At 44.7% G+C, this 72,089-nt stretch overlaps 1 protein-coding gene across 1 annotated transcript; it reads left to right on the forward strand.

Annotated features, from left to right (window-relative positions):
- The first annotated feature begins 12,497 nt into the window (after positions 1 to 12,497).
- Positions 12,498 to 56,741, forward strand: LOC128698435 (uncharacterized). The gene is made up of 11 exons (XM_070085032.1): positions 12,498 to 12,706; positions 20,387 to 20,487; positions 24,025 to 24,115; positions 29,575 to 29,733; positions 37,164 to 37,377; positions 38,927 to 39,299; positions 39,520 to 39,526; positions 42,287 to 42,442; positions 44,296 to 44,402; positions 52,581 to 52,744; positions 56,671 to 56,741. The coding sequence occupies exons 1-11, from the start codon at positions 12,620 to 12,622 to the stop codon at positions 56,739 to 56,741; spliced, it is 1,530 nt and encodes a 509-aa protein (XP_069941133.1). The 5' UTR covers positions 12,498 to 12,619.
- Positions 56,742 to 72,089: the final 15,348 nt, after the last annotated feature.

Consider the following 72,089-nt stretch of genomic DNA (forward strand, 5'->3'; position numbering starts at 1 on the left):
TGGGTGAGTTTAGAGGGGTTGGGTCGAGTCAGGGAGGTTAAATTTGATCCAGAGGGTTGGGTGAGTCAGAGGGTTGGGTCGAGTCAGAGAGGGTTTGGGTCGAGTCAGAGGGGGTTTGGGTCGAGTAAGAGGGGTTTGGGTGAGTCAGAGGGGGTTTGGGTCGAGTCAGAGAGGTTGGGTCGAGCCAGTGAGGTTGACTGATTCCCGAGGGGTTTGGGTGGGGTCAGAGGGGTTGGATCGAGTCACAGAGGTTGGATCGAGTCAGAGAGGTTGATCGAGTCAGGGGGGTTGGATCGAGTCAGGAGGGGTTTGGGTGGTCAGAGGGTTGAATCGATCGAAAGGGTTGGATCGAGTCAGAGAGGGTTGGGTCGATCAGAGGTTTGGGTCGATCAGAGGTGGATTCGTTCAGAGGGGTTGGTGAGCGAGGTTGGATCCGAGTCGAGGGTTGGAAAGATCAGAGGTTGGATCGAGTCAGAGGGGTTGGATCGATCAGGAGGTTGGATCGACCAGAGGGTTGGATCGAGTCAGAGGGTTGGATCGAGCAGAGAGGTTGATCGATCAGAGGTTGGGTCGGTCAGAGGTTGGATCATCAGAGAGGTTGGATCAGTCAAGAGGTTGGGTCGGAGAAAAAGGGTTGATGGTTTGGGGAGGGGTTGGATCGAGTCAGAGGGATTGGGTCGAGCCAGAGGTTGGGTCGAGTCAGAGGTTGGATCGAGTCAAGAGGTTGGATCGATCAGAGGTTGGATCGAGTCAGAGGTTTGGGTCGAGTAGAGAGGTTGGATCAATCAGAGAGGTTTGGATCGGACCCGGAGGTTGGATCGAGTCAGAGGGGATTGGATCGAGTCAGAGGTTGGATCGTCAGAGGGTTGATCGAGTCAGAGGGGTTATTGAAATCAGAGGGGTTGGATCGATCAGAGGGTTGGATCGAGTCAGAGAGGTTAGATCGACCCGAGGTTGATCGAGTCAGAGGTTGATGAGCTGAGGGGTTGGATCGAGTCGAGAGGTTGATCGAGTCAGAGATGTTGGGTCAGAGAGGTTGATCGAGTCAGAGGTTGGATGAGAGGGGTTGATCGACCAGAGGGTTGGATCGAGTCAGAGAGGTTGGATCGATCAGAGAGGTTGATCGATAAGAGGTTGGATCGAGTCGAGGTGATGGTGAGTCGGACGGTCGAGGGTTGGATCGATCAGGGGGTTGATCGAGTCAGGTTGGATCGAGTCAGGTTGGACGAGTCAGAAGGTCGAGTAGAGTGTGACTGAGCGCGGGTATCGTCAGGGTGATGAGTCAGAGGGTGATCATCAGAGAGTTGATCAGTCAGAGTGATCGACAGAGGTGACGAGCGAAGGTGATCGAGTCAGAGGTTGACGACAGAGGTGACACAGAGGTTGATGAGCGAGTTGATCGATCAGAGGGTGATCGAGTCGAGGTGGACGTCGAGGTGGATCGAGCAGAGGGTGGATCGAGTGAGGTTGACGTAGAGGGTGACGGTAGAGGGTGGATCGAGCGGTTGACGATCAGAGAGGTGGATGAGTCAAGGTGATCGAGTCAGAGGGTTGATGATGGTGGACGACAGAGGTTGGATGAGCGGGTGATCAGCAGAGGGGACGAGCAGAGGGACAAAGAGGTGGACGAGTCAGAGGTTGACGAGCCAGAGGTTGCGACCGAGGGTGATGAGTCAGAGGGTTGACGAGCGAGGTGGATCGAGTCAAGAGGATCGACTCAGAGGTGATCGGTGAGGTTGGATCGAGTCGAGGGTGGATCGACAGAGGTGGATCGATCGAAGGTGATGTCAAGGATGGTAAGGGTTGATCGAGAGAGGTTGATCGACAGAGGTGATCGAAAGAGGTGATCAGTCGAGTGATCGAGTCGAGGGATCGAGCGGTGGATCGACAGAGGTGATGATCAGAGGTTGACGAGCAGAGGTTGGATCACAGAGGTTGTCGAGTCAGGTGATCGAGTCAGAGTTGACGAGAAGAGGGGATCGTGAGGTTGATCGAGCAGGGTTGATCGAGTCGGGTGGATCGACAGAGGGTGGACGAGTCGAGGTGATCGGTCGAGGTTGGATCATCAGAGAGGTGACGAGTCAGAGGTGATGAGCAGAGAGGTTGACGAGTCAGAGAGGTGACACAGAGAGGTGATGGGGTGATCGATCAAGGTTGATCGATCAGAGGTTGGATCGAGTCAGAGGTTGATCGAGTCAGAGAGGTTGGATCGAGCAGAGAGTGATGACGAGGGTGATCGAGTCAGAGGTTGGACGAGTCAGAGGTTGATCGACAGAGGTGACGATCAGAGGGTTGATCGATCAGAAGTTGTTCGATCAAGGGTGGATCGAGCGAGGTGATCGAGTCAGAGGTTGACGAGCAGAGGTTGATAATAGGAGGTTGATCGAGTCGAGGTGATCGAGTCAGAGGTGGACGGTCAGAAGGTGATGAATCAGAGGACGAGCAGAAGGTGCCAGAGGTTGACGATCAGAGAGGTGTGTTGATCAGAGGTGATCGAGTCAAGGGTTGATCGACGAGAGGTTGGACGAGCAGAGGGTTGACGAGTGAGGTTGAGATCAGCGGGGTGGATCGAGCAGAGGTGATCGAGCCAGAGTTGATATCAGAGGTGGATCGTCAGAGTGAGAGTCGAAGGTTGACAGTGAGTGACGGCAGAGGTTGATCGACAGGGTTGACACGAGTGACGAAGAAGGACGATCAGAAGTGACAGCAGAGGTTGATCAGCAAGGTGATCGAGTCAGAAGGGATCGCAAGTGACAATCAGATTGACGAGCAGAGGATCATCGAGGTGGTCGAGCGAGGGTTGATGAGCGAGAGTTGACGATCGGGGTGGATCATAGATGACAGCAGGGGTTGACAGTCAGGGTTGGATCAGTAGAGGTGATCAGTGGGGGTGATCGACGAGGGATGGAGCGAGGTGGATCGCAGGTGGATCGAGTCAGGGTGGATCGAGTAGAGGTGATCAGCGAAGGTGATCGTCAAGAGGTGCGACAGGGTGACGAGTCAGAGGTTGATGAGCGAAGGTGGACGATCGAGGGTGACGAAGAGGGTGGACAGCAGAGGTTGACGAGTGGTTGATCGAGTCAAGATTGACATCAGAGGGTTGACGATCAGGGTGATCAGTAGAGGTGATGAGCAGAGGGTGGATCGTCAGAGGTGGATCGATCGGTGGATCGAGTCAGGGTGATCGCCGAGGTGGATCGAGTCAGAGGTGACGAGTCAGAGGTGACGAGGAGGGGACGTCAGAGGTGATGGAAGAGGGTGACGAGTCAGAGGTGACGCAGAGGTTGAGTCAGAGTTTATCAGGGGTTGACGAGTCAGAGGTGATCCGGTGTGAAGGTTGATCGGTAGAGGTTGATCGAGCGAGAGGTTGATCGGCGGAGGTTGGATGATCAGAGGTTGTAGTCAGAGGTGATCGAGTCAGGTTGGATCGAGTCAGAGAGGTTGGATCGACTCAGAGGGGTTGGATCGAGTCAGAGGGGTTGGATCGAGTCAGAGGGGTTGGATCGAGTCAGAGAGGTTGGATCGAGTCAGAGGGGTTGGATCGAGTAAGAGGGGTTGGATCGAGTCAGAGGGGTTGGATCGAGTCAGAGGGGTTGGATCGAGTCAGAGAGGTTGGATCGAGTCAGAGGGGTTGGATCGAGTCAGAGGGGTTGGATCGAGTCACAGAGGTTGGATCGACTCAGAGAGGTTGGATCGAGTCAGAGGGGTTGGATCGAGTCAGAGAGGTTGGATCGAGTCAGAGAGGTTGGATCGACTCAGAGAGGTTGGATCGAGTCAGAGGGGTTGGATCGAGTCAGAGAGGTTGGATCGAGTCAGAGAGGTTGGATCGACTCAGAGAGGTTGGATCGAGTCAGAGGGGTTGGATCGAGTCAGAGAGGTTGGATCGACTCAGAGGGGTTGGATCGAGTCAGAGGGGTTGGATCGAATCAGAGAGGTTGTATCGAGTCAAAGAGGTTGGATCGAGTCAGAGGGGTTGGATCGAGTCAGAGAGGTTGGATCGAGTCAGAGGGGTTGGATCGAATCAGAGAGGTTGTATCGAGTCAAAGAGGTTGGATCGAGTCAGAGGGGTTGGATCGAGTCAGAGAGGTTGGATCGAATCAGAGGGGTTGGATCGAGTCAGAGAGGTTGGGTCGAGTCAGAGGGGTTGGATCGAATCAGAGAGGTTGTGTTGAGTCAGAGGGGTTGGATCGAGTCAGAGCGGTTGAATCGAGTCAGAGAGGTTGGATCGAGTCAGAGGAGTTGGATCGAGACATAGAGGTTGGATCGAGTCATAGAGGTTGGATCGAGTCAGAGAGGTTGGATCGAGTCAGAGAGGTTGGATCGAGTCTGAGAGGTTGGATCGAGTCAGAGAGGTTGGATCGAGTCAGAGAGGTTAGATCGAGTCAGAGAGGTTGGATCGAGTCAGAGAGGTTGGATCGAGTCAGATAGGTTGGATCGAGTCAGAGAGGTTGGATCGAGTCAGAGGGGTTGGATCGAGTCAGAGAGGTTGGATCGAGTCAGAGAGGTTGGATCGAGTCAGAGAGGTTGGATCGAGTCAGAGAGGTTGGATCGAGTCAGAGGGGTTGGATCGAGTCAGAGAGGTTGGATCGAGTCAGAGAGGTTGGATCGACTCAGAGGGGTTGGATCGAGTCAGAGGGGTTGGATCGAGTCAGAGAGGTTGATTCGACTCAGAGGGGTTGGATCGAGTCAGAGGGGTTGGATCGAGTCAGAGAGGTTGGATCGAGTCAGAGGGGTTGGATCGAGTCAGAGAGGTTGGATCGAGTCAGAGGGGTTGGATCGAGTCAGAGAGGTTGGATCGAGTCAGAGAGGTTGGATCGAGTCAGAGGGGTTTGATCGAGTCAGAGAGGTTAGATCGAGTCAGAGAGGTTGGATCGAGTCAGAGGAGTTGTATCGAGTCAGAGAGGTTGGATCGAGTCATAGAGGTTGGATCGAGTCAGAGAGGTTGGATCGAGTCAGAGAGGTTGGATCGAGTCAGAGAGGTTGGATCGAGTCAGAGACGTTGGATCGAGTCAGAGGGGTTGGATCGAGTCAGAGGGGTTGGATCGAGTCATAGAGGTTGGATCGAGTCAGAGGGGTTGGATCGAGTCAGAGAGGTTGGATCGAGTCAGAGGGGTTGGATCGAGTCAGAGCGGTTGGATCGCGTCAGAGAGGTTGGATCGAGTCAGAGAGGTTAGATCGAGTCAGAGGAGTTGGATCGAGTAAGAGAGGTTGGATCGAGTCATAGAGGTTGGATCGAGTCAGAGAGGTTGGATCGAGTCAGAGAGGTTGGATCGAGTCAGAGAGGTTGGATCGAGTCAGAGAGGTTGGATCGAGTCAGAGGGGTTTGATCGAGTCAGAGAGGTTAGATCGAGTCGGAGAGGTTGGATCGAGTCAGAGGAGTTGGATCGAGTCAGAGAGGTTGGATCGAGTCATAGAGGTTGGATCGAGTCAGAGAGGTTGGATCGAGTCAGAGAGGTTGGATCGAGTCAGAGAGGTTGGATCGAGTCAGAGAGGTTGGATCGAGTCAGAGAGGTTGGATCGAGTCAGAGGGGTTGGATCGAGTCAGAGAGGTTGGATCGAGTCAGAGAGGTTGGATCGAGTCAGAGGGGTTGGATCGAGTCAGAGAGGTTGGATCGAGTCAGAGGGGTTGGATCGAGTCAGAGCGGTTGGATCGCGTCAGAGAGGTTGGATCGAGTCAGAGGGGTTTGATCGAGTCAGAGAGGTTAGATCGAGTCAGAGAGGTTGGATCGAGTCAGAGGAGTTGTATCGAGTCAGAGAGGTTGGATCGAGTCATAGAGGTTGGATCGAGTCAGAGAGGTTGGATCGAGTCAGAGAGGTTGGATCGAGTCAGAGAGGTTGGATCGAGTCAGAGACGTTGGATCGAGTCAGAGGGGTTGGATCGAGTCAGAGGGGTTGGATCGAGTCATAGAGGTTGGATCGAGTCAGAGGGGTTGGATCGAGTCAGAGAGGTTGGATCGAGTCAGAGGGGTTGGATCGAGTCAGAGCGGTTGGATCGAGTCAGAGAGGTTGGATCGAGTCAGAGAGGTTGGATCGAGTCAGAGGAGTTGGATCGAGTAAGAGAGGTTGGATCGAGTCATAGAGGTTGGATCGAGTCAGAGAGGTTGGATCGAGTCAGAGAGGTTGGATCGAGTCAGAGAGGTTGGATCGAGTCAGAGAGGTTGGATCGAGTCAGAGGGGTTGGATCGAGTCAGAGAGGTTGGATCGAGTCAGAGAGGTTGGATCGAGTCAGAGGAGTTGGATCGAGTCAGAGAGGTTGGATCGAGTCATAGAGGTTGGATCGAGTCAGAGAGGTTGGATCGAGTCAGAGAGGTTGGATCGAGTCAGAGAGGTTGGATCGAGTCAGAGAGGTTGGATCGAGTCAGAGAGGTTGGATCGAGTCAGAGGGGTTGGATCGAGTCAGAGAGGTTGGATCGAGTCAGAGAGGTTGGATCGAGTCAGAGGGGTTGGATCGAGTCAGAGAGGTTGGATCGAGTCAGAGGGGTTGGATCGAGTCAGAGGGGTTGGATCGAGTCAGAGCGGTTGGATCGAGTCAGAGGGGTTGGATCGAGTCAGAGCGGTTGGATCGAGTCAGATAGGTTGGATCGAGTCACAGGAGTTGGATCGAGTCATAGAGGTTGGATCGAGTCATAGAGGTTGGATCGAGTCAGAGAGGTTGGATCGAGTCAGAGAGGTTGGATCGAGTCAGAGAGGTTGGATCGAGTCAGAGAGGTTGGATCGAGTCAGAGAGGTTGGATCGAGTCAGAGAGGTTGGATGGAGTCAGAGAGGTTGGATCGAGTCAGAGAGGTTGGATCGAGTCAGAGAGGTTGGATCGAGTCAGAGAGGTTGGATCGAGTCAGAGAGGTTGGATCGAGTCAGAGAGGTTGGATCGAGTCAGAGAGGTTGGATCGAGTCAGAGAGGTTGGATTTGAGTGGGATTTGCACTTGACTTAGTGGATTTATCAGAGCTTATTGTTGCGGTAGAACTAAATTGGATTGGGTAAATATTCTGTAAGTGTGTTGAGTTTGTGAAGGACGTGCCTAGTATGGGCCAACAGGCCCACTGCAGTGTTCCTCCTTTCTTATGTTCTTGAATATAAACATTATTGAATATATCACCGCAGAAATACACATCATATGACATTTATGATTCTGAAGAGTATTAAAAATTATTATTATTATTATTATTATTATTATTATTATTATTATTATTATTATTATTATTATTATTATTATTATTATTATTATTATTATTATTATTATTTACGTAAATATATTAAATAGAAAAGCTGTGTGGATAAAATTCTAATAAAAAAAATTCCTCACGAATTAAAAAACATTGATATGTTTGTTTGTATTTGGTGAAGCGGTAAACTCGTTTGTTTAATTCCGTTCCAGACCTGGTGAAGGCTCGATCCTCCGTCCGCTAATAACCCTCCGATCTCTTACCATTCTGAAGATTCAATAACTATTTTTTTGAAAGCTGCGAATGCTTATTCCGAAGACATATAAAAAATATTGTGTAATATTCTTCACAGTGGTAACACCTTGTGTTAAGACCCCACCTTGTAGTGACCCCACCTTGTGTTAAGACCCCACCTTGTAGTGACCCCACCTTGTAGTGACCCCACCTTGTGTTAAGACCCCACCTTGTAGTGACCCCACCTTGTGTTAAGACCCCACCTTGTAGTGACCCCACCTTGTGTTAAGACCCCACCTTGTAGTGACCCCACCTTGTAGTGACCCCACCTTGTGTTAAGACCCCACCTTGTAGTGACAACACCTTGTAGTGACAACACCTTGTAGTGACCACACCTTGTAGTGACAACACCTTGTAGTGACAACACCTTGTAGTGACAACACCTTGTAGTGACAACACCTTGTAGTGACAACACCTTGTAGTGACAACACCTTGTAGTGACAACACCTTGTGGTGACAACACCTTGTAGTGACAACACCTTGTAGTGACAACACCTTGTAGTGACAACACCTTGTAGTGACAACACCTTGTAGTGACAACACCTTGTAGTGACAACACCTTGTGGTGGTCTTAAAGACCATAACTTGTAGTGACAACACCTTGTGGTGGTCTTAAAGACCTCACCCACAGAGATCCATCCCGTAATTTTCTGAAAGAATGTAAACAGAAAAATCCCTGAAGTAACAGACAGATTCAACGGGCTGTCACAGAGCTTTCAAGACCTTCCTGTTGACGTTGGCACCGCTGCTATCCCAGTTACTTGATGCCCTCTCTAACACCTCAGAGCTGGGAGACCGGTCTGCCTAACAATTTAAGCTGGGAGATCAGTCTGTTTCTCTTTAGTACTCAGGGTTGGGAGATCAGTATGTTTCTCTCAAGCACTAAGGGCTGGGAAATCAGTCTGTTTCTCTCTTGTACTCAGGGCTGGGAGATCAGTCTGTTTCTCTCTAGTACTCAGGGCTGGGAGATCAGTCTGTTTCTCTCAAGCACTAAGGGCTTGTAAATCAGTCTGTTTCTCTCTAGTACTCAGGGTTGGGAGATCAGTCTGTTTCTCTCTAGTACTCAGGGCTGGGAGATCAGTCTGTTTCTCTCTAGTACTCAGGGTTGGGAGATCAGTCTGTTTCTCTCTAGTACTCAGGGCTGGGAGATCAGTCTGTTTCTCTCTAGTACTCAGGGCTGGGAGATCAATCTGTTTCTCTCTAGTACTCAGGGCTGGGAGATCAATCTGTTTCTCTCTAGTACTCAGGGCTGGGAGATCAATCTGTTTCTCTCTAGTACTCAGGGCTGGGAGATCAATCTGTTTCTCTCTAGTACTCAGGGCTGGGAGATCTATCTGTTTCTCTCTAGTACTCAGGGCTGGGAGATCAGTCTGTTTTTCCATAACATCAGACTGTGACCGTCTTATTCAGTTACGGTAGAAATAATTTACATCACATTTGGGCCACTTTTGAAGTAATTGGGCTACATTTGGCTTCTGCTGTAAGGACGTGAATACACATACAGAGCGAACAGACATGTTGTCAATTTACTGGTGCTAGTATTGAGAGAATCCTTGATAAGTGGAGTTCTTTGAAGACTCATTGTCTGATGAGATCTTCTTCTTCTTGTCATAAATACGTATCGAGGGAGCATCATGCAATGTATTCTGTTCATGCCAGTGAATTACATTTTTGAGAAAGAAAAAAAGGCACATTACCGTGACTGGAATAATTCACAAATAATCAGCACATAGGAGACAGAAGCTTATGATATTTCGGTATGACGTGGACCATTTACAAGTCACAGAGTGTGACTTGTAAATGGTCCCTCTCGGACCGAAACCTCGTCATAAGGTTCTCTCTCCTATGTGCGGGTTATTTATGAATTACATTATAAAACTAGTCATGGATGAATTTGAAAAGATGAGCAATCTGTTTTTCTTCCAAGTCGATGCAGATCACTGGTCTTCTTAGTTAACTGGTAAATTTTACACTTCCAACACTTAGAAGAAATGTGTTCCAGAGAATGTAAATCTTTAGGTTAACTTGAATTTTAAGTCATTATTTCTTCCCCTTGTTAGAGAAACTTTCCATAACAAATTTTATTCCATTTTAGGAGCTAAGAGAAAGGCCAGTGTTGTTGCAGAGGAAGATGGGCACAAGATCCAAAACAAGAAGTTATAATTTTTTAGTAAGAGCTTTTTAGCTCTTACTAAAAAATTATAACTTTCAAGTAACATTTATGAGCTTTCTCTAAATGTATGTGTAATTCACTTCCTTCTTTCCCTGATCTTCCAGTAGATTTAGCTGATTGAACTAAAATAACTAACATTGGTACCAGCAGTTCAATTATTATTTTGGACAAGAGCAATAACAGTGCCGAAAAACCTTACTGAATTTTCATGGACGTTATAAAATCTGTCTGTCAGGTAACATTACCTTTAAGGTATCAAGGTCACTCAGTATTTTCTTCACCTCTCCTCTCGTTGTTTGTATTGTGTCCAGCACTCGGTGGTGCACTCTCTCTTTCTTTAACTTTCTGGAAGAGTTCCTGATTCCACTGAGAATATCTCCTTAAATATTTTGTTCAGCTCCTCACAGATTTCCCGGTCATTCCTGGAATGTTTCCTCTCCTTCCTTAATCAGCCTTATTACCTAATTCTTCAAGTTCTTCCTTCTGATGTGTGTACATCAACATTACTCAAATTTACATTTTGATACCATGTCATTTTCAACTTGGCTTTCAGCCTCTCTTCTTACCAATGCATATTAATTTCTGACACTTCTGCTTGCTTCTCTATTCTATGGTACTCTTTGTTTCTTCTATGTCTTCCATGTTTTTGCACTTTTTGCTTCGCTGCATCTCTGGATGAACCATAGGCTTGTTCTCTTCTTGCTTGTGTTTCATCTACTTCTTAGCATGAGTTTTCTCCGCCTAATGGTACTTTCAGCTACATACTCAATCTTTTAATTTCCTACCTTTTCTTCAAGCTTTTTTTCCAATGGCAATCTGCTTAGAAATTGCCTCATTCCTTCATAGTATCCTTTTTTGAAGTTATGTTTGTCCTTTCCTTAATGCTCTATATTCCTCAGCCCCTTCACAAGGTAATTGAACCTCTGCACTGTGTGGTCGTTAGCACCAAGATGTGTCTTATATTTGATATTCCCTACATCAGAGTCACTCAGAGCGAACAGAAGGTCCAGTCTCACTGGTTTGTCAAATTTCTAGTATTGTCCCTCACATGTTGAAATTTTTCTTTTCCATTGTCATCTACAACAACTTAGCTATCCAATTTTAAATTCCTCCATGTGGTTCCGGACTTTCCAAGTCAGTGGACTCTTCTGGCTACCTCTTCTATTCTATTCACGATTGCCTTGTTGTCCTCTTATTCATGTCTTGGTATAATAATAATAATAATAATAATAATAATAATAATAATAATAATAATAATAATAATAATAATAATAATAATAATAATAATAATGAGAATATGAAGAACCAGATAGGGAATAAGAGATGTACTTACAGGTATTTCCTAAATTCATTCTCTGTAATGATATAGTCGGAGGAGGTTGCAAATGGGCACTCAGAGACATCATTGTTTTTCGAGGCGAAAATTAACACATTATACGGAAAGGCCACAAAAACATATTATTCTTACCTTCATTTCTAAACCAAGGAAGTTAATTGTATATTGACCTTCCCTCCTGACAGACGCCACTTGACGAAAGAAACTCATTAAGTTCCTGACTTTGATATCAAGCAGTGACAAGATTTGAAAAACCTGATGACAAGGTGTCGACGCATCTTGAAGTTTTTACCATCAATCAAATTTTATTTACACTGCTGATTATACATTATGTGCATATATCGTTATTACTGATATTATTATTATTATTATTATTATTATTATTATTATTATTATTATTATTATTATTATTATTATTATTATTATTATTATTATTATTTCTGCTAGTGACAAAGAGTGACATAATATGCACCAGCATGTGTTTACCTGTTCTTAGTACTGTTCTTGGTACTGTTCTTAGTACTGTTCTTGGTGTCATATTTTCAGTGTTGACCTCGTTCAGTATTTTAATTTTCGGAGGCTACCTTCTGCTGCATCTTACACAAGTTGTCTACGACACTTGTTCGCGACATCTCTACTAGTCTTCACTCAGTAATATTTCGTTATCACATAACAATCGTGGCCTCTTGATATCCTCGCTATTTCTGTTGATTTTCTTTTATAGACATTCTCCTATCATGCTATCATCATATCTGGTTATCATGTCTCCTTGTTATCTTATTAATCAGAGGAGGCACCAGAAGTCGTTGGGATGTACTCCACTAAAGAAACCTACTGTGTAGGCGAAAAGTTTCGGAATAAATATACCTAGCTGTTGCACGTGAGTCTTGGTATCTTGGTACAGAGGAAAAATTTATAACCTGACAAGTAGTTACGAGTAAGAAGGGTTTGCTTAGAGAGGGACCTACCCAGTAGGTGTCTTACACTGCCTCTCAAGTGGGTACCAAATCTCCTGTCAACATTACCTGCCCGTCACCTTGACCATATAAAAGTCTCCATTCTGATGTTAATGCTTTACATTGTTGTACACTATGTGGCAGAACACATATCCAAGCTAAGGGACTGATTACCTCAAAACTACGTCTTGGGGGAGGGGTGATGGACTGTTACCTCCTGTATTCGACTGAAGAAGCCTACTGTGTATGCTAAACGTTTGGAAATAAGAATACCTAATTATTGCCCATGTGTCTTATTTATTAATTTGTCGGAATTATGTAAAATTATCATATTCACATGTGTATCTGTGTGTTTACATTTGATATCCTATTTTCACTTATATTTGTATTTAAATCACGGGATAGCAGCCAAATAAGTAACGCGGGTAATCTTATTCTCTGTGATTTTGTGATCTGAACTGACTAAATGTCAGCTGCTCGTAAACAACGCATCAGCAGCGTGTGTAACAACCCCGCCTCCCACACACAGCCTTAAAAGACTTGCTAGGCCCAGTGAGGCAGCAATATCTAGCTGACTGCAGCAGTGGTGACTGGACGTGGTAGGAGGGTTGACAGAGTTGGAAATATCCTTGCCACCACCACACCAATAATTGTTACTAGCATAACCATAGCTATAACGATCACCACCACAACCACAATGATCACAACCACGACAACTACAAACATGACGACCATGAGTGCCATCAACGACACTCGTCGCTGCCTCAAGCTCTGCGTAGACAGGGTAAGAAGACTTTTGTCCAGGTCATACAGGTACTTCTGTAAAGATAAACTGACAACTTACAAGTTAGAAAACGACTCACTGTTAGCGGACAGAGGATCGAGCCCCCACCGCTCTTTTTTCCCCCTAACGACCCTGATCATGACTCACACTTTAGACTTCACAGAGGAAAAGTTGGTAGAAGACACAATTCTGGGTCGTTGCTGCACAGACAGACAACTTTCTGTGTTTCCAGGTAACGGGGAAAAGGTCACTGAACTTAGTTTTAATGCTCCTCTGGTCCGATACATTTAATACAGTCTTCATGTAAACTAAAATAAAAATTATTGTTAGAATTATAATGTTAAAATATTCTATGAGTTATCGTTAAACTTTGTAAATTGTAGTTACAACTCTCAGCGAGTCAGTGTTGTAAGTCAGTAGCCAGGTGTGTGACCTCCCAATAACTGAGTCAGTAGTCAGGTGTGTGACCTCCCAATAACTGAGTCAGTAGCCAGGTGTGTGACCTCCCAATAACTAAGTCAGTAGTCAGATGCGTTTGAGTGCGACCTTCACGTAGCTGAGTCAGCAGTCAGGTGTGCCAGAATGAGACCTCACCATAGCTGAGTCAGCAGTCAGGTATGTCAGAATGTTACCTCCCCATAACTGAATCAGCAGTCAGATGTGTCAGCTCGTGACTTTCCCATAGCTTAGTCAGCAGTCAGGTGTGTCAGAATGAGACCTCACCATAGCTGAGTCAGCAGTCAGGTGTGTCAGAATGTGATCTCCCTATAACAGAGTCAGCAGTCAGGTGTGTCAGAATGTGACCTCACAATACCTGCGTCAGCAGTCAGGTTTGTCAGAATGTGACCTCACCATAGCTGAGTTAGCAGTCAGGTGTGTCAGAATGTGATCTCCCCATATCAGAGTCAGCAGTCAGGTGTGTCAGAATGTGATCTCCCCATAACTGAAACAGCAGTCAGGTGTGTCAGCATGTGACCTCCCCTTAGCTGAGTCAGCAGTCAGGTGTGTCAGAATGTGACCTCCCCATAGCTGAGTCAGCAGTCAGGTGTGTCAGAATGTAACCTCCCCATAACTGAATCAGCAGTCAGATGTGTCAGATTGTGACTTTCCGATAGCTGAGCCAGCAATCAGGTGTGTCAGAATGTGATCTCCCCATAACTGAGTCAGCAGTCAGGTGTGTCAGAATGTGATCTCCCCATAACTGACTCAGCAGTCAGGTGTATCAGAATGTGATCTCCCCATATCTGAGTCAGCAGTCAGCTGTGTCAGAATGAGATCTCCCCATAACTGAAACAGCAGTCAGGAGTGTCAGCATGTGACCTCCCCATAGCTGAGTCAGCAGTCGGGTGTGTCAGAATGTGACCTCCCAATAGCTGAGTCAGCATTCAGGTGTGTCAGAATATAACCTCCCCATAACTGAATCAGCAGTCAGATGCTTCAGAATGTGACTTCCCCATAGCTGAGTCAGCAGTCAGGTGTGTCAGAATGTGACCTCCCCATAGCTGAGTCAGCAGTCAGGTATGTCAGAATGCGACCTCCCCATAACCGACTCAGCAGGCAGGTGTGTTAGAGTGCAATCACCCCATAACTAAGTCAGGTGTGTCAGAATGTGATCTCACTATAATTTCAGTCAGCAGTCAGGTGTGTCAGAATGTGACCTCCCAATGCCTGCGTCAGCAGTCAGGTGTGTCAGAATGTGATCTCCCCATATCTGAGTCAGCAGTCAGGTGTGTCAGAATGTGATCTCCCCATAACTGAAACAGCAGTCAGGTGTGTCAGCATGTGACCTCCCCATAGCTGAGTCAGCAGTCAGGTGTGTCAGAATGTGACCTCCCCATAGCTGAGTCAGCAGTCAGGTGTGTCAGAATGTAACCTCCCCATAACTGAATCAGCAGTCAGATGTGTCAGATTGTGACTTTCCCATAGCTGAGCCAGTAATCAGGTGTGTCAGAATGTGATCTCCCCATAACTAAGTCAGCAGTCAGGTGTGTCAGAATGTGATCTCCCCATAACTGAGTCAGCAGTCAGGTGTGTCAGAATGTGATCTCCCCATATCTGAGTCAGCAGTCAGGTGTGTCAGAATGAGATCTCCCCATAACTGAAACAGTAATCAGGAGTGTCAGCATGTGACCTCCCCATAGCTGAGTCAGCAGTCAGGTTGTCAGAATGTAACCTCCCCATAACTGAATCAGCAGTCAGATGTTTCAGAATATGACTTCCCCATAGCTGAGTCAGCAGTCAGGTGTGTCAGAATGTGACATCCCCGTAGGTGAGTCAGCAGACAGGTGTGCCAGAATATGATCTCCCATAACTGAATCAGCAGGCAGGTGTGTCAGAATGTGACCTCCCCGTAGCTGAGTCAATAGTCAGGTGTGTCAGAATGTGATCTCCCCATAAGTGAGTCAGCTGTCAGGTGTGTCAGAATGTGACCTCCCCATAGCTGAGTCAGCAGTCAGGTGTGTCATAATATGACCTCCCCATAGCTGAGTCAGCAGTCAGGTGTGTCAGAATGTAACCTCCCCATAGCTGAGTCAGCAGTCAGGTATGTCAGAATGCGACCTCCCCATAACCGACTCAGCAGGCAGGTGTGTTAGAGTGTGATCACCCTATAACTAAGTCAGGTGTGTCAGAATGTGACCTCCCTATAACTTCAGTCAGCAGTCAGGTGTGTCAGAATGTGACCTCCCAATGCCTGCGTCAGCAGTCAGGTTTGTCAGAATGTAACCTCCCCATAACTGAATCAGCAGTCAGATGTGTCAGAATGTGACTTCCCCATAGCTGACTCAGCAGGCAGATGTGTTAGAATGTGACCTCCCCATAGCTAAGTCAGGTGTGTCAGAATGTGATCTCCTTATAACTGAATCAGCAGTCAGGTGTGTGAGAATGTGACCTCCCCACAGCTGAGTCAGCAGTCAGGTGTGTCAGTATGTAACCTACCCATAACTGAATCAGCAGTCAGGTGTGTCAGATTGTGACTTTGCCATAGCTGAGTCAGCAATCAGGAGTGTCAGAATGTGACCTCCCCATAGCTGAATCAGCAGTCAGGTGTGTCAGAATATGACCTCCCCATAACTGAATCAGCAGTCAGATGTGTCAGAATATGACTTTCCCATAGCTGAGTCAGCAGTCAGGTGTGTCAGAAAGTGACCTCTTCATAGTTGAGTCAGCAGTCAGGTGTGTCAGAATGTAACCTCCCCATAACTGAATCAGCAGTCAGATGTCTCAGAATGTGACTTCCCCATAGCTGAGTCAGCAGTCAGGTATGTCAGAAGGCGACCTCCCCATAACTGACTCAGCAGGCAGGTGCGTTAGAGTGTGACCACCCCATAACTAAGTCAGGTGTGTCAGAATGTGATCTCCCTATAACTGAGTCAGCAGTCAGGTGTGTCAGGATGTGACCTCCCCATAGCTGAATCAGCAGTCAGGTGTGTCAGAATATGACCTTCCAATACCTGCGTCATCAGTCAGGTTTGTCAGAATGTGACCTCCCCATAACTGAATCAGCAGTCATATGTGTCAGATTGTGACTTTCCCATAGCTGAGTCAGCAGTCAGGTGTGTCAGAATGTGACCTCTCCATAGCTGAGTCAGCAGTCAGGTGTGTCAGAATGTAACCTCCCCATAACTGAATCAGCAGTCAGATGTCTCAGAATGTGACCTCCCCATAGCTGAGTCAGCAGTCAGGTATGTCAGAAGGCGACCTCCCCATAACTGACTCAGCAGGCAGGTGCGTTGGAGTGTGACCTCCCCATAACTAAGTCAGGTGTGTCAGAATGTGATCTCCCTATAACTGAGTCAGCAGTCAGGTGTGTCAGGATGTGACCTCCCCATAGCTGAGTCAGCAGTCAGGTGTGTCAGAAAGTAACCTCCCCATAACTGAATCAGCAATCAGGTGTGTCAGATTGTGACTTTCCCATAGCTGAGTCAGCAGTCAGGTGTGACAGAATGTGACCTCCCCGTAGCTGAGTCAGCAGACAGGTGTGCCAGAATATGATCTCCCATAACTGAGTCAGCAGGCAGGTGTGTCAGAATGTGACCTTACTATAGCTGAGTCAGCAGTCAGGTGTGTCAGAATGTGATCTCCCCATAACTGAATCAGCAGTCAGGTGTGTCAGAATGTGACCTCCCCATAGCTGAGTCAGCAGTCAGGTGTGTCAGAATGTAACCTCCCCATAACTGAGTCAGCAGTCAGGTGTGTCAGAATGTGATCTCCCCATAACTGAATCAACAGTTAGGTGTGTCAGATTGTGACTTTCCCAAAGCTGAGTCAGCAGTCAGGTGTGTCAGAATGTAACCTCCCCATAACTGAGTCAGCAGTCAGGTGTGTCAGGATGTGACCTCCCCCTAATTGAGTCAGCAGTCAGGTGTGTCAGAATGTAACCTCCCCATAACTGAATCAGCAGTCAGGTGTGTCAGATTGTGACTTTCCCATAGCTGAGTCAGCAGTCAGGTGTGTCAGAATGTGACCTCACCATAGCTGAGTCAGCAGTCAGGTGTGTCAGAATGTGATCTCCCGTTAACTGAATCAGCAGTCAGGTGTGTCAGAATGTGACTTTCCCATAGCTGAGTCAGCAGTCAGGTGTGTCAGAATGTAACCTCCCTATAAGTGAATCAGCAGTCAGGTGTGTCAGATTGTGACTTTCCCATAGCTGAGTCAGCAGTCAGGTGTGTCAGAATGTGACCTCACCATAGCTGAGTCAGCAGTCAGGTGTGTCAGAATGTGACCTCCCCATAGCTGAGTCAGCAGACAGGTGTGTTATAATTTGATCTCCCTATAACTGAGTCAGTAGTCAGGTGTGTCAGAATGTGGCCTTTCTATAGGTGAGTCAGCAGTCAGGTGTGTCAGAATGTGACCTCCCCATAACTGACTCAGCAGGCAGGTGTGTTAGAGTGTTATCATCCCATAACTAAGTCAGGTGTGTCAGAATGTGATCTCCCTATAATTGAGTCAGCAGTCAGGTGTGTCAGAATGTGACCTCCCAAAGCTGAGTCAGCAGTCAGGTGTGTCAGAATGTGACCTCACCATATCTGAGTCAGCAGTCAGGTGTGTCAGAATGTGACCTCCCCATAACTGACTCAGCAGGCAGGTGTGTTAGTGTGACCTCCCCATAGCTATGTTAGGTGTGTAAGAATGTGATCTCCCTATAACTGAGTCAGCAGTCAGGTGTGTCAGAATGTGACCTCCCCATAGCTGAGTCAGCAGTCATGTGTGTCAGAATGTGACCTCCTCATAACTGAGTCAGCAGTCAGGTGTGTCAGAATGTATCCTCCCCATAACATAGCAGTCAGGTGTGTTAGAGTGTGACCTCCCCATAGCTGAGTCAGCAGTCAGGTGTGTTAGAGTGTGACCTCCCCATAGCTGAATCAGCAGTCAGGTGTGTCAGAATTTGACCTCCCAAAGCTGAGTCAGCCGCCAGGTGTGTCAGAATGTGACCTCCCCATAGCTGAGTCAGCAGTCAGGTGTGTTAGAGTGTGACCTCCCCGTAGCTGAATCAGCAGTCAGGTGTGTCAGAATGTGACCTCCCAAAGCTGAGTCAGCAGTCAGGTGTGTCAGAATGTGACCTCCCCATAGCTGAGTCAGCAGTCAGGTGTGTTAGAGTGTGACCTCCCCGTAGCTGAATCAGCAGTCAGGTGTGTCAGAATGTGACCTCCCAAAGCTGAGTCAGCAGTCAGGTGTGTCAGAATGTGACCTCCCCATAGCTGAGTCAGCAGTCAGGTGTGTTAGAGTGTGACCTCCCCGTAGCTGAATCAGCAGTCAGGTGTGTCAGAATGTAAGCTCCCCGTAACTGAATGAGGAATCAGTAAATGTGGACACAATTATGGCAACTTGTTCTAATTCACTGAATCAGTTGTTACTGACACGTTCGGTACGCGATTCACTGAATCTCAATCACAGTCATGGATACTTGTTAACCCCGAGGGTCGTCACGCAGCGCATGGGGAAGTGGAGGCGGTCAGGTTCGATCCATGGAAGGGGAGGAGAGACTTAGTTCCTTGCATCAAGAACCCCGCTCACAGGCATCAAAAACTACTCATCGGCATCAAGAACCCCTCTCAGGCATCAAGAACCCCTCTCAGGCATCAAGAAACCCTCACAGGCATCAAGAAACCCTCACAGGCATCAGAACCCCTCTCTAACATCAGGAACCCCTCTCAGGCATCAAAAAGCCCCTCTCAGGCATCGAAAAGCCCCTCTCAGGCATCAAGAACCCCTCTCAGGCATCAAGAACCCCTCACAGGCATCAAGAACTACTCATCGGCATCAAGAACTTTTCGCTAGCATCAAGAACCTCTCTCAGGCATCAAGAACTCTTCTCAGGCATCAAGAACTCTTCTCAGGCATCAAGAACTTCTCTCAGGCATCAAGAACCCTTTGCCGATATCAGAACCCCTCACTAGCATCAAGAAACCCTTGCTGGCATCAAGAACCCATCGCCTGCATCAAAAACCCCTCGCTGGTATCAAGAACCCCTCCCTGGTATCAAGAACCCCTAGCTTGCATCAAGAACCCCTCGCCTGCATCAAAACCCCCTCGCTGATATCAAGAACCCCTCGCTGGTATCAAGAACCCCTCGCCTGCACCAAGAACCCGTCGCTGGTATCAAGAACCCCTCGCTTGCATCAAAAACCCCTCTCCTGCATCAAGAACCCCTCTCCTGCATCAAGAACCCCTCGCTGGTTTCAAGAATCCCCTGCCGACATTAAGAATCCCTCGTAGGTGTCAAAAACCTCTCGCAGGTTTCTAGAACTCTCCGGCATCAATTAACTCTCGCCGGCATCAAAAACCCCTCGCCGGCATCAAAAGCCCCTAGCTGACATCAAGAACCTTGCTACCGAAGTGGCTAGTTTATTGCGCATCCCACATCCATCCTGTGGACGGTAGCGCAAGAGTATATAGATACACAAAAGGCCCAGGAACTGGGCCCCAAAATGGGGTAACAGATGTACATCTGGATTTATATCTACAGTTCACTTACCTGTTACAAGCAAATTTAAGAAGTTTGCTTAATATATCTGGTATTTTATTTTCATTAATAATATATCTTGACATGTCACATAGGTTATTATACTGTCTATCTCTGTATTCCTCAATAAGTGGACGATTAAGCACATAGTGTTCAAGATACTTTGCATTTAGTTTGATCATCATCTGTGTGTCTGCCAAACTGCCAGAAGTACTTGTAACCAAGCCTAAGCCTGGCCACTACAACATCAGTCAGTCTGTTCACATTGCAAGTTGCTCCATAAACATACTTATCTACGTTCATGTTATCATAGTGGGTTATAGATCTACTCAGGCTTCTAATTGTCAACATAATGGTGCATCGGTGTACCATTATGTTGGTTGTGAGACAGTCCCACACCAGTATTCCTGCACCACGATTACTAATTTTAATACATGTTACGCAGGTGATGCCACCTAGGTTGCAGGGTGACAGGTGTGGGGATGTTACTTGGTTCTCCCAGGTTAAAGACAACGAGGGTGATTCTTCACAAACTGAAAAATAATTTTCATGCTTATATTGACGTAAATAAAGGAGATTCTCGCTATTTTAAATTGCTTTTTCTTGTTTTGTGTTTCCCGTGTGATGACTGACACGGTGTGGGGTGCTCCGTGTGTGATGACTGACACGGTGTGGGGTGCACCGTGTGTGATGACTGACACGGTGTGGGGTGGCAGTGGTGGCCTCATATTTACGTCGAAGGCAAATCTCCACCCTACAGAATTGAAGGATCAATGGTAGACATTGTAAAACTCCTGACCTCCAAACTTGGCTTCTGGTGAGTCATGTGTTGTGTGTGTGTGTGTGTGTGTGTGTGTGTGTGTGTGTGTGTGTGTGTGTGTGTGTGTGTGTGTGTGTGTGTGTGTGTGTAAGTGTATGTGTGTTTGTGTGTGTATGTATCCATCTTCATGTCGTTCTAGGGGTGACGTCTTACCTTCTGGTCACTCCTTCCTATCCTCGTGGGCTCTGTCATACCTGCTCTTCAAGCTGTGTTTGGAGCATCCCTCCACTATTTTTACCTCGAGGTCATTTCACTTTCTGACCACACTGAGACTGAAAAAAAACTTTTTAACATCCCTGTGGTTCATCTGAATCTTTAACTTGTAGCTGTGTCCCAGAGTACCAATCACTCTCTATCTTATGAATCTCCTTGAATATTTTGTATATTTTTTGGTATGTATATGTGTGTATTTTCATGTAATTTCTCTTAGTATCAGTTAATATCCTACACACGACATTTTGATGGTACGAGCCCAGAGCACAGGCATTACAGACGTCAATAAGAGTCTTCACTAAACTGCAGTAAGTAGCTTGTGGTAATTTTGGACACTACAAAGCACAATCAGTACGTATTCCATTTATTTATTTAGTTATGAGAAACATTAAACTGGTGTGAGTCATTCAGTGCAAGGAGCAGTGAAGAAACACGTTTCCTCCCTGTAAACACCTAGTTATTACCTAACTATTTACACAATAGTTTATCCAGTTGATGCAGAATGTGGACACACGGGAATCAGGAAGACATCAACATCAACATCACTAATAAGTTGAAATATAACTTTTTTGTAATTTTTTTACGTTAATTTATATTCTAAGGCTATAAATGAACCTCAGCCAAGAACAAGCAATTGCCAAGGCAAGTACCACGACAGACAATTACCAAGGCAAGTACCACAACAGACAATTACCAAGGCAAGTACCACAACAGACAATTACCAAGGCAAGTACCTCAACAGACAATTACCAAGGCAAGTACCACGACAGGCAATTACCAAGGCAAGCACCAGAACAGACAATTACCAAGGCAAGTACCACGACAGACAATTACCAAGGCAAGTACCACAACAGACAATTACCAAGGCAAGTACCACGACAGACAATTACCAAGGCAAGTACCACAACAGACAATTACCAAGGCAAGTACCACAGCAGACAATTACCAAGGCAAGTACCACAATTGACAATTACCAAGGCAAGTACCACGACAGACAATTACCAAGGCAAGTACCACAACAGACAATTACCAAGGCAAGTACCACGACAGGCAATTACCAAGGCAAGTACCACAACAGACAATTACCAAGGCAAGTACCACAACAGACAATTACCAAGGCAAGTACCACAATAGACAATTACCAAGGCAAGTACCACAGCAGACAATTACCAAGGCAAGTACCACAATTGACAATTACCAAGGCAAGTACCACGACAGACAATTACCAAGGCAAGTACCACAACAGACAATTACCAAGGCAAGTACCACGACAGGCAATTACCAAGGCAAGTACCACAACAGACAATTACCAAGGCAAGTACCACAACAGACAATTACCAAGGCAAGTACCACAATAGACAATTACCAAGGCAAGTACCACAACAGACAATTACCAAAGCAAGTACCACAACAGACAATTACCAAGGCAAGTACCACGACAGGCAATTACCAAGGCAAGCACCAGAACAGACAATTACCAAGGCAAGTACCACGACAGACAATTACCAAGGCAAGTACCACAGCAGACAATTACCAAGGCAAGTACCACAACAGACAATTACCAAGGCAAGTACCACGACAGACAATTACCAAGGCAAGTACCACGACAGGCAATTACCAAGGCAAGCACCAGAACAGACAATTACCAAGGCAAGTACCACAACAGACAATTACCAAGGCAAGTACCACGACAGGCAATTACCAAGGCAAGTACCACAACAGACAATTACCAAGGCAAGTACCACAACAGACAATTACCAAGGCAAGTACCACAACAGACAATTACCAAGGCAAGTACCACAACAGGCAATTACCAAGGCTAGTACTACGACAGGCAATTACCAAGGCAAGTACCACGACAGGCAATTACCAAGGCAAGTACCACAACAGGCAATTACCAAGGCTAGTACTACGACAGGCAATTACCAAGGCAAGTACCACGACAGGCAATTACCAAGGCAAGTACCACAGCAGACAATTTCCAAGGCAAGTACCACAACAGACAATTACCAAGGCAAGTACCACAACAGACAATAAGTTAACCACTTGTCTCTCTGGTGGTGGGGAAGAAATTTGAAAGTGGGATTCTAAGACTTGGGTAGAAGGGAGTCGGGCGGTCAATATTAGGATTATTGTAATCATTGGGTCATACAGCGCCTGGGGAAATAAAAAAAAATAATCAAGCTTGATCCGCGGTAAAGGAAGAGTAGCTCCAGTTATGTGGATCAAGAGTCCCTCTCCAGCATAAAAGGTACATCACCCTTCCTTGAAGTGCTCTGCATCAACAGTGTTAATGTTTATAGTTGAAAGTAGTTTTATTGGTTAATTTTTGTTAATACGCCACAGCTGTCATCCACTCATTGGTGAGTTAACATGACTCACGGAATCGTAATAACACAGATAAATAACACTTATAACTTGCATTTGTGGTCACAGTGGTGGCTCATGCTAACCTCCCTATGGTGTTTCAATATATCTAAATGGATGGATGTTATTGTAGCCAGCTGGCACAGTGACCACGCACTGGCCTGGAGTTTTACAACTCACTTTCCGTGAGTTCGATTCCCACCCGTTTCGTGATAGGATTGATGAGGTAATTTCTGTTGATATACCACAACTATCATCCACTCATTAGTATGATTTCGTGTGTTAATTTCTATTCGAACATTGACTGATCATGTGCTCTCAGTGTTAATCGGCGTGTTAACTGTTATTTCTGTACCAGCGTGATCATTGGCTTTCAACAGTGTTAACTGCTGTGTTAACTTCTGCTTCTATATTGTTACCATCATCCACTCCTAGTCCTATAGTCCTACGACCTGCCTTTACTGCTCCTCCTCCCGCCTCTCTTGTCCCGTCCCTGCCAGCTAGCCTATATATACTGGCTCCTTCTCTCCTTTCCGTCATTCTTATTCATTCAGTAACTATAATGGTTATAAATGAACATAATTTTTAAACGGGTGGACCGGTAAACCAGCGGAAGGCCTCGGTCAGATGACCAAAGCTCCAAAGGAGAGTCATCATCTGACTAAGACCCGAGTCAGGAAACACTTGTCATGTTTCCTGGCGAACCTTACCTAACCTAACCTTCTTTAAGTCAGTGTGATTTTGTAAATGGTCCAAGCCGGACCGAAACGTCGTCGTAAGCTCCTCTCTCCTATGTTCAGGTTACTTGTGTATTGTTCCAGTCACGATATTGCGCATTTTTATTCTTTACTTGGTATTCTGGAATGAGTTATAGCTGTGTATATTGTAAATACCTTTAATAAATTGCCTAAGACGGTAGAACTTTCATGACTGCCGTCTTGTGTTTGGCCGCAGCTACGAGTTCGTGGTTCCAAAGGACCGTGTGTTTGGCAACAGGATGAGCAACGGCTCTTGGACCGGCATGATGGGGCTGCTCGTCAGAAAGGTTGGTCAGTCTGTTGTTCCGCGACCCTCTTGTTCCAACGCACGTCTCCTTTGTCCCAACGCACGTCTCCTTTGCCCCAACGCATGTCCCCCTTATTCCAACGCACGTCCCCCTTGTTCCAACGCACGTCCCCCTTGTTCCAACGCACGTCCCCCTTGTTCCAACGCACGTCCTCCTTGTTCCAATGCACGTCCCACTTGTTCCAATGCACGTCTCCCTTGTTCCAACGCACGTCCCCCTTGTTCCAACGCACGTCCCCCTTGTTCCAACGCACGTCCCACTTGCTCCAACGCACGTCTCCTTTGTCCCAACGCACGTCCCCCTTGTTCCAACGCACGTCCCATTTGTTCCAACGCACGTCTCCTTTGTCCCAACGCACGTCCCCCTTGTTCCAACGTAATTCCCTCTTGTTCCAACGCACGTTCCTCTTGTTCCAACGCACGTCTCCTTTGCCCCAACGCACGTCCCCTTGTTCCAGCGCACGTCCCCCTTATTCCAACGCACGTCCCTTTGTTCCAACGCACGTCTCCTTTGTCCCAACGCACGTCCCCCTTGTTCCAACGCACGTCCCTCTTGTTCCAACGCACGTGCCTCTTGTTCCAACACACGTCTCCTTTGTCCCAACGCACGTCCCCCTTGTTCCAACGCACGTCCCTCTTGTTCCAACGCACGTGCCTCTTGTTCCAACACACGTCTCCTTTGTCCCAACGCACGTCCCCCTTGTTCCAACGCACGTCCCTCTTGTTCCAACGCACGTGCCTCTTGTTCCAACGCACGTCTCCTTTGCCCCAACGCACGTCCCCTTGTTCCAACGCATGTCCCCCTTGTTCCAACGCACGATCCTTTGTTCCAACGCACGTCTCCTTTGTCCCAACGCACGTTCTCCTTGTTCCAACGCACGTCCCTCTTGTTCCAGCGCACGTCCCCATTGTTCCAACGCACGTCTCCTTGTTCCAACGCACGTCTCCTTGTTCCAACGCACGTCTCCTCTGTCCCAACGCACGTCCCCTTTGCTCCAACGCACGTCCCTCTTGTTCCAACGCACGTCCCCCTTCTTCCAAAGCACGTTCCCCTTGTTCCAACGCACGTCCCCCTTGTTCCAACGCACGTCCCCATTGTTCTAAAGCACGTCCCACTTGTTCCAACGCACGTCCCCCTTGTTCCAACGCATGTCCCCCTTGTTCCAACGCACGTCCCACTTGTTCCAACGCACGTCCCTCTTATTCCAGCGGACGTCTTCTTTGCCCCAACGCAGGTCACCTTGTTCCAACGCATGTCCCCCTTGTTCCAAAGCACGTCCCCTTGTTCCAACGCACATCTCCTTTGTCCCAACGCACGTCCCCCTTGTTCCAACGCACGTCCACCTTGTTCCAACGCACGTCCCTCTAGTTCCAAAGCACGTCCCCTTGTTCCAACCCACGTCCCTTTGTTCCAGCGCACGTCCCCCTTGTTCCAACGCACGTCCCCTTGTTCCAACGCACGTCTCCCTTGTTACAACGCACGTCCCTTTGTTCCAACGCTCGTCCCCTTGTTCCAGCGCACGTCCCCCTATTTCCAACGCACGTCCCATTGTTCCAACGCACGTCCCCCTTGTTCCAACGCACGTCTCCTTGTTTCAACGCACGTCTCCTTTGTCCCAACGCACGTCCCCCTTGCTCCAACGCACGTCCCCCTTGTTCCAACGCAGGTCCCCTTTGTTCCAAAGCACGCCCCCTTGTTCCAACGCACGTCCCATTGTTCCAACGCACGTCCCTCTTGTTCCAACGTACTTCCCTCTTGTTCCAACGCACGTCCCCCTTGTTCCAACGCACGTCCCCTTGTTCCAACGCATGTCCCCCTTGTTCCAACGCACGTCCCACTTGTTCCAACGCACGTCTCCTTTGTTCCAACGCACGTCCACTTTGTTCCAACGCACGTTCCCCTTGTTCCAACTCACGTCCCTCTTGTTCCAGCGCACGTCTTCTTTGCCCCAACGCAGGTCACCTTGTTCCAACGCACTTCCCATTTGTTCCAAAGCACGTCCCCTTGTTCCAACGCACATCTCCTTTGTCCCAACGCACGTCCCTCTTGTTCCAACGCACGTCCACCTTGTTCTAACGCACGTCCCTCTAGTTCCAAAGCACGTTCCCTTGTTCCAACGCACGTCCCCTTGTTCCAGCGCACGTCCCCCTTGTTGCAACGCACGTCCCCTTGTTCCAACGCACGTCCCCCTTGTTTCAAAGCACGTCTCCCTTGTTACAACGCACGTCTCTTTGTTCCAACGCTCGCCCCCTTGTTCCAGCGCACGTCCCCCTTGTTCCAAGGCACGTCCCATTGTTTCAACGCACGTCCCCTTGTTCCAACGCACGTCTCCCTTGTTCCAACGCACGTCCCTTTGTTCCAACGCTCGTCCCCTTGTTCTAGCGCACGTCCTCTTGTTCCAACGCACGTTCCCTTGTTCCAACGCACGTCCCCCTTGTTCCAACGCACGCCTCCCTTGCTCCAACGCACGTCCCCCTTGTTCCAACGCACGTCCCCCTTGTTCCAACGCACGCCTCCCTTGCTCCAACGCACGTCCCCCTTGTTCCAACGCACGTCCCCTTGTTCCAGCGCACGTCATCCTTGTTCAAACGCACGTCCCCCTTGTTCCAAAGCACGTCCCCTTATTCCAACGCACGTCCCCTTGTTCTAGCGCACGTCCACCTTGTTCCAACGCACCTTCTCCTTGTTCCAACGAACATCTCCCTTGTTCCAACGCACGTCCCCCTTGTTCCAACGCACGTCCCTTTGTTCCAACGCACGTCCCCTTGTTCCAGCGCACGTCCCCTTGTTCCAGCGCGCGTCCCCTTGTTTCAACGCACGTCCCATTGTTCCAGCGCACTTCCCTCTTGTTTCAACGCACGTCCCACTTGTTCCAGCGCACGTCCCCCTTGTTCCAAAGAACGTCCCACTTGTTCTAACGCACGTTCCACTTGTTCCAACGCACGTCCCCTTGTTCCAACGCACGTCCCCCATGTTCCAAAGCACGTCCCACTTGTTCCAACGCACGTCCTCCTTGTTCCATCGCACGTCCTCTTGTTCCAACGCACGTCTGCCTTGTTCCATCGCACGTCCTCTTGTTCCAACGCTCGTCCCCCTTGTTCCAACGCACTTCTCCCTTATTTCAACGCACGTCTCTGTTGCTCTATTGTTCCAGTACACATCTGTTGTTCCATTCCCCCCACACATTAACAGCTTCACTAATAACAACCTCAGACACAAATACAACACTGCCCAGGTGTCGACCACACTGTTTTGAACAAGTCAGTCTGGACCATCATTTTGTTTAATAATGGATTTCACTGACCAGTTCAAACGTTTGTTTTAAATCAAACGTTCTTTGCTATAATCGTTTTTCTATTACTGTTTATCCTGTGAATCATGATAACCTGTGAAACTTGAGAACCTGTGAATCATGAGAACCTGTGAATCATGAGAACCTGTGAATCATGAGAACCTGTGAATCATGAGAACCTGTGAATCATGAGAACCTGTGAATCTTGAGATCCTGTGACTCTTGAGAACCTGTGAATCATGAGAACCTGTGAAACTTGAGAACCTGTGAATCATGAGAACCTGTGAATTATGGGAACATGTGAATCCTCAGAACCTGTGAATCATCAAAGCCTGCGAATCCTGAGAACCTGTGAATCATGAGAACCTGTCAATCATGAGAACCTGTCAATCATGAGAACCTGTGAATTATGGGAACACGTGAATCCTCAGAACCTGTGAATCATCAAAGCCTGCGAATCCTGAGAACCTGTGAATCATAAGAACCTGTGAATCATGAGAACCTGTCAATCATGAGAACCTGTGAATCATAAGAACCTGTGAATCATGAGAACCTGTCAATCATGAGAACCTGTGAATCATGAGAACCTGTGAATCATGAGAACCTGTGAATCTTGAGATCCTGTGACTCTTGAGAACCTGTGAATCATGAGAACCTGTGAAACTTGAGAACCTGTGAATCACAAGAACCTGTGAATTATGGGAACATGTGAATCCTCAGAACCTGTGAATCATCAAAGCCTGCGAATCCTGAGAACCTGTGAATCATGAGAACCTGTCAATCATGAGAACCTGTGAATCATAAGAACCTGTGAATCATGAGAACCTGTCAATCATGAGAACCTGTGAATCATAAGAACATAAGAACCTGTGAATCATGAGAACCTGTGAATCTTGAGAACCTGTGAATTATGAGAACCTGTGAATCATGAGATCCTGTGAATCATGAGAACCTGTGAATCATGAGAACCTGTGAATCATGAGAACCTGTGAATCTTGAGAACCTGTGAATCATGAGAACCTGTGAATCATGAGATCCTGTGAATCATGAGAACCTGTGAATCATGAGAACCTGTGAATCATGAGAACCTGTGAATCTTGAGAACCTGTGAATCATGAGAACCTGTGAATCATGAGATCCTGTGAATCATGAGAACCTGTGAATCATGAGAACCTGTGAATCATGAGAACCTGTGAATCATGAGATCCTGTGAATCATGAGAACCTGTGAATCATGAGAACCTGTGAATCATGAGAACCTGTGACTCTTGAGAACCTGTGAATCATTAGAACCTGTGAATCATTAGAACCTCTGAATCCTCAGAACCTGTGAATCCTCAGAACCTCTGAATTCTGAGATCCTGTGAATCATTAGAACCTATGAGTCTTGAGAACCTGTGAATCATGAGAACCTGTGAATTATGAGAACCTGTGAATTATGAGAACCTGTGAATCATGAGAATCTGTGAATCATTCGAACCTGTGAATCATTAGAACCTGTGAATCTTGAGAACCTGTGAATCATTAGAACCTGTGAGTCTTTAGGACCTGTGAATCATGAGAACCTGTGAATCATGAGAACCTGTGAATCATTAGAACCTGTGAATCATTATAACCTGTGAATCTTGAGAACCTGTGAATCATTAGAACCTGTGATTCTTGAGAACCTCTGACTCATTAGAACTTGTGAATTATTAGAACCTGTGAGTCATGAGAACCTGAGAATCATTAGAACCTGTGAATCATGAGAATCTGTGAATCACGAGAACCTGTGAATCATGAGAACCTGTGAATCCTCAGAACCTGTGAATCATGAGAAACTGTGAATCCTCAGAACCTGTGAATCATGAGAACCTGTGAATCCTCAGAACCTGTGAATCATGAGAACCTGTGAATCCTCTGAACCTGTGAATCCTCAGAACCTGTGAATCCTCAGAACCTGTGAATCCTAAGAACCTGTGAATCCTCAGAACCTGTGAATCATGAGAACCTGTGAATCCTCAGAACCTGTGAATCATGAGAACCCGTGAATCCTAAGAACCTGTGAATCCTAAGAACCTGTGATTCATGACATTCAGTGTATCTAGGTAACCTCAGTACTTGTGAATCTCTGGATTATGTGAACCTCAGAGTTGTTGTGTCACCAGGAGGTGGAGATGTCTGGGGTGGTCTTCTCTGTGGACGAGATGCGCAACACAGCCGTCGACTTCAGTGTTCCACTCTACATGAACGAGTTCGTGCTCCAGTACAGGCGTCCTAAATTGACTTCAGACATAGCCGGCTTTGTCAAGCCTTACACCATCGAGGTGAGTTGCTGAACGAGGAGGGAGAATTAGATACGTGTGCAGCATCAGGGTATCGTAAGTAAGTTTATTCAGGTATACACAAATACAGTTACGTAGATTATTATACATAGCAGCATATGTGTAGAGAACCTAAGATATCCCCAAAAATGTCAGACAAAAGTGACTTATTTCCAGTGGGGTTGGGTTAGTTTAGCGTAGGTGAGGGTAGGGTGGGATTGATGATAGTAGGTTAGGGTAGGGTGGGATTGATGAGAGTAGGTTAGGGTAGGGTGGGATTGATGAAAGTAGGTGAGGGTAGGGTGGGATTGATGAAAGTAGGTGAGGGTAGGGTGGGATTGATGAAAGTAGGTGAGGGTAGGGTAGGATTGATGAAAGTAGGTGAGGGTAGGGTGGGATTGATGATAGTAGGTTAGGGTAGGGTGGGATTGATGACAGTAGGTTAGGGTAGGGTGGGATTGATGAGAGTAGGTTAGGGTAGGGTGGGATTGATGAGAGTAGGTTAGGGTAGGGTGGGATTGATGAGAGTAGGTTAGGGTAGGGTAGGATTGATGAGAGTAGTTTAGGGTAGAGTGGGGTTGATTAGAGTAGGTTAGGTGAGGCTAATTTAGGTTATGTTACGTAGGGTTAGATTAAGCTAAGTTAGGTTAGGCTAAAGTAGGTTTGCGTTTTCTTAATGTAGAATGGATTACATTTGTTCCATAATCATGACTTTAAGAGATACTGATAAATAAACGAACGGATGCAGCCAATGCACACACACACACACACACACACACACACACACACACACACACACACACACACACACACACACACACAAGCAAACACTTGTGTTTTTGTGTGTGTTTCTGTGTATGTGCTTGTGTACGTGTGTGAGTGTTTGTATGTGTGTATGCGCGCGCGGGTGTGTGTGTGTGTGTGTGTGTGTGTGTGTGTGTGTGTGTGTGTGTGTGTGTGTGTGTGTGTGTGTGTGTGTGTGTGTGTGTGTGTGTGTAGTGGGAGTGTGATGAATGGTTTGAAAAACCGACAAGTTGAAGATTGAGACACTTATGCAACATATGGGAATCTTTATTCAGGAAACGTTTCGCCACACAGTGGCTTCATCAGTCCAATACAAAGCAGAAGGTGGATGGTACCACTATGACCCTGCCTCCTCCTGCTTCACCTCACCTCACTACAGTATATAAGCCACGTCTACGGCCCTATGCTGTACATTCTACAAGATTGATGGACTGAACACATCGACTCCAGGCTGAGGGACTGATTACCTCAAACTCCTCCTCTCCTTACGCCTTTCTCCTTTGTATTGGACTGATGAAGCCACTGTGTGGCGAAACGTTTCCTGAATAAAGATTCCCATGTGTTGCATAAGTGTCTCAATCTTCAGTGTGAGTGTGTGTAGTGTGAGTGTGTGTAGTGTGAGTGTGTGTAGTGTGAGTGTGTGTAGTGGGAGTGTGTGTAGTGTGAGTGTGTGTAGTGTGAGTGTGTGTAGTGGGAGTGTGTGTAGTGGGAGTGTGTGTAGTGTGAGTGTGTAGTGTGAGTGTGTGTAGTGTGAGTGTGTGTAGTGTGAGTGTGTGTAGTGGGAGTGTGTGTAGTGTGCGTATGTGTACTGTGAGTGTGTTTAGTGTGTGTGTGTGTAGTGTGAGTGTGTAGTGTGAGTGTGTGGTATGTGTGTGGTGCGTATATGTGGTGTGGGTGTGAGTGATGTTCGTGTGGTAGTGGTGTGGAGGTGGAAGCGGTAGTGATGGTGGTAACGGTGGTAGTTGTGGTAGTGTGCAGTATGCTTGACATGGTGCCAGTGTGTGTGTGTCTGTGTGTGTGTGTGTGGCTCCCGGATATCACTCACTACAAGGAATAGTCTCTCCTTACCTCCACCACCACCACTACCACCACCACTGCCACCACAACCTCTACTACCACAACGACCACGATCAACACTACTACCACCACCATCCCGACTCCCCCCACCACCACCAGATCCACCACTAACACCACTACTACCGCTACTGCAACACTTAGTAGTAATAACACCACCACCACCACCAGCATCAACACCACCACCATCACCACCACTAGCAATGCCACCATCACCACCAGTACTACCACCACCACAACCACTAGTTGTAATACCACCACCACGTCAGTGGAGTGGTTAGTGGTCAGTCGTCACGTGAGGTCACAGACCCTGAGCTGCTTTGGGGATTAGCGTGGACGGTTACAAAGCATGGCTTGCTTCTGCAGTGTTTTAAAAATTGAGGTTGGAGAGTTGAAGGAGGAGGTCTTGCTTCTCCAGGAGGAGATTAGGAGGTTGAAGGTGCACCTCAATGGGTCTGGGAGAGAGTGTGAGGTGGCTGGAGTTGTGGGGAATGAGGCTTCTAGCAGTGAGGTGCAGTCTTTCTCTCGCTGTGAGGAGGCTGTAGGTGGGGAAGTAGCAACGGCTACCAGCAGTCCAGCACCTGCTACAAGTGGCGAGTGGTTCACAGTAATGGGAGGTGCATCAGAGTAAGGAAAGTTAAGAGTGAAGATCTGAAGGTAGGAAATCGCTTCTCTGTTCTTCAGGATGAATGTACTTCAGTGGCCAGTGAAGGTAAGGGTACTACTGCCCCTGCTAATGGAGGTAAGCGCATTCTTGTGGTTGGTGACTCTCAGGTAAGATATATTGACCGTGCTTTTTGTAATAGGAATAAGAAGATGAGAGATAGAGTGTGCTTCCCTGGAGCTGGTGTTGGGGACATAGTTAACAGGCTGGATAATATCATGTCAGGTAATGGGAACAAGCCCATTATCTGTCTCAGTGCTGGTGGAAATGATATTGGGAAGGGTAGGAGAGAAGAGCTGCTAGATAAGTACAGGTCAGCTATAGATTTCATTAAGTCTAAGGGAGGGATCCCAATCATATGTAGCATCTTGCCTAGAAGGGGAGTAGGAAATGAATGGTTGTCTAGGGCAATTGGTGTAAATTGCTGGCTAGACAGATACTGCAAGGAACTTGCAATCCCATTCATTGACAACTGGAACAACTTTTATGGCAAACATGATATGTATGCAAGGGATGGGGTACATCTCTCTGGGGCTGGGGTGGTAGCACTTGCAGACTCGATTGAGAAGGCCATTGGTGAAATGCCTATGATTTTAAACTGATGGAAGATAGAGGTATGGGTGTGTGTGGGAAACAAGCAGGTTGCAACACTAGGGTTGGAAACAGTAAATGTATAAAAGGCATTCAGCATGAAGTTATAAATAAAAACAATAGATCAGGTCAGCAAACAAAGGGGGACAGCAGAGGGCAGCAAGGGACTAGCTCCCTTAAGGTTTACTATACTAATAGCAGGAGTGTAAGAAATAAGACAGATGAGCTAAGATTAATTGCAAGTGCAGGAAACATAGATATTATTGCTATAACAGAGACCTGGCTCAATCTGAAAGATAGAGAGATGCCCTCTGAATGTCACATACAAGGCTATAAATTATTCCACACTGACAGGGTCAACAGGAAAGGTGGTGGAGTAGCGATGTATGTTAGAGACAATTTAAATTGTTGTGTTAGACAAGATATTAAATTAGAAGCGTCAGCCACTGAATCTGTTTGGTTACAGCTTCTCGAGGGCCGAGAAAAACTAATTTTGGGTGTGATTTACAGGGCCCCAAATCTTGATAGGGAGTGCAGTAAACTTCTATGGGACGAAATTCGTAAGGCATCTACATACGAAAATGTTGTGCTAATGGGAGATTTCAACTATAGACAGATTGACTGGAGCAATTTGACAGGAAATTTAGAGTCAGGTGACTTTCTTGATACGATCCAGGATTGTTTTTTAAAACAGTTTGTGACAGAGCCAACTAGGGGAAATAACCTCCTTGACTTGGTTCTTGCCAGTAGGGAAACACTAATTAATAATCTTGAGGTTAATGATGAGCTTGGGGAAAGTGATCACAAATCACTCAGTTTTAATATATCATGGAATTCCCCTAATAATGGCAATCAAGTCTCTGTCCCTGACTTCCGCTTGGCTGATTTCATAGGACTGAAAAATTACTTAGGTGGGCTGAACTGGAATGACCTGACTAAGGGTCAGGTAGGTGGTGATGGTTGCCGATATGACGCTTTCCAGGGCATAGTTCTAGCTGCTCAGTCAAATTATGTTCCAAATAGGGAAATCAGATCAAACAAAAATGATCCTAAATGGATGAACAATAGATTAAAATATCTAATTGGTCAAAAGAGAGGCATATATAGGCAATTCAAAAGAGGAGAGGGGCAATTAAGAAATCGATATATTCAGTTAAAGAGAGAAATAAAAAAAGGAATTAGAAAAGCAAAAAGAGATTATGAGGTTAAAGTTGCAAGAGATTCGAAGACTAACCCAAAAGGATTCTTTCAGGTATACAGAAGTAAGATCAGGGACAAGATAGGCCCACTCAAAAGTTCCTCGGTTCAGCTCACTGACAGTGATAAGGAAATGTGTAGAAGTTTTAACACATACTTCCTCTCAGTTTTTACACAGGAGGATACCAGCGATATTCCAGAAATGATAAATTATGTGGAACAGGACGATAATAAACTGTGCACGATTAGGGTCACAAATGACATGGTCCTTAGGCAAATAGATAAATTAAAACCTAACAAATCCCCAGGCCCTGATGAACTGTATGCAAGGGTTCTAAAGGAATGTAAAGAGGAGCTTAGCAAACCTTTGGCTAATCTTTTCAACATATCACTACAAACTGGCATGGTGCCAGATAAGTGGAAAATGGCAAATGTGATACCTATTTTCAAAGCAGGTGACAGGTCCTTAGCTTCGAACTATAGACCAATAAGCCTAACCTCCATAGTGGGAAAATTTATGGAATCAATAATTGCCGAGGCAGTTCGTAGCCACCTTGAAAAGCATAAATTAATCAACGAATCTCAGCATGGTTTTACAAAGGGGCGTTCCTGCCTTACGAATTTATTAACTTTTTTCACTAAGGTATTTGAGGAGGTAGATCATGGTAATGAATATGATATTGTGTATATGGACTTCAGTAAGGCTTTTGACAGGGTCCCACATCAGAGACTATTGAGGAAAATTAAGGCACATGGAATAGGAGGAGAAATTTTTTCCTGGATAGAGGCATGGTTGACAAATAGGCAGCAGAGAGTTTGCATAAATGGGGAGAAATCAGAGTGGGGAAGCGTCACGAGCGGTGTTCCACAGGGGTCAGTGTTGGGTCCCCTGCTGTTCACAATATACATAAACGACATAGATGAGGGCATAAAGAGCGACATCAGCAAGTTTGCCGATGACACCAAAATAGGCCGTCGAATTCATTCTGAAGAGGACATTAGAGCACTCCAGGAAGATTTGAGTAGACTGATGCAGTGGTCGGAGAAGTGGCAGATGCAGTTTAATATAGACAAATGCAAAGTTCTAAATGTTGGACAGGACAATAACCATGCCACATATAAACTAAATAATGTAGATCTTAATATTACGGATTGCGAAAAAGATTTAGGAGTTCTGGTTAGCAGTAATCTGAAACCAAGACAACAGTGCATAAGTGTTCGCAATAAAGCTAATAGAATCCTTGGCTTCATATCAAGAAGCATAAATAATAGGAGTCCTCAGGTTGTTCTTCAACTCTATACATCCTTGGTTAGGCCTCATTTAGATTATGCTGCACAGTTTTGGTCACCGTATTACAGAATGGATATAAATGCTCTGGAAAATGTACAAAGGAGGATGACAAAGTTGATCCCATGTATCAGAAACCTTCCCTATGAGGATAGACTAAGAGCCCTGAATCTGCACTCTCTAGAAAGACGTAGAATTAGGGGGGATATGATTGAGGTGTATAAATGGAAGACAGGAATAAATAAAGGGGATGTAAATAGTGTGCTGAAAATATCTAGCCTAGACAGGACTCGCAGCAATGGTTTTAAGTTAGAAAAATTCAGATTCAGGAAGGATATAGGAAAGTACTGGTTTGGTAATAGAGTTGTGGATGAGTGGAACAAACTCCCAAGTACAGTCATAGAGGCCAGAACGTTGTGTAGCTTTAAAAATAGGTTGGATAAATAAATGAGTGGGTGTGGGTGGGTGTGAGTTGGACCTGATTAGCGTGTGCTACCAGGACTGTTGCCGTGTTCCTCCCTTAAGTCAGGGTGACCTGACCTGACTAGGTTGGAGACTTGGACCTGCCTCGCATGGGCCAGTAGGCCTGCTGCAGTGTTCCTTCGTTCTTATGTTCTTATGTTCTTCGTGTATTTATCCAACCTATTTTTAAAACTACATAATGTCTTAGCTTCTATGACGGTACTGTGTGTGTGTGTGTACTTACCTATCTGTGGTTGCAGGGGTCGATTCACAGCTCTTGGCCCCACCTCTTCTCTGGTCGTTAATACGTTCACTCTCTTCCTGCTCCCTGTACTCACCTAATTGTGGTTGCAGGGTCGAGACATAGCTCCTGGCCTTGTGTGTGTGTTAAGCAGGATCAAGGCTGTCAAGAATATCATATTTTATCTTATCCATTTTCCTATTAACATTTCGGATGCTTCTTTATTTTAAATGAGATAAATTAAGCAAGAAAATTTTGGAACCATAGTAAATAATTTCGAAGAAATAAAAGGGGAATGTAATATAAAAAATTCAATAATCCAACAAAAGAGGTAAAATTATAGTTAGACCTTTAAGGTAAAAATATGATAACTCGCAGCTGCAGCTTTTAGTCGTCTGACCGAGACCTTCCGCTGACTTACCGTTTCACCCCATTTATTTCAAAATTATGTTGATTGCAAGCGTTTGCTGAGAGAACTAGAACTAAAAGAACTCGCAGGTAAGAACCCACGACGGGTGAAAGAGAAGTGGCGATAGATGAAGAATTGATGGGAGAGAAGAAACTACAATAAGGGGTGACTAAAGTCTTCCTTATTTCTAATAGTCTTATTATTGTAGCTGTATGTTGTAGTTGTATGTTGTAGTTGTATGTTGTAGTATGTTGTAGTTGTATGTTGTAGTTGTATGTTGGATACCAGGGGAATCCAGTCCCCTGGGGTTATGGGAGCAAGTTGCTGTTAGATTACAATAGACTAACAGCTGTTCAGTTGATTAATGTCCATATTTAAGGTAATACCAAGTTATTGACATCTTTTGAAGTCATACTGGTACCTAACAGGACTCCTGATGATGATGACTTCCACAGTCTGGTGAAGGAGTTATAGGTACATATTGGGCTATCCACTGAAGGTCTGTAAGAGTAAAAGGGTAAAGTTTCTCTGGTCTAGAACAAAGAAATGAACTTTAAGAGCTTATATTAGAAAATTTTGTGAAAGATAATAGAGCGAGTGCTCACTTTCTTTTCACTCAGAAAGATAAAACAGACTCCCATGTGATATGCACTTAGTCAAAAACCATCCAAGAAAGTTATTATTAACGTGTTAACCTTGACAGATTTGGGTTCTGGTGCTGGCGACGCTGCTGGCGATGTTCTGTGTCATCTACTCTATACAGCGAGCCCATCTCACCTTCCTGTGTAGACAGGAGGGAACGAGGTCAGGAATGGTGGACTCTAGCAACCAAGGGTCAGGTCATGGTGAGGCAGCGAGACTGAACCAGCTATGGTGGTCGTCATGTGAGTGGGTCATAGCTGGACTACTTGCACAATGTAAGTTGTAATTCCAAGTCAAAACTCACATGTTTAATCCTTATATTTATAATAATAATAATAATAATAATAATAATAATAATAATAATAATAATAATAATAATAATAATAATAATAATCAAATAGCTTCTCAAGGAACGTGAGAAAGCGAATCTTTGGTGTGACTATATACGTCTAGGTAGAAAATACGACAAACCTCTATAGAACGAAATTTTTAAGTTATCCAGATGCGAAAAAGTTGTTATAATGTGGGACTTTAATTTTATCTAAATTAATTAGAGCAGTTTGACAGGAAATTCTGAGTTTAACGATTTTCTTGATACGGTCAAGGATTGTTTTTTTGAACAGTTTGTGACAGAGCCATCTAGAGGAAATAAACTGTTTGACTTTGTTCTTGATATCAAGAAAACTCTTATTATTAATTAACGATCCCGTCCACACTAATCATGTCTGAACGGTTGCTTTGGCAACTCTATCTAGAGTGTCAAGACATGGTACTCCAAGGCTCTGCAATTCCTGCAATGCACCTGGAACGCTAGACCATATCTTGCAAGTATCGTAAAACACCCAAAGGTCATGTTAAAACACATGATATAGCTAAGTTTGTGTGAAGGCAGTTGCGACAATGAGTGTACCTGCGTACCTTGCTTAAACCTAACATCATGGAAGGGAGAGGTGGCCTATATACTAGATACTAAGATCTTTACTTTCTCTTGTGCATGAACACAAATATGCATGATATGGTACCTATATCATTTATTAATGGGTTTAGGAAAACCCCGGAATAAATCGTGTTACCACGTCAGTTACTCTGAGTTGGTGAGGTGGTCAGACCAGAGAGAGCATACGTGCTCTTTAAGTTCTGGGGCGCCACCGAGGGTATGGAAATACTCTCAGGTAAAGCCCTAACCTGGACCCCTTCCTCTACTGAGTGTGGTCTTTGAACATCAGGGGCTGTCTGTAAGGGATGAGTGGTGGAGGGGAGGTATGATGTTATTGTTACCACTGTTTGAATACCACTCACCCAGAAGGTTGGTTAACTTGGGTCACTGTGACCTCGCTGGTGTGAGCAGACCGCTAATACTTGTTTTTTAACATCCTATTCCCATGATTCTATTGTAAGTCTGCCCTTTGTACCCCGGGGCACGGCTAGGTGTTCCTTGGTGGAGTACTGGCCTATAACTAGGGACGTCGTCTCCTCCGCCATTGCAACTTACTATCATTTGGTACAAATGATCGCTGAGGCAGGTTTGGCCTGGGTCGGGCGTCGCCCCTATATACCGGTGTATCATTTTTAAGGTATACTTAATTAGCCACTAACGCCGTGTTTTCCAGTGAAGCCGGCCTGATAATGACCTCGTCCGTCCACCCCTGACGTAAAACAGGTTTCCAGTGTCCCTGACACCTGTAGTTAATTTTATCTGAGTGATGAAAGATAAAAAAAACAGCAGTGGTATTAGTAGCAGAAGAAATAATTTAGAAAGCAGCAGTAGTAGTGACCCCTCACGTGTCAAGGGAATAATAATAATGATTCTTGCCTCCTGAGCAGCGTGTTCGTGGGGGGCGCGGCGAGACATGACCCGAGTAGCCACTGCTCTGTGGTTACTGACTTCCTTTGTGCTGGCCACTGTCTACCGGTCCAACCTGACAGCCGTGCTCATCCTGCCTAAGCTGCGTCTGCCCTTCGACAGCGTGGAGGAGCTCGCTCGCACCTCCATACCTACCTATCTCTTTCCAGGAAGCGCGATTTTTTCCGCCGTCATGGTAAGGTGTCTGCAACAGCGGTATATACACCGAGATGTGTATATTTCTCAACCAGTACACCGAGAGGTGTATATCTCACAGGATTCATTAACTGAATGGTTCATATATTTAAGCGGACAAGCACCAAGTGTTGCGAACAAGGATATGCAGTGTAATACGCAGACTTAAAATTAAGTCATTTCTAAAATTTTCTCTAATACTTTTTTCACTTATGCTAATATAAAAATTAATGATTTTGTGCCATAAGAATCATAGGAAACTTACCTAACCTTATTATAACAAGTGAAATTTAATTTAGCCTAATCCAACTAAATATATTTTAAATAAGCTTACAATAACTTAATAAACAAATACAATGAAATATATTTTTTTCGTTAGTTTCAGAGTAAATTTTGCGAAATTATTGCATACACAAATGAAGTGTTGCACCAGACGAGCAAACCCAACACTACCCCATTAATAAAGTGTGTTGCACCAGACGAGCAAACCCAACACTACCCCATTAATAAAGTGTGTTGCACCAGACGAGCAAACCCAACACTACCCCATTAATAAAGTGTGTTGCACCAGGAGAGCAAACCCAACACTACCCCATTAATAAAGTGTGTTACACCAGGAGAGCAAACCCAACACTACCCCGTTAATAAAGTGTGTTGCACCAGAAGAGCAAACCCAACACTACCCCGTTAATAAAGTGTGTTGCACCAGGAGAGCAAACCCAACACTACCCCATTAATAAAGTGTGTTGCACCAGGAGAGCAAACCCAACACTACCCCGTTAATAAAGTGTGTTGCACCAGGAGAGCAAACCCAACACTACCCCATTAATAAAGTGTGTTGCACCAGGAGAGCAAATCCAACACTACCCGATTAATAAAGTGTGTTGCACCAGGAGAGCAAACCCAACACTACCCCGTTAATAAAGTGTGTTGCACCAGGAGAGCAAACCCAACACTACCCCATTAATAAAGTGTGTTGCACCAGGAGAGCAAACCCAACACTACCCCATTAATAAAGTGTGTTGCACCAGACGAGCAAACCCAACACTACCCCATTAATAAAGTGTGTTTCACCAGGAGAGCAAACTCAACACTACCCCATTAATAAAGTGTGTTGCACCAGCAAAGCAAACCCAACACTACCCCATTAATAAAGTGTGTTGCACCAGGAGAGCAAACCCAACACTACCTCATTAATAAAGTGTGTTGCACCAGGAGAGCAAACCCAACACTACCCCATTAATAAAGTGTGTTGCACCAGACGAGAAAACCCAACACTACCCCATTAATAAAGTGTGTTGCACCAGACGAGCAAACCCAACACTACCCCATTAATAAAGTGTGTTGCACCAGCAAAGCAAACCCAACACTACCCCATTAATAAAGTGTGTTGCACCAGCAAAGCAAACCCAACACTACCCCATTAATAAAGTGTGTTGCACCAGGAGAGCAAACCCAACACTACCCCATTAATAAAGTGTGTTGCACCAGCAAAGCAAACCCAACACTACCCCATTAATAAAGTGTGTTGCACCAGGAGAGCAAACCCAACACTACCCCATTAATAAAGTGTGTTGCACCAGGAGAGCAAACCCAACACTACCCCATTAATAAAGTGTGTTGCACCAGCAAAGCAAACCCAACACTACCCCATTAATAAAGTGTGTTGCACCAGCAAAGCAAACCCAACACTACCCCATTAATAAAGTGTGTTGCACCAGGAGAGCAAACCCAACACTACCCCATTAATAAAGTGTGTTGCACCAGCAAAGCAAACCCAACACTACCCCATTAATAAAGTGTGTTGCACCAGGAGAGCAAACCCAACACTACCCCATTAATAAAGTGTGTTGCACCAGGAGAGCAAACCCAACACTACCCCATTAATAAAGTGTGTTGCACCAGCAAAGCAAACCCAACACTACCCCATTAATAAAGTGTGTTGCACCAGCAAAGCAAACCCAACACTACCCCATTAATAAAGTGTGTTTCACCAGGAGAGCAAACCCAACACTACCCCATTAATAAAGTGTGTTGCACCAGCAAAGCAAACCCAACACTACCCCATTAATAAAGTGTGTTGCACCAGGAGAGCAAACCCAACACTACCCCATTAATAAAGTGTGTTGCACCAGACGAGCAAACCCAACACTACCTCATTAATAAAGTGTGTTGCACCAGCAAAGCAAACCCAACACTACCCCATTAATAAAGTGTGTTGCACCAGGAGAGCAAACCCAACACTACCCCATTAATAAAGTGTGTTGCACCAGACGAGCAAACCCAACACTACCCCATTAATAAAGTGTGTTGCACCAGACGAGCAAACCCAACACTACCCCATTAATAAAGTGTGTTGCACCAGCAAAGCAAACCCAACACTACCCCATTAATAAAGTGTGTTGCACCAGCAAAGCAAACCCAACACTACCCCATTATAAAGTGTGTTGCACCAGGAGAGCAAACCCAACACTACCCCATTAATAAAGTGTGTTGCACCAGCAAAGCAAACCCAACACTACCCCATTAATAAAGTGTGTTGCACCAGGAGAGCAAACCCAACACTACCCCATTAATAAAGTGTGTTGCACCAGGAGAGCAAACCCAACACTACCCCATTAATAAAGTGTGTTGCACCAGGAGAGCAAACCCAACACTACCCCATTAATAAAGTGTGTTGCACCAGACGAGCAAACCCAACACTACCCCATTAATAAAGTGTGTTGCACCAGGAGAGCAAACCCAACACTACCCCATTAATAAAGTGTGTTGCACCAGGAGAGCAAACCCATCACTACCCCATTAATAAAGTGTGTTGCACCAGCAAAGCAAACCCAACACTACCCCATTAATAAAGTGTGTTGCACCAGCAAAGCAAACCCAACACTACCCCATTAATAAAGTGTGTTGCACCAGGAGAGCAAACCCAACACTACCCCATTAATAAAGTGTGTTGCACCAGGAGAGCAAACCCAACACTACCCCATTAATAAAGTGTGTTGCACCAGACGAGCAAACCCAACACTACCCCATTAATAAAGTGTGTTGCACCAGGAGAGCAAACCCAACACTACCCCATTAATAAAGTGTGTTGCACCAGGAGAGCAAACCCAACACTACCCCATTAATAAAGTGTGTTGCACCAGGAGAGCAAACCCAACACTACGCTCTACAAGCTGAGGAAGCAGATGCGCTCCTACGTGGATATTCATACAGCCTTTCGTAACTTCAAGCGTGGGACCGAGGCTACCCTTATGGACAGGCACGCTGTTTTAGCCGGCATCAACATCGCTTATGCAGAAGTAAAGTCGCCAAATTCTACATAGAATTTTTGTGCTCTTATTTAAAGCACTTTCTTTGATTTTTTTTTTTACGGAGGTTTTTGATATTCAATTTTCATTAGATACCCATAAATTTTTTCATACTTTTGATACATCTTTTGTATTTTCAGTACTTTTACTTAGTGTATTTGTAATACGTTTTATTTAGTAAACTTCAGTTGATGACGAGAAGTTCGATATTGTTTTATTAATTAGGCTATATGATATAATTTTTGGATATTCCTTGTAGGACATCAGCTGCAGCTGCTGCTGTCAGCCGAGCAGCTGACAGTAGCAGCTCGCACACACACACATATATAAGAACATAAGAACATAAGAACGAAGGAACACTGCAGAAGGCCTACTGGCCCATGCAAGGCAGGTCCAAGTCTCCTACCGGCTTAAGCCAATGCACCCAACCTAGTCAGGTCAGGTCACATTGACTTAAGGGAGGAACACGGCAACCGACCTGGTAGCACAAGCTATCAGGTCTAACTCACACCCACCCACATCCACTCATGTATTTATCCAACCTATTTTTAAAGCTACACAACGTTCTGGCCTCTATAACGGTACTTGGGAGTTTGTTCCACTCATCCACAACTCTATTACCAAACCAGTACTTTCCTATATCCTTCCTGAATCTGAATTTTTCCAACTTAAAACCATTGCTGCGAGTCCTGTCTAGGCTAGATATTTTCAGCACACTATTTACATCCCCTTTATTTATTCCTGTCTTCCATTTATACACCTCAATCATATCCCCCCTAATTCTACGTCTTTCTAGAGAGTGCAGATTCAGGGCCCTTAGTCTATCCTCATAGGGAAGGTTTCTGATACATGGGATCAACTTTGTCATCCTCCTTTGTACATTTTCCAGAGAATTTATATCCATTCTGTAATAAGGTGACCAAAACTGTGCAGCATAATCTAAATGAGGCCTAACCAAGGATGTATAGAGTTGAAGAACAACCTGAGGACTCCTATTATTTATGCTTCTTGATATGAAGCCAAGGATTCTATTAGCTTTATTGCGAACACTTATGCACTGTTGTCTTGGTTTCAGATTACTGCTAACCATAACTCCTAAATCTTTTTCGCAATCCGTAATATTAAGATCTACATTATTTAGTTTATATGTGGCATGGTTATTGTCCTGTCCAACATTTAGAACTTTGCATTTGTCTATATTAAACTGCATCTGCCACTTCTCCGACCACTGCATCAGTCTATTCAAATCTTCCTGGAGTGCTCGAATGTCCTCGTCAGAATGAATTTGACGGCCTATTTTGGTGTCATCGGCAAACTTGCCGATGTCGCTCTTTATGCCCTCATCTATGTCGTTTATGTAGATTGTGAACAGCAGAGGGCCCAACACTGACCCCTGTGGAACACCGCTCGTGACACTTCCCCACTCTGATTTCTCCCCATTTATGCAAACTCTCTGCTGCCTATTTGTCAACCATGCCTCTATCCAGGAAAAAATTTCTCCTCCTATTCCATGTGCTTTAATTTTCCTCAATAGTCTCTGATGTGGGACCCTGTCAAAAGCCTTACTGAAGTCCATATACACAATATCATATTCATTACCATGATCTACCTCCTCAAATACCTTAGTGAAAAAAGTTAATAAATTCGTAAGGCAGGAACGCCCCTTTGTAAAACCATGCTGAGATTCGTTGATTAATTTATGCTTTTCAAGGTGGCTACGAACTGCCTCGGCAATTATTGATTCCATAAATTTTCCCACTATCTCAAACACTGCTGAGGATGTAAGGAAATAAGCAATTAAACTCCCCTTGTTAATGGTTTCCCTCAACGTACTGACACAACAGACCAAGCAGTGTGTTTTCTACATGTCTTCAGAGAGGCTACTGGGAGCGACCAGCTTATCACTCGCCTTCCCTAAAGGATCAACACTCAAGCCAGTGTTTGACCCACTGTAAGTCTCTTCCATAGTCATTTCTCTATCGCATTTTTACTGAATTAGATACACGTGCAACACCTGGGTATCATTATTTTGTTGACGTATCGCCAACAGTGGCTTCATCAGTACAATACAGTGGTACATACAGAAGACTCAATGAGATAATCAGTCCCTCGACCATCGTCGGCTTGATAAAGCCTCCACCTGTATAAACTTCTATAAAATAAAGATACATATGTGTTTATTATAATAATAATAATAATAATAATAATAATAATAATAATAATAATAATAATAATAATAATAATAATAATAATAATAATAACAATAATAATAATAATAATAATTATTATTATTATTATTATTATTATTATTATTATTATTATTATTATTATTATTATTATTATTATTATTATTATTATATCTTTATTTTTACAAGCACGTACAAGGTATACAGACCATAGCTGACATCAATGATACACTATTATATTGAAAGCCCCTTGTTATGCTGAGCATTTCGGGCAAATTAGGTCAGTTTTGTCCCAGGATGCGACCCACACCAGTCCACTAACACCCAGATGCCTACTTTACTGATGGGTGAACATGGACAACAGGTGCCTTACGGAGACGCATCTTAATGTTTCCAGCCGTAACGGGGAAAAGACCTTAGTGTGTGAGTCGAGTGCTCTAGCATACCAGCTACGTCGGCATTCTATATCATTATATTCTGTATCAGTCTATATTCTATATAACCCTTCTAACGAAGGACTAGCCCCCTGTGTTAGGACATTCAGCGTAATGAGTGCTGGATGCTCGAACCTCAGTCTGCTTGTCGTAATATAGACCCAATACTGTACTCTAGAATTCGATTTATAGGAACCATTTGTGCCTGAGGAATCAGTAGGGAAGAAGTAACCTTAGTTGATCCGATTGCGAGGATACTTCAGGTCCTTGGATCAAAAGCCTTTGACTATCATCAAGGATATATCCGGTGAAGATTCTTTTAAATTTGTCTTATAAAGTCTAACGTAGAATTACAACAGTCACGAGGAGAATTATATCTGAGTACATTAGTACTGTGCTGCGATGTGAGTACACTAGCACTGTGCTGCGACGACAGTACACTAGTACTGTGCTGCGACGACAGTACACTAGTACTGTGCTGCGATGTGAGTACACTAGCACTGTGCTGCGACGACAGTACACTAGCACTGTGCTGCGACGACAGTACACTAGCACTGTGCTGCGACGACAGTACACTAGTACTGTGCTGCGACGACAGTTCACTAGTACTGTGCTGCGACGACAGTTCACTAGTACTGTGCTGCGACGACAGTTCACTAGTACTGTGCTGCGACGACAGTACACTAGTACTGTGCTGCGACGACAGTACACTAGTACTGTGCTGCGACGACAGTTCACTAGTACTGTGCTGCGACGACAGTTCACTAGTACTGTGCTGCGACGACAGTACACTAGTACTGTGCTGCTACGTGAGTACACTAGTGCTGTGCTGCGTCTTAAGTACAATAGTATTATGCTGCGACGTGAGTACACTAGTACTGTGCTGCGACGTGAGTACACTAGTACTGTGCCGCTACGTGAGTACACTAGTATTGTGCTGCGACGTGAGTACACTAGTACTGTGCTGCTACGTGAGTACACTATTACTGTGCTGCGACATGAGTGTACTAGTACTGTCCTACTGAGTACACCAGTACTGTGGTGCTCTATTAGTACACCATGCCATGCTAGTGAGTACACCAGTACTGCGACTACACCAGTATGGTGTTGCTGTGTGAGTACACCTGTATTGTGCTACTGAGTACGCCAGTACTGCGCTGCCAAGTACAACAGAACTGTAATACTATGTACACCAGTGATGTGTGTGTGATGAATGGTTTGAAAAACCGACAAGTTGAAGATTGAGACACTTATGCAGCATATGGGAATCTTTATTCAGGAAACGTTTCGCCACACAGTGGCTTCATCAGTCCAATACAAAGAGGAAGGCGTAAGGAGAGGAGGAGAATGAGGTAATCAGTCCCTCAACCTGGAGTCGATGTGTTCAGTCCATCAATCTTGTAGAATGTACAGCATAGGGCCGTAGACGTGGCTTATATACTGTAGTGAGGTGACGTGAAGCAGGTGGAGGCGGGGTCATAGTGGTACCATCCACTAGTCGAAGTAGGTCTTCGTCCAAAGGTTGAACAAGTGTTGAAGAATTCTTTGTAACAAGACCCCATGATGCTGCAGTGTCTGACAGTTGTGATGAATGGTTTGAAAAACCGACAAGTTGAAGATTGAGACACTTATGCAGCATATGGGAATCTTTATTCAGGAAACGTTTCGCCACACAGTGGCTTCATCAGTCCAATACAAAGAGGAAGGCGTAAGGAGAGGAGGAGAATGAGGTAATCAGTCCCTCAACCTGGAGTCGATGTGTTCAGTCCATCAATCTTGTAGAATGTACAGCATAGGGCAGTAGACGTGGCTTATATACTGTAGTGAGGTGACGTGAAGCAGGTGGAGGCGGGGTCATAGTGGTACCATCCACTAGTCGAAGTAGGTCTTCGTCCAAAGGTTGAACAAGTGTTGAAAAATTCTTTGTAACAAGACCCCATGATGCTGCAGTGTCTGACAGTTGTGATGAATGGTTTGAAAAACCGACAAGTTGAAGATTGAGACACTTATGCAGCATATGGGAATCTTTATTCAGGAAACGTTTCGCCACACAGTGGCTTCATCAGTCCAATACAAAGAGGAAGGCGTAAGGAGAGGAGGAGAATGAGGTAATCAGTCCCTCAACCTGGAGTCGATGTGTTCAGTCCATCAATCTTTTAGAATGTACAGCATAGGGCCGTAGACGTGGCTTATATACTGTAGTGAGGTGACGTGAAGCAGGTGGAGGCGGGGTCATAGTGGTACCATCCACTAGTCGAAGTAGGTCTTCGTCCAAAGGTTGAACAAGTGTCGACTAGTGGATGGTACCACTATGACCCCGCCTCCACCTGCTTCACGTCACCTCACTACAGTATATAAGCCACGTCTACGGCGCTATGCTGTACATTCTACAAGATTGATGGACTGAACACATCGACTCCAGGTTGAGGGACTGATTACCTCATTCTCCTCCTCTCCTTACGCCTTCCTCTTTGTATTGGACTGATGAAGCCACTGTGTGGCGAAACGTTTCCTGAATAAAGATTCCCATATGCTGCATAAGTGTCTCAATCTTCAACTTGTCGGTTTTTCAAACCATTCATCACAACTGCCAGACACTGCAGCATCATGGGGTCTTGTTACAAAGAATTCTTCAACACTTGTTCAACCTTTGGACGAAGACCTACTTCGACTAGTGGATGGTACCACTATGACCCCGCCTCCACCTGCTTCACGTCACCTCACTACAGTATATAAGCCACGTCTACGGCCCTATGCTGTACATTCTACAAGATTGATGGACTGAACACATCGACTCCAGGTTGAGGGACTGATTACCTCATTCTCCTCCTCTCCTTACGCCTTCCTCTTTGTATTGGACTGATGAAGCCACTGTGTGGCGAAACGTTTCCTGAATAAAGATTCCCATATGCTGCATAAGTGTCTCAATCTTCAACTTGTCGGTTTTTCAAACCATTCATCACAACTGTCAGACACTGCAGCATCATGGGGTCTTGTTACAAAGAATTCTTCAACACTTGTTCAACCTTTGGACGAAGACCTACTTCGACTAGTGGATGGTACCACTATGACCCCGCCTCCACCTGCTTCACGTCACCTCACTACAGTATATAAGCCACGTCTACGGCCCTATGCTGTACATTCTACAAGATTGATGGACTGAACACATCGACTCCAGGTTGAGGGACTGATTACCTCATTCTCCTCCTCTCCTTACGCCTTCCTCTTTGTATTGGACTGATGAAGCCACTGTGTGGCGAAATGTTTCCTGAATAAAGATTCCCATATCCTGCATAAGTGTCTCAATCTTCAACTTGTCGGTTTTTCAAACCATTTATCACAACTGTCAAACACTGCAGCATCATGGGATCTTGTTACAAAGAATTTTTCAACACTTGTTCAACCTTTGGACGAAGACCTACTTCGACTAGTGGATGGTACCACTATGACCCCGCCTCCACCCGCTTCACGTCACCTCACTACAGTATATAAGCCACGTCTACGGCCCTATGCTGTACATTCTACAAGATTGATGGACTGAACACATCGACTCCAGGTTGAGGGACTGATTACCTCATTCTCCTCCTCTCCTTACGCCTTCCTCTTTGTATTGGACTGATGAAGCCACTGTGTGGCGAAACGTTTCCTGAATAAAGATTCCCATATGCTGCATAAGTGTCTCAATCTTCAACTTGTCGGTTTTTCAAACCATTCATCACAACTGTCAGACACTGCAGCATCATGGGGTCTTGTTACAAAGAATTCTTCAACACTTGTTCAACCTTTGGACGAAGACCTACTTCGACTAGTGGATGGTACCACTATGACCCCGCCTCCACCTGCTTCACGTCACCTCACTACAGTATATAAGCCACGTCTACGGCCCTATGCTGTACATTCTACAAGATTGATGGACTGAACACATCGACTCCAGGTTGAGGGACTGATTACCTCATTCTCCTCCTCTCCTTACGCCTTCCTCTTTGTATTGGACTGATGAAGCCACTGTGTGGCGAAACGTTTCCTGAATAAAGATTCCCATATGCTGCATAAGTGTCTTAATCCACACCAGTGATGTGCTGCTGAGTACACCAGTATTGTTCTTCTGTGTAAGTACAACAAGACTGTGTTGCTGTATGAGTACACAAGGGCTGTGCTGCTGTCTGAGTACACCAGTACCATGCTGCTGTGTGAGTACACCTGTCGTGTGCAGCCATCTGTGAGCATTAGTATTACGTTGTTATCTGAGTACACCAATACTGAGCTGCTGAGTACACCAGCACTATGCTTCTGTTTGAGTACAACAGTATTGTACTGCTGAGTACATCAGTCTGTGAGGCTGTGTGAGTACAGCAGTAAATGTTCTTCTGTGTGAGTACACCCGTACTCTGCTGTTGAGTACACCCGTACTGTACTGCTGTTTACGAACACCAGTACTCTGCTTCTGTGTGAGTACACCAGTACTGTGCTGTTGAGTACACCTGTATTGTGTTGCTGAATACACCAGTATGTGCTGCTGAATACACCAGTCTGTGATACAGTGTGAGTGCACCAGTACTACGCTGCTGTCTGGGTATACCAAAACTGAACTGCTGCCATAGTACACTAGTACTGTGCTTCTGAGTACATCAATACTGTGCTTCTGTGTAAGTACACCAGTACTATGTTGCTGTGTGAGTACACCAGTACTGTGTTGCTGTGTAAGTACACCAATGCTGTGCTGAGTACACGAGTACTGTGCTGCTGAGTACAGTAGTACTATAGTGGTATGTACACCAGTACTGTGCTACTGAGTACACCAGTACTGTGTTGCTGTCTGAGTATACCTGAGCCGTGTTGCTGTGTTGGTACACCAGCACTGTGCTGCTGTCTGGTTACACAAGTACTGTGTGGCTGTCTGAGTACAACAGTACTGTGTGGCTGTCTGAGTACAACAGTACTGTGCTTGTGTGTGAATACACCAGTACTGAGCTGCTGAGTACACTAGTACTGTGATACTGAATGAGTACACCAGTACTGTGCTGCCGTGTGAGTACACGAGGACTGTGCTGCTATCTGAGCACACCAGTACTGTGCTCCTGTGTGAGTGTACCAGTACTGTGCTGCTGTCCGAGTACACAAGTTCTGTACTGCTGAGTACATGAGTCCTGTGTTGTTGTGTGAGCACACCAGTAGTGTGCTGCCGTCTGGGTGCATCAGTACTGTGCTACTGAGTACACCAACACTGTGCTGTTGTGTGAGTACACCAGCACTGTGCTGCTGTCTGAGTACACCTCAACTGTGCTGATGTCCGAGTACACCAGTACTGTGCTACTGCATGAGTACACTACTGTGCGGCATAGTACACAAGTACTGTGCTGTTCTTTGAGTACACTTGTATTGTGTTGCTGAATACATCAGTAGCTTGCTGCTTTGTGAGTACGTCAGTGCTGCTGAGAATACCAGCTCTTTTCTGCTATGTGAGTACACCAGTACTGTGCTGCTATGTGAGTACACCAGTACTGTGCTGCTATGTGAGTACACCAGTACTGTGCTGCTATGTGAGTACACCAGTACTGTGCTGCTATGTGAGTACACCAGTACTGTGCTGCTGTTTGATTACACAAGTACTGTGCTATTGAGTATATCAGTAACGTGTTACTCAGTACACGAGTACTGTGCTTCTCTCTGAGTACACCAGTACTGTGATGCTGTCTGAGGACACTAGTAGTGTTCTGTTGTGTGAGTACACCATTACTGTGCTGCTGTGTGAATACGTCAGTACTGTGCTGCTATTTGAGTACTGTGTGAGTACACATGTACTGTGCTGTTGTTTGAGTGCACCAGAACGTTGTTGTTTTCTGAGTACACCGGCACTGTGTTGCTGAGTACACCAGCATTGTGCTGCTCTGCGAGTACACAAGTAATCTGTTGTTTAGTACACCAGTATTGTGCTGCTAAGTACACCAGTACTAAGCTGCTGTTTTGAGAATACAACAGTATTGTGATGCTGTGTACACCAGTACTGTGCTGCAGTGTGAGTACGTCAGTACTATGCTGCTATGTGAGTACACAACTTACTATGCTGCTGTGTTTGTACACCAGTACTCAGTGAGTATACCAGTACTGCGGTGCTGTCTGAGTACCCCAGTATTGTGTTGCTATGTGAGTACACCAGTACCGTGCTGCTGAGTACACCAGTACTGTGTTGATGTGTGAGTACACCAGTTCTGTGTTACTTAGTACACCAGTACTATGCTGCTATGTGAGTACACCAGCACCGTGCTGCTGAGTACAACAGTACTGCGGTACTCTGTGAGCACACCAGTTCTGTGGTACTGAGTACACCAGTGCTGTGCTGCTGTGTGAGTACACTAGCACTTTGCTGATGTGTGAGTACAGCAGTACTCTGCTGATAGGTATACTTGTACTCTGGTGTTCTGTGAGTACACCAGTTCTGTGCTACTGAGTACACCAGTTCTGTGCTACTGAGTACACCAGTACTGTGTTGATGTGTGAGTATACCAGTACTGTGCTGCTCTGTGAGTACACCAGTTCTGTATTACTTAGTACACCTGTACTGTGCTGCTATGTGAGTACTTTAGCACTGTGATGTTGTGTGTGTACACAAGTGCTGTGCTACTAGGCACACCAGTTCTGTATTATTCTCTATGTACACCAAACCATGCAGAACGTACTGGTCCATTTCTTCTTTACCTCAGATACACAGGTGCTCAGTGTGACTAGAAGAAGGAGGGTTGAGAGCCATTGCAATATGAAAGGTCTGTCTGTCTGCACATGTGCCAGTCACAGAGATGGGAACAGCTAAGAGAGTCACTTGAGTGTACGTTCTGACAGCTAAGAGAGTCACGTGAGTGTACGTTCTGACAGCTAAGAGAGTCACATGAGTGTACGTTCTGGCAGCTAAGAGAGTCACTTGAGTGTACGTTCTGACAGCTAAGAGAGTCACATGAGTGTACGTTCTGACAGCTAAGAGAGTCACATGAGTGTACGTTCTGGCAGCTAAGAGAGTCACTTGAGTGTACGTTCTGACAGCTAAGAGAGTCACATCAGTGTACGTTCTGACAGCTAAGCGAGTCACATGAGTGTACGTTCTGACAGCTAAGAGACAAAGCTGTCTTGCAAAGTTTGGTTCTGCTAGCATAGCTTCCGCAGTTATTTCGTTGGTAATGTTGTTCCTGATGGACTGTGTGTATGTAATGTATGTATATTGGAATATATGTTTATTATATATGTATGTTTACTAAATATGCATTGATGAATGTTTGTTTACTGTGTATGTGTAATGTACATGTATGTATGAATGTTTACTATATATGTATGTATGCATGTATGTATTTACGTATGTATGTGTGTATATCCGTCTGTTTGTCTCACAATCTTAATTTTAAACGAATTACTAATCAATACGTTTCTTAAATATTCTTAAATTTCTTAAATATTCTTAAATATTTCTCTTCAATATTTAGATACAGATAAAGGTGCAATCCTCTTCATAATACCTGACAGAGTGCAAAGACTAAAGGAGTTCGGCATACTGGACTACATATTTAATCAAGGTTTGAGGTACGCCAACATCTGTCTCAAGGAAGAAGTCACCAGCACACGTGGTAGCGACAAGAGGGCACTCGATCTTAAGGACTTCTTGGGAATCTTCCTTCTTTACTCTTCGGGTAAGACAAAAACTGTCCGGTGAATCGATATGACAGAAGAGACGAACTCTGGGAGTTCGACTCACTGGGAGTTCGACTCACTGGAAGTTCGACTCACTGGGAGTTCGACTCACTGGAAGTTCGACTCACTGGGAGTTCGACTCACTGGAAGTTCGACTCACTGGGAGTTCGACTCACTGGAAGTTCGACTCACTGGGAACATAAACACATATGCAGTTTGATGTGATCCTTTATTGACAACGTTTCGCCTACACAGTGGGCTTTTTCAAGTCACAAACAGATCTACCTGGGGTGGAAGGTACGTGAGTATTTATAATCAGGTTCAGAATGTTGACGTCAGGTGGAGAATGCTGCATTTGATGATCTACCGGGTGGGGTTATAGTCTAAAATCTTGGGAGTTCGACTCACTGGAAGTTCGACGCACTGGGAGTTCGACTCACTGGGAGTTCGACTCACTTGAAGTTCGACTCACTGGAAGTTCGACGCACTGGGAGTTCGACTCACTGGGAGTTCGACTCACTGGAAGTTTGACTCACTGGAAGTTCGACTCACTGGGAGTTCGACTCACTGGAAGTTCGACGCACTGGGAGTTCGACTCACTGGGAGTTCGACTCACTGGAAGTTCGACTCACTGGGAGTTCAACTCACTGGAAGTTCGACTCACTAGAAGTTCGACTCACTGGGAGTTCGGCTCACTGGGAGTTCGACTCACTGGGAGTTCGACTCACTGGGAGTTCGACTCACTGGAAGTTCTACTCACTGGGAATTCGACTCACTGGGAATTCGACTCACTGGGAGTTCGACTTACTGGAAGTTCGACTCACTTGAAGTTTGACTCACTCCCCCCCCCCTACAACATCCACCACCACCAACACATCCACCACCACGCCACACTCCATCGTAACTCCCTCCACGACAGCACACTCCAGCATGAAGCATTCCACGTCAACACTCTCCATCACAGCATTCACCATTACCACGGCCTCCACCACAACCTCCTCCACCACAACCCCCTCCACCGCAGCACCTTCCACCACAACAATTTCTCTCCACAACAATACACTCAGTCACCCCACACTAAAGTAACACTCACTCCACCACAACACTCTAACAACAATCACAACATTCACCATCACAGCACTATCCATTTCAAATCCCCGCACCGCAACACCCTCCACCACAACACCCTCCACCACAACACCCTCCACCACAACACCCTCCACCACAACACCCTCCATCACAACACCATCCGCCACAACACCCTCCACCACAACACTTCACCACAACACCCTCCACCACAACACGCTTCACCACAACATCACCACAACACCCTCCACCACAACACCCTCTACCACAAAACCCTCCACCACAACACCCTCCACCACAACACCCTCCACCACAACACCCTCCACCACAGCACCCTCCACCACAACACTCTCCACCACTATACCCTCCATTACAACATCCTTCACTACAACACCCTCTACCACAACACCCTCCACTACAAGACTCCCCCACAACACACTCAAACACAACACCCTCCACCACAGTACTCCCCACCACAACACACTCAACCACTCCACACTCTACCACGGCACCCAACACCAAAACACCCGCCACCATGACACGTACCTTCGCAACACACTCTACAACAACACACCCAACCACAAAAGATCCCACCGCAACACCCACCATAACAGCACCCTTCACCTCAACACCTACTCCCGCAACGCATTCCACCACAACACACTCAACCGCTCCACACTCCACCGCAACACCCAACACCAAAATAACATGCTCCATCACGCCCCACTCCATTACAAAGACCTCCACTACAATACCCACAACGACATCCTCGAGCACATCACCTTCCACCTCAACAACCTCCACTCCAACGCCTTTCAACCCAACACCCTTCACCTCAGCACCCTCTACCACAACACCATTCACCACAACACAATTTACCACAAACCCTCTACCACAGCATACTCCACCACAAAATATACTGCAACAACACCAGTCACTATGACACACTCCACCACAAAACATTTCACGAACACTTCCTCTACCACAGCACCCCCATCAAAACATCCCCCACCACTCCATACTCCATCACAGCTTCCTCCTCCACACCACACTCCCTCACAAAGCATCGCATCATGACACTACACAATACTACACTCCGCTGAGAAACAGACCACCACAACACCCTCCACAACACTCTCCTCCACAACGACACTCTCCTCTATAACACACCACCCCTAAACATTCCACTATAACATCCTCCACCACAACTCCCTCCACTACGATGATAGGATGGATAAAGAGAACCTTCTGAATAAGGGATACCAAATCATTAATAATATCCTCTTTAAATTACTTGTTGTCTCTATGCTGCAATGCACTAACAGCCCCTTGCAAGGCAAGCGAAATTCCAGATCTGGAGAATGTTCAGAGAACCTTCACTGCGCGTGTAAGTACAGTTAAGCACCTCAATTACTGGGACTGCTTGAAGTCCCTGGACCTGTACTTCTTGGAAGGCAGGCGAGAAAGATACCCCTCGCTCGTTGCTTTCTGTGTCTTCTTGATGTACGTCTCAGCTTGGGTGTTGCTTCTTCTAGCAGAAGAGGTAGCAGTTGCCAGGCAACGACTAGTATATAGTCTGTCTCTCTCTCTCCCTGACAGGGATGCTGGCAGCCACTCTCATCTTTTTCTTGGAATTGTTCTCGGGATGTCGCAAGAATTTACGAGCCTCTCCTTCTAGAGGACCCAGCCACAGTTTTATGTAGAGATAGAAGGACCTCGCAAAATACCTTCACTGGCGAAGAAAAAAAGGTTTTGGCTAGGCCTGGAATATTGTCAAGCCACAATGACCAAGGACCAATATTGTCAAGTCATAATGATCAAGGACGAATCAAAATGTCGTCTTAACTTTCATAATAAATGTGGTTATATTGTGATATGTTGTTGCCATGTTATTGTAATTTGAATTCTTCTTGGCAGTACGATTACTTTATTTATGTGATCTAAAAACCTTTTTTTTTTGGTGACACGAGACAAGGGAGAATTTTGTTCGTCAGGAGAAATACATGAATTTGTGGCGTGGGTGTTAGTCGTGTGGGGCATCACTTGACTAACACCCACGAATGATCGGAGGAGCTCCACTCCTCCGACCTTTCGGTCATGTGACCGAGACCTTCCACTCGGTCACGGAGCCTCCCTCTCAAAAACTGCACGTCACATCGTGAGATGTGCTCCCCAGGATACAGGTGACATAATAATAGCACACAGTAGTCTCCCGAAGCACAAGTGATACATAGCATCACGGTAGCCCCAGGAACAGGAGATACATTTTGGATCACTGATATCCTAGAACACAGGTAGCACACAGTGGATTACTACACAGCAGTTTCCCAGGATACACGTGACAGTTTAGTTTAATATCTTTATTATGCACCCCATACCCATCCTGTGGGAGGTAGTCAAAAGATTACAGAGGTACATAATTGGTCCAGGGGCTGGGCCTCAAAGTTTTGATAGATGAGCAAGTTACAAAGGTAATGAAGTCACAATTTACAAAGGTAATGAACTCCAGGTAAGTCTGGTCACAATCATGACAAGTTACAAAGGTATTTACAGATTACAGAGGTACGTAATGGGTCCAGGGACTGGGCCCCCAAAGTTTTGATAGCTGAACTAGGTACAAAGGTAATGAACTCACAAGTTACAAAGGTAATGAATCCTGTAAGCACGTGACACACGTACGATCACCACACAGTCGCATACTAAAGGCTTAGGTTCCTCGTTTGCTGTTACATAGGTATCAACTCTGCACCCTTGTTCAGTGTTGCAAAGTAACACACGTGTAACGCTTTAATTCACAGTGCATCGATTTGTTTTCGTTCAGTACGTATTTTTTTTACAGCATATAGACAAGAAAGAAGAAATATGCGCAAGAGTTTGTCAATGGCTTCTCCTGTAGTTAAGATCATATAAAATAAATGGTACATAATACCGACAAGTATGTGAAAAAGACTCACTTAGGTATCCTTATTACCTTGTCACCAGTACAGCAGCCGTCTAGTATGTGAAAAAGACCCACTTGGGTATCCTTATTACCTTGTCACCAGTACAGCAGCCGTCTAGTATGTGAAAAAGACCCACTTAGGTGTCCTTATTACCTTGTCACCAGTACAGCAGCCGTCTAGTATGTGAAAAAAGACCCACTTAGGTGTCCTTATTACCTTGTCACCAGTACAGCAGCCGTCTAGTATGTGAAAAAGACTCACTTAGGTATCCTTATTACCTTGTCACCAGTACAGCAGCCGTCTAGTATGTGAAAAAGACCCACTTGGGTATCCTTATTACCTTGTCACCAGTACAGCAGCCGTCTAGTATGTGAAAAAGACCCACTTAGGTGTCCTTATTACCTTGTCACCAGTACAGCAGCCGTCTAGTATGTGAAAAAAGACCCACTTAGGTGTCCTTATTACCTTGTCACCAGTACAGCAGCCGTCTAGTATGTGAAAAAGACTCACTTAGGTATCCTTATTACCTTGTCACCAGTACAACAGCCGTCTAGTATGTGAAAAAGACCCACTTGGGTATCCTTATTACCTTGTCACCAGTACAGCAGCCGTCTAGTATGTGAAAAAGACCCACTTAGGTGTCCTTATTACCTTGTCACCAGTACAGCAGCCGTCTAGTATGTGAAAAAGACCCACTTAGGCGTCCTTATTACCTTGTCACCAGTACAGCAGCCGTCTAGTATGTGAAAAAAGACCCACTTAGGTATCCTTATTACCTTGTCACCAGTACAGCAGCCGTCTTTAGTCAAACACACATAATTATAACACTGTAAAGACGGTCTCTAACACAGGGCAGGTGAGGCCACAAGACAGAGCTACCAGTAGTTCCCAACCATCTGAATTAGCAAAGAAATGAGAAGCATGATCTATCTTTTCACTTGACTGAAAGTTAACAACCCAAGCATCTTTAGAAAGCACTACTACAATCAACATAGAACATTATAAATACATGTATATGGTATAGACCTAATTAGGTACGGAAAGCATTAAGAACACAGACACATTGAATTTGCTTAATGTTGACACTTTATTAGGTTAGGAAAAAAAAGGATCTTTTTAAAGCTTCATATTCGTGGAATTAAAGCATAACACGTTTTAAATGTATTTAAAAAATCCTCTATTGAGTAGAAAGTTCCCAAGAGTCAAGATAACTAAGTCTAAGACCAATACTACTCTCACCTGATGATCACCAGCTGTGTGATCACCAGCTGCGTGATCACCAGCTGTGTGATCACCAGCTATGTGATCACCAGCTATGTGATCACCAGCAATGTGATCGCCAGCTGTGTGATCACCAACTGTGTGATTACCAGCTGTGTGATCATCAGCTGTGTTATCACCAACTGTGTTATCACCAGCTGTGTTATCACCAGCTGTGTTATCACCAGCTGTGTTATCACCAGCTGTGTTATCACCAGCTGTGATCACCAACTGTGTGATCACCAACTGTGTGATTACCAGCTGTGTGATCATCAGCTGTGTTATCACCAGCTGTGTTATCACCAGCTGTGTTATCACCAGCTGTGTTATCACCAGCTGTGTTATCACCAGCTGTGTTATCACCAGCTGTGTCACTTCATACAAGCAGCATAAATCACATTTTGATAATGTTGCCGCTTCTTTCAAGACAGATTTTAATCTTTGATATTCCATCAATCACTATAAAATCTTCTATTTCTCAAAAACCCTCACCCTACACTTCTTTATATATAGTCAATAACTATCCAAAAAAGTCTGAATCAAAATATCTTTAGCTACAGTACCTTTAATTTCTATAGGTATCTGCCTTTTATCCTATAAAACAATGTTCAAAACTAAGGCAGGTTAGTTAACCATAGATTAAATTAAATATATTTATCTTAATCACTTTGCTATTAATTACCATTTCAGGTTTAAGGATCCTGTTGCATTCCTTTGATGCTCAGATACAGCGGTTCAGTTCATTTGTTCAAACTGTATTATTAGATATATCGGAATCACATTCCGAAACACAAAAATCAGACTAAAATTTAACTTTGGTCCAGGTTGAACCGAAGCGTCGTCATAAGGTACTTTCTCCAATGTGCGCGTTATTAGTGTATTGTTCCAGTCACAGGATTCTTCCAGTGACGGTATTGTGCGTTTTTATTCTTTATTTGATTCTGTAAACATTTGAGATTACTATAAAGGAAACTCACTTCTCCGGACAAGCCACCTAATACAAAGTGGAAGGAGGGAGGATGAAGGACGTGAATGTGACTTTGTAAATGGTCTTGTGGACTTGTCAGTAAATGGGTCTGTGAAAGACGAGGTGAACCATAGAATTTATGGAGGGATTTCAACAGTATTTTGTTCCTTGATTGGGTCGTACCATGTTGAAGATCTATATGTAGGAATCGTGGGGATGGGTAAGGAAAAGGTAATCTTTACCTGGAGAGGATTTCGGGGGTTAACGCCCCCGCGGCTCGGTCTGAGACTAGGCCTCGTGGTGTATCAGGGTCTGATCAACCAGGCTGTTACTGCTGGCCGCACGTAAACCGAAGTACGAATCACAGCCTTGCTGATCAGGTACTGACTTTAGGTATCTGTCCAGCATGAGAGTATAGTGGTACCAACGCTCTTATTGGGGTGTGAAGCCTATTTTGTGAATGAGGCGTCGACACTATGCCCAGCCCTTCTAGGGCAAGGTAGGTGCCTGAACCAGAGTTTGCGGCTCACAAGACTGCTATTCCCAATAGCTCCCCTGGGGAGGGAATGGCAAACCAGAGAGGCATAGCTTCTCTCTACAAGCCCTGTGAGGACGGAGAATATGGCTAGGCCTGGGGACAGTTGGTTCCAACGATGAGGAGGTACTTGTACCTCCTCCCATGGCAGACATAGGTCTGAGATACTCCCGAGACAGGGGAGCCAAGGCCGGGCCACCACTTGGAAAAGGCCCGGGCCGGGAGAGCACCGGCGAATCAAGAAGAAGAATGAGGCTGGAGGCAGTGGAGATGTCGTATCTGAGGGTGATGTGTGGTGTGAATATTAAACAGAGAATTAGTACTTTGGGAGACTAGAAAGTGTGGAATTACAAAATGTATTATCCAGAGGATTGAAGAGGGGTTGTTGAGGCGGAGTGAACATTGGAAGAGGATGGAGCAAAATAGGATGACTTTGAGGGTTTATAAATCTGTAAGTAAGTAAGTAAGTAAGTAAGTAAGTAAGTAAGTTTATTCAGGTATACACAAATACAGTTACATAGAATTATCATACATAGCAGCATATGTGTAGAGAACCTAGGATAACCCAAAAAAGTCAGACAGAGTGACTTATTTCCATTGGGTGTTGGTCACCCTAGTGAAGGTCGCTGGGAGGGGATAAAGAAGGTCTTGTGTATGAGAGGCTTGGACATCCAGTAGGCGTATGTGAATGTGTTAGACAGATGTCTAACACATTCAGGTGCCTACTTCCTACTTGGTGAAAAGCGACAACAAGTGTAGAAAACTCCACGCATTTGCTACACATTCCTCAAGACTGATGGACTGACCACATCGACTCCAGGCTGAGGGACTGATTACCTCAAACTCCTCCTCTTCCATATTCTTCTTCCTATTGGACTGAAGAAGCCACTGGCTGGGCGAAATTTGTCTCTAATAAAAAATCCCAAATATTGTACAAGTGTTTCATTCTTTAACTTGTAACAAAATGTGGCTATCCCAGGATCAAACCCGGGTTCTTCAGTTATGAGCTGATAATTCTCCGACTAAGCCTCAAGTCACTGGGAAATGTTACATTTTCTCACTGTTTTGTGTTTTGTGGATTTTCAAACTGTATTTTTTTTTAAATATACATTTTGATTTACACTTTTTTTTAAATTAATGCCAACATTATTATGTATGCAAGTAAATAAGTCAGTAAATAAGTAAGTCAGTAAGTTTTTATTCAGGTTTAATACACAAATTTAATTATTTATGATTGCCTAAGAAAATAATTAACCTGTACATTACCTGTACAATAACAGGATAAACCAGTATAATGACTGCAGAAAATACGTGATTGCAATTGGCCTACTCATGGACAATTATGAAAAATTAACATATAAAACCAACCAAAAATTTCAACATGACCCGTTACCACTGATGCAACACATAATAAACTTTAAATTTGGCTTCTGACATCATTTGAAACATTTACGTGCGTTTTATAGTTAGTAAACTCTTTTACGAAGTTCCTCTGTATAGGTCATGTTTTTGTTAAAGTTCCTCCGTATTAGTGTTACGTTTTTGTTAAAGTTCCTCCGTATTAGTGTTACGTTTTTGTTAAAGTTCCTCCGTATTAGTGTTACGTTTTTGTTAAAGTTCCTCCGTATTAGTGTTACGTTTTTGTTAAAGTTCCTCCGTATTAGTGTTACGTTTTTGTTAAAGTTCCTCCGTATTAGTGTTACGTTTTTGTTAAAGTTCCTTTATATAGTGAGATATTTTTACAGAAGATCCTCTATGGAATTTGTTATCTTTTCGGTATACACGATTAAAAAGTTTCCCGGAGTGTAATATCAATTATTATGAAAATTTTCCTATCTTTATACAATTTTGAAACTACTTTTTCAATGGCATTTACAAAAATACCGCAAAATGCATAACGAAGAAATTAGCGCAGGATAATCTGGTGAAGATCGACTGTGAGGACTGTCATGGCGGCTGTTGGAGAGGGAGGGAGGGGTCAGTAAGGTAATCCATCCTGTAGGATGGTTATCTGATGGTTATAATAATAACCATAATTTTTAAAGGGGTGGAGAGGTAAGCCAGTGGAAGGCCTCGGTCAGATGACCAAAACCTCCAGCTACGGGTCATCATATGACTAAGACAAGCGTCAGGAAACACTTGTCCTGTTTCCTGACGAACCTAACTTAACCTGTGCAAGAAAGGTATAAAATACCGACAATATGAAAGTTAAGACACATGTGCAACATCTGGATATCTTTAACCTAACCTAACTATCCTGTGCGGCCGTCTGCTCTGCGCTGTGCAGTGAACTTAATATTCATAACGAACTATGATAAAGGCTAAAGTGTCATTTGAAAACAGGTGAATTTGTAAATGAAGTGATAAGCCTATAGAGGCAGGTGCCAGAAGTCGCCAGAAACTTACCACAGGTCACCTGTTTTTAATAATCTTCCTGGCTTGCTAGTGTACTCGCATATAATCTAGTGATACCAGTGAATAGCAGAATACAGTGTTGTAGTAGCAACTAACCAGTATTATTATGGTACTTAGTGGAGTGGAGTGACTTTCATTAGTTTCTTTTTTCTTGAAATACCAGACGTATACTGTGAATTTCATATAACCTGTAGTTACCAGCGCTCGCAATATACACAACGAGAAGCAATTATTACTACAGAAAAAGCGTCCTTCCTCCAAAATTTCCACCAGTCAACTATAGTGATAATATAGCATTTATTGTGGTGGAGACAGAAAAAAAAATAGAAAAGCTAGATACAGCGACTGATAAACAAGGGTTGAGGTCGACCGTTCGTCATTGTAGGAGTTGCCAGCAGTTACCGGTTTCTTCAACACGCAAGTTATACTTTTGTATCAATCAAATCATATATTACTCGGGTAGATAATTTCCAGTAGATCCTTCATGTGTTAGCTCAAATCACCGACCAGTATGTTTTAAATAAGTGACCCACTGATCAGATCAGATCGACTGGTCCGAACCCTTGACTTGTCCGAACCCTTGACTGGTCCAAACCCTTGACTGGTCCGAACCCTTGAATGGTCCGAACCCTTGACTGGTCCGAACCCTTGACTGGTCCGAACCCTTGACTGGTTTCAAACGGTTTCGTTGGACAATAAAGCAGACTGTAAACGGATGGGGTTGTAGGCGCCCTTATAAACACAAACATTAAATATAAATCAGGAACGTACACAGTAAGCTGTCCAATATACAAAAACAGTTAGAAACAGAAATACAAATAGCTAGAGCTTCATTTAAGGAGGTTATTAATAGAATATTCAAGAGGTTGCTAGTAGAATTGCAGTAAATCAACCATTCAAATCATTATGAAGCTGTGTGTAGTCTGTGGTCAGTCAAACAAACGGGCTTCCACTTGGGTAAATTGTCATTTTTGTGGAAATTGGTGTCACGCCCCTTGTGCAGATATCCAAGAACTAGCTACAAACAGTGTTAAAGCAGGGAAGTGTTTTTGGGTATGCCCAAATGAGACAAATCTGTGGACTAAAATCACAAACATCAAAGCTGCTTTCATAGAAAACCTGGAAGCTTTCTACAACAGATGGGAACATAAAAAGTCTGGGCTGAATGGTACTGCCCTTGATACTGGCCATGTAGTCAGAAACTGTAAGGCTGGAGATGAAGTCCTGGTAGTCAGTAAATGTGGGGCTGATAGTGCTGTCCTGGGAGACAGTAATGGTGAAGCTGGAGGTGCTGTCCTGGGAGACAGTAATGGTGAAGCTGGAGGTGCTGTCCTGGGAGACAGTAATGGTGAAGCTGGAGATGCTGTCCTGAGAGACAGTAATGGTGAAGCTGGAGATTTTGTCCAGGTAGTCGGGAATTATACGCAGGAAGGAATACATATAAATGACCTCATAGGGGACAGGAGCCATAGTAGGGAAACAAGTGTAGTCAAAGATAAGATAAAACCAATATTGCAAACTAGAAATACCGCAGGAAATAGCAAACAAGAGGACTCCACTAGCAATAGTGAGGATATATTACCAAAAACAACTGGTGGGAGCTCCATTGTTGGTGCTAGGGAGGATAGAAGTAAGACAGGGAAACATGCACCAACAGGGAATACAGTCACAGAAACCCAAGGCAAACGGAAACCAAGCCTGTGCACATACTATGCACTTGGTATCTGCCGGCATGGGAAATCTGGAAAAACAGATGGAACGTGCAACTATGACCACCCTAGAAAATGCCATGCCCATATGACAACAGGAAAATGCAAACTCCCTTCCTGTAAGCTTTTTCACCCTGAACTGTGTACCTCTTCAGTACAGGAAAGACTGTGCTATAACTTAAATTGCCAGGCATACCATCTAAAGGGGACAAAAAGATACAAAACATCCAGGCCATGGGAAAACCTGGGTAGCCACAGCAACTCAAGAGGGAGAGGTTTTTTAGTGCCAGGAAGGAAAAAAAACTGGCAGGAAATGGCAGAAATCGTACACCAAATCCAGTCATTCCTGGAGTGGAACCACAGTCGATGGCCTCCACTCCAAACCAACAGATACAGATACTAATGCCGGAAACCCCCCCCCCCCCAGTACCAACAATACCACCAGTCCAATAACATTCTTCTTTGCAAATATACAGGGTCTAAAGCCAGCAACAAACAACAAAATACCTTTCATCCGTGCACTGCTTGCAGAGGCAAAGGCAATGTTCGCGGCTTTCACTGAGACCCACATAAAGGATCACTTGGACAACGAAATATGGATCCCAGGTTACAACCTATACAGATGTGACAGAGTGAACAGGCAAAAGGGGGGGTGGGGTTGGCCTGTACATTGCAGAGTCACTTGTTTGCACAGAACTGCTTAATGCCTCAAATGATGTAGTGGAAGCTTTAGCAGTAAAGGTCGAGAACCAAAACCTAGTCATTGTGGTAGTCTACAAGCCTCCAGATGCAACATCCCAGCAATTCCAGGAACAGCTGTTAAAAATTGACCACTGTCTGGAAAATCTTCCAGCTCCTGCACCCAACATCTTGCTTCTGGGGGATTTCAACTTAAGGAACCTAAAATGGAGGAATATAGCAAATAATATTGTTGCAGTAATAACACCAGGAGGCAGCTCTGATGAAAACTCACACTCACACGAGCTTTTAAATCTCTGCACAAAATTCAATTTAAACCAGCAAATAATAGAGCCTACTAGACTGGAGAATACACTAGACCTCATCTTCACTAACAATGATGATCTGATAAGAAATGTCACCATATCAAAAACAATATACTTAGATCACAACATAATTGAGGTTCAGACATGTATGCGTGAAGCCCCAGACCGACATAATGAGACTAGCCACGAGGGATCATTCACCAAATTCAACTTCAATAACAAAAACATAAAGTGGGACCAAGTAAACCAAGTCCTAACCGATATAAGCTGGGAAGATATACTAAGCAACACAGACCCAAACTTATGCCTAGAACAGATTAACTCGGTGGCACTCGATGTATGCACAAGGCTTATTCCTCTAAGAAAAAGGAGGAGTAGATGTAAAATAGAAAGAGACAGGCGCTCCCTTTACAGGCGACGGAAAAGAATAACAGAGCGGCTAAAAGAGGTCAATATATCTGAAATGCGTAGGGAGATACTGGTCAGAGAAATAGCAAGCATCGAACTTAAGCTAAAAGAATCCTTTAGGAGTCAGGAATCGCGGGAAGAACTAAAAACCATAAATGAAATCGAAAGAAACCCAAAGTATTTCTTCTCCTATGCCAAATCAAAATCGAGAACAACGTCCAGTATTGGGCCCCTACTTAAACAAGATGGGTCCTACACAGATGAGAGCAAGGAAATGAGTGAGCTACTCAAGTCCCAATATGACTCAGTTTTTAGCAAGCCGCTAACCAGACTGAGAGTCGAAGATCAAAATGAATTTTTTATGAGAGAGCCACAAAATTTGATTAACACAAGCCCATCCGATGTTATCCTGAAGCCAAATGACTTCGAACAGGCGATAAATGACATGCCCATGCACTCTGCCCCAGGGCCAGACTCATGGAACTCTGTGTTCATCAAGAACTGCAAGAAGCCCCTATCACGAGCCTTTTCCATCCTATGGAGAGGGAGCATGGACACGGGGGTCGTCCCACAGTTATAAAAACAACAGACATAGCCCCACTCCACAAAGGGGGCAGTAAAGCAACAGCAAAGAACTACAGACCAATAGCACTAACATCCCATATCATAAAAATCTTTGAAAGGGTCCTAAGAAGCAAGATCACCACCCATCTAGAAACCCATCAGTTACACAACCCAGGGCAACATGGGTTTAGAACAGGTCGCTCCTGTCTGTCTCAACTATTGGATCACTACGACAAGGTCCTAAATGCACTAGAAGACAAAAAGAATGCAGATGTAATATATACAGACTTTGCAAAAGCCTTCGACAAGTGTGACCATGGCGTAATAGCGCACAAAATGCGTGCTAAAGGAATAACAGGAAAAGTCGGTCGATGGATCTATAATTTCCTCACTAACAGAACACAGAGAGTAGTCGTCAACAGAGTAAAGTCCGAGGCAGCTACGGTGAAAAGCTCTGTTCCACAAGGCACAGTACTCGCTCCCATCTTGTTCCTCATCCTCATATCCGACATAGACAAGGATGTCAGCCACAGCACCGTGTCTTCCTTTGCAGATGACACCCGAATCTGCATGACAGTGTCTTCCATTGCAGATACTGCAAGGCTCCAGGCGGACATCAACCAAATCTTTCAGTGGGCTGCAGAAAACAATATGAAGTTCAACGATGAGAAATTTCAATTTCTCAGATATGGTAAACATGAGGAAATTAAATCTTATCAGAGTACAAAACAAATTCTGGCCACAAAATAGAGCGAAACACCAACGTCAAAGACCTGGGAGTGATCATGTCGGAGGATCTCACCTTCAAGGACCATAACATTGTATCAATCGCATCTGCTAGAAAAATGACAGGATGGATAATGAGAACCTTCAAAACTAGGGAGGCCAAGCCCATGATGACACTCTTCAGGTCACTTGTTCTATCTAGGCTGGAATATTGCTGCACACTAACAGCACCTTTCAAGGCAGGTGAAATTGCCGACCTAGAAAATGTACAGAGAACTTTCACGGCGCGCATAACGGAGATAAAACACCTCAATTACTGGGAGCGCTTTAGGTTCCTAAACCTGTATTCCCTGGAATGCAGGAGGGAGAGATACATGATTATATACACCTGGAAAATCCTAGAGGGACTAGTACCGAACTTGCACACGAAAATCACTCACTACGAAAGCAAAAGACTTGGCAGACGATGCACCATCCCCCCAATGAAAAGCAGGGGTGTCACTAGCACGCTAAGAGACCATACAATAAGTGTCAGGGGCCCGAGACTGTTCAACTGCCTCCCAGCACACATAAGGGGATTACCAACAGACCCCTGGCAGTCTTCAAGCTGGCACTGGACAAGCACCTAAAGTCAGTTCCTGATCAGCCGGGCTGTGGCTCGTACGTTGGTTTGCGTGCAGCCAGCAGCAACAGCCTGGTTGATCAGGCTCTGATCCACCAGGAGGCCTGGTCACAGACCGGGCCGCGGGGGCGTTGAACCCCGGAACTCTCTCCAGGTAAACTCCAGGTAAACACTGCCCTACCCGGGGAGCCAGTGCCGGGTTAGTTACCATTTTGTCCTAGGCACATGTCGGCTAGACACTAGGCCTGTTGTATATGCGTGTGTCACCAAGATGACTCACGAAATCGCAATGACACGATCGCAAACAAACCATACCACAGGTGGGGGTTAGAACCCACGATCAGAGAGTCTCAAAACTCCAGACCGAAGCGTTAGCTAACGCGTCGGTCTGGAGTTTTGAGACTCTCTGATCGCGGGTTCTAACCCCACCCGTGGTATGGTTTGTGTCACCAAATAGAAAGAGACCCGGGCCGGGATCCATACCGGCGAATCATCTAAAAATAGAAATAAAACCATTCATGGGTGAGCGCTAAACTATTGGAGAAAAATCATGCAAGTAATTAAGATAATTTAACTACAGGAACACGTAAGTATAATTATCATATATAATAATATATGTGTAAATTACCCAGGAACTAAGATAATGTCCCAAAAAAGTCAGTGACTTAATCTTATTCGGGTGAACCCAGTTCCTCGTATCAAGATCCCATAAAGTTTTTTTTTAACGACCAGGCTGTTATATGTCAGGGATTTGTCTCAAAATTACATTAGTTTCTCATCTAGAGTTTTCTACATTTTCTTTTATTTTTGCTAATAGAAAACGTATTAGCCGGACTAGGAGAGAAATTGATAAATAATTTTTTGAGAATCTTGGGAATTATCAATAAAAGTATACATGAAATAAATTGATTTGTTCCAATAATGAAGCAGGAAGATGGAATTACTTGTCATGGTGTTGGACAAAACTTGTCATGATGTTGCATGATGTGTGAGGTGTTGGTCAAAACTTGTCATGATGTTGCATGATGTGTGAGGTGTTGGTCAAAACTTGTCATGATGTTGCATGATGTGTGAGGTGTTGGTCAAAACTTGTCATGATGTTGCATGATGTGTGAGGTGTTGGTCAAAACTTGTCATGATGTTGCATGATATGTGAGGTGTTGGTCAACACTTGTCATGGTGTTGCATGATGTGTGAGGTGTTGGTCAAAACTTGTCATGATGTTGCATGATGTGTGAGGTGTTGGTCAAAACTTGTCATGATGTTGCATGATGTGTGAGGTGTTGGTCAAAATTTGTCATGGTGTTGCATGATGTGTGAGGTGTTGGTCAAAACTTGTCATGGTGTTGCATGATGTGTGAGGTGTTGGTCAAAACTTGTCATGATGTTGCATGATGTGTGAGGTGTTGGTCAAAACTTGTCATGATGTTGCATGATGTGTGAGGTGTTGGTCAAAACTTGTCATGGTGTTGCATGATGTGTGAGGTGTTGGTCAAAACTTGTCATGATGTTGCATGATGTGTGAGGTGTTGGTCAAAACTTGTCATGATGTTGCATGATGTGTGAGGTGTTGGTCAAAACTTGTCATGATGTTGCATGATGTGTGAGGTGTTGGTCAAAACTTGTCATGATGTTGCATGATGTGTGAGGTGTTGGTCAAAACTTGTCATGATGTTGCATGATGTGTGAGGTGTTGGTCAAAACTTGTCATGATGTTGCATGATGTGTGAGGTGTTGGTCAAAACTTGTCATGATGTTGCATGATGTGTGAGGTGTTGGTCAAAACTTGTCATGGTGTTGCATGATGTGTGAGGTGTTGGTCAAAACTTTACGTCCTTCTAAATGGTGATGAACAGACACTGAATAACAATAATATTAGATACTACCAGACCTGGAATAATTACATAATTCAAACTCAGTTATAATAACATTTACAATTTTAATTACTCTTCCAGATTTCCATTTACAGTTGCAATTACATCATCGGAAAAATAACAAATTATAATTACTTGAGATGTTGTATATTTGTTATTTTCTTGAATTACTTCGTATTTTGTATTTAAATATAAGTACATGAACAATGCACAATACAGGAAGTCCTCACTTAAGGTCGCTTCGTTCAACGTCATTTCGTTATAACGTTGACGAGGAAAAAATAAATTCCTGGCCAGGATGGAGGACATGCATCGTCTCTACTTTCTATCTTCTCTAATGTCAATTTCCTTCCTTATGGCTGTTTGTATTCGGTTTTAATGGTATGTAACGTGTTTCTTATATAAATCTGAAAAACATGTGAGATCTAAAATAATAAAAATGTCAAAAATAGAGTAAATATACGACTTTATAGCGTCCCAGAGCGACTTATTCCACAGTGATGGCATCGGCGTCCCTACTCAGCTCTCCCATAGCCATGGCATCTGCAGCACTACTGTCCTCCCTCTCAGCTCTCCCTTGCTCTAGCAACTTAACTCTTGTTTATCAATTTGCTTATAGTAAAATTAGCTTGACACGTCATTTCGCTTAAAGTCGCAGTTTCCAAGAACCTATCAACGACGTTAAGTGAGGACTTTCTGTAATACCATTAGTTACATTTCCACATATACATAAAATTTATTACACTAAATCAATCAGAAATCCAGGAAGATTACAATTAACGAAAGAAGTTTAGTCTCAGAATATATTTTACTGCGTTTAATATCAGGCATATTGTTCAATATATTTATTTTTATCATTCAGTACAATTTAAACTAGGAAACTACACTTTAAACCTGACCAAAATTAGAAGAATTGTTGCACTGAATTGTTTGAAAATTTGCAAATGAATTACTTAGCAACGAGTAAAGAAAGTAATAGACCTGAATTGCTAAGATAAGATTTTTAATCCTGGTGGGTTAGCCATCCAGGATAACCTAAGTAAGGCAGTGTGTCATCGAGGGACTGTCTGTCTTATTTCCACTGTGTCCTCAAACTTGTCCCCCAGGATGCCGCCCACACCAGTCGACTAGCACCCAGGTACTTACTTGCTACGTGAACGGGTGTAAGGAAAAATAGCCAATGTTTCCACCCCTGCTGGGAATCGAATCCGGAAACTCCTAGTGTGAAGTGAGAGCTTTGCCAGCCAGGCCACTAGGTCTGGCTGGCGGAATGTACACCCAAATCTCATTCTACTTTGTACAAACATTGTATCATGCTGAAATAAAATAAACATTATCATTCTGATCAGAAATAAGTCACACTGATTTTATTTAGTTATCCTACCTTAAATAAATATAATGTATATTTATGTGTCTATAACAAATACGTAGCCTCCGGACTATTGTTTAAAAATTTTATGTTATGTACATTAAGAATACAAATACTTTACTTACTGTGATTTTTCTTAAATGCCGATCAGTCTTAGAGGAAAAATTTGGATTGATTTTAGACCCTAATTTGTACTTTGGGAAGAAAATGGGAAAATAAAAAAAAAATGCTTATAATGCGATAACTTCTGAAGGTTGCATCTAATTAAATTCAACTCATTCGTGGTCATAGCTTAATTAATGCAATTTCTGAGCGGCTTCAAGCTTAATAAGCTTTTCTATTTTGGGATACTTATTGGAATTACTTCTAGGCTCTTTTTTTTTTTGCCCCAATTTGCTATTTTTACTGAAGAAATTTGCTTATTAGTTTCCATATGATGACTAGTGAATGGCTTGTTTCTTTGCTACTTACTACAGCAACAGCCACTGACAAACTCTAGCTCCTGTTACTTCTATGGCACTTGTCACTGTCCTGAAAAATACGCAATGAGCGAAAACTTTAATAACTCACAAATAATTATTAAAGCGTTACACAGGTGGCACCACTGTAACACTGGACAAGAGTGCTGAGGTAATACCTATGTAACACTGAACAAGAGACCTAAGTCTTGGTATAGGACTGTATGGTGAAATTATGTATGTCACCTGTGTCCTGGGACACTAGTGCGTAGTAAGCCTATGTATGTCACCTGTTTCCAGGGACACTAGAGTATGGTTATCCTCCTATATGTCACATATGTCCTGGGACACTAGTGTGTGGCGATCCTATGTGCGTCACCTGTGTCCTGGGACATCATATCTCATGCTTTGGTAACTATTTTTTGGTGGGCTGGACCGGTAAGCAAGTGGAAGGCCTCGGTGACACGGCCAGTAGCTCCAAGGTGTGCATCATCACATGCCTGACACCCACGTCAGGAACTCATTCATTATTTCGTAATGAGCGAAACGCTCTCTCTTTTCAGTGTCATTCGCCCGGGAGAAATTCATACATTTTCTTAATACATAAAACAGTCCTTCTTTTCCGTGTTACAAAGAAAGATTTTTCCTAAAGTAATTTAGCATAACACAAACAAAACAGTGAAGAAAAGCGATGTCCTACGTAGCAACAAACTTCTCTGCTCAAGAATACTCACAAGTTTAGACGTCGTTTCAGTACGTCCTTGACCTTGGTGACTTAAAAACGGTCCAGGATGAACCGAAATGTCGTCTTGATTTTGCGTAAATAAGGTCATCTTGTGAGATCCTTCTGTCTCTACATAAAACTGCGGCGGGGTCCTGTAGAAGGAGAGGCGCGCAGGTCCTTGCGGTATCCTGAGAGCAATTCCGTAAAGAAGATGAGAGTGGCTGTCAGCATCCCTGTCATGGAGAGAGAGAGACGATATATGTGTCGTTGCCTGGCAACTGCTGCCTATGCTGCTAGAAGCAGAGAGAGACCTGGCAAATACATTAAGAAGACCCAGGAAGCAAAGAGAAAGCTGACAAGTATGACAAAGACATGAGAAACTCTCCTGTGTCCTTGTCAACTGCCCATTTTATCTCTTGACGTATCATGGGGTTGTGTTGATGATGGTGACAGTCTCATCATCCAAGAAAATTGGAACCACTCTTCCAGTACTCAGATCAAATATGATTACCTTTCGTATTCCTAAGGCACTGTTTCATACATCGGGTTTAGCGAGTTTATCTCATATAGATGCCTGAAAGATCGTTGTTGTAATGATGTAAGAAGATGCTGCGGTACTAATGTCTCATTGTGTGCTTCTCTGGTGGTGTTGTGGTGGAGGGCGCTGTGGTGGAGGGTGTT

The sequence above is a fragment of the Cherax quadricarinatus genome, chromosome 14 (assembly GCF_038502225.1).
Source record: "Cherax quadricarinatus isolate ZL_2023a chromosome 14, ASM3850222v1, whole genome shotgun sequence".
Taxonomy (NCBI): Eukaryota; Metazoa; Arthropoda; class Malacostraca; order Decapoda; family Parastacidae; genus Cherax; species Cherax quadricarinatus.

Coding starts and splice junctions, on each gene's coding strand:
- LOC128698435 (XM_070085032.1), top strand. CDS start 12,620: ATGATCACAACCACGACAACTACAAACATGACGACCATGAGTGCCATC. Junction 20,488..24,024: donor ACCTCCAAACTTGGCTTCTG/GTGAGTCATGTG, acceptor GTTTGGCCGCAG/CTACGAGTTCGTGGTTCCAA. Junction 44,403..52,580: donor AAGCCAGTGTTTGACCCACT/GTAAGTCTCTTC, acceptor AATACCTGACAG/AGTGCAAAGACTAAAGGAGT.